General features: G+C 39.1%; 3 protein-coding genes across 4 annotated transcripts in view; all 3 read left to right on the forward strand.

Annotated features, from left to right (window-relative positions):
• Positions 1-18483: 18483 nt before the first annotated feature.
• Positions 18484-23818, forward strand: insig1 (insulin induced gene 1). The gene is made up of 7 exons (XM_020935653.2): positions 18484-18578; positions 18743-19062; positions 19184-19502; positions 20407-20531; positions 20713-20879; positions 21342-21441; positions 22569-23818. Exons 3-7 carry the CDS (start codon positions 19190-19192, stop codon positions 22596-22598), a joined length of 735 nt encoding a protein of 244 aa, XP_020791312.1. The 5' UTR covers positions 18484-18578; positions 18743-19062; positions 19184-19189; the 3' UTR covers positions 22599-23818.
• An 8493-nt stretch (positions 23819-32311) lies between these two features.
• On the forward strand, positions 32312-34686 carry en2a (engrailed homeobox 2a). Its single transcript, XM_020935745.2, is given in 3 exon segments — positions 32312-32440; positions 32442-32766; positions 34370-34686. Coding segments are annotated over 3 exon segments (771 nt in total).
• Positions 34687-57707: 23021 nt separating this feature from the next.
• The window catches only part of rbm33a (RNA binding motif protein 33a), an 18770-nt gene continuing 4388 nt past the window's right edge, over positions 57708-72089 (forward strand). The window contains exons 1-16 of one of the 2 annotated variants that reach the window (XM_020935650.2): positions 57708-57901; positions 60479-60557; positions 61091-61142; positions 61484-61554; positions 61952-62177; positions 64017-64142; positions 64283-64451; positions 64533-64738; positions 64880-65171; positions 65319-65380; positions 67348-67468; positions 67759-68108; positions 68382-68588; positions 68737-69036; positions 69224-69805; positions 71212-71358. In XM_020935650.2, the coding sequence (XP_020791309.1) occupies positions 57883-57901; positions 60479-60557; positions 61091-61142; positions 61484-61554; positions 61952-62177; positions 64017-64142; positions 64283-64451; positions 64533-64738; positions 64880-65171; positions 65319-65380; positions 67348-67468; positions 67759-68108; positions 68382-68588; positions 68737-69036; positions 69224-69805; positions 71212-71358 (3009 nt within the window). In that variant the 5' untranslated portion in view covers positions 57708-57882. The remainder of the gene's footprint in view (positions 57902-60478; positions 60558-61090; positions 61143-61483; positions 61555-61951; positions 62178-64016; positions 64143-64282; positions 64452-64532; positions 64739-64879; positions 65172-65318; positions 65381-67347; positions 67469-67758; positions 68109-68381; positions 68589-68736; positions 69037-69223; positions 69806-71211; positions 71359-72089) is intronic. The other variant, XM_055150894.1, reaches the window with a different exon arrangement.

Raw genomic sequence — 72089 nt, forward strand, 5'->3', positions numbered from 1 at the left:
AATTACAGGTTGTTTTATAGTTAAAAATACTTAGAAAAACATGTATTCTGATTGTGAGCGTAGTGGCTCTCCACAGATCTGGCCTGTAACTTGCTCTGGTTTGATCTCCATAAAGATAGAAAGGTTTAATGCCATACTGTGAGACATTTCAGACAAAGCAATAACATCTACCTGGAGAAAAGCACCTGGCAAATCCTCTACCAGAAAAGTTACACAATGCACTTTTAAAACTAAGGATGGTCCAAAATGGAATTTTCTGGTTGATATTTGTTGAGGAAAACAACCTTTTCCTTTCGTGTTTGTTAGTTTCTGCTTAGATTACACTTGAAGAAGAGATAAAGTCCAGATAATTTACTTCCAATATAATATTATTCCAATATTAGAAAGTCATACTTGTACAAGGAGCCTGTGCTTCCCATGCAGACACAGGTTTTACTCCTATACAATGACTTTTATACACAAGCTGTAGTGGGAGGCTACCGTGGTTGAGACTTAGTGCCTCTTCGTGGGCACACGAGTCAGCCAGGCCTCTTGGCACGTTGCACAGTCCAATCAGACTCCATCCGGGGTGTTATCTGGCTAACAAGTCACATCATCTCTATCAGTAGTTCTTGTCCTATTTAGTTAGTTTGCGATTAGATAGATTGGAATATCCTGCATTTGTCTTGACATATATCTATGAGTCTCACAGCTGTGATCAGAGCCAAATGACCTCGGTACAATAATGAACAATGAAAGTGATTATACAAAATAGCTAAGCCTAGTTATTTATCCTAACATACTGTTATCTGATATTTGTCTTGTTGCTGTGGCTGATTTTTTGACAATACCAGAAGCACAATTTTAAATCTAAATATTAAGGGACACACAAATTGATGTTGACATTAAGTAAATTCACAAATTAAGTTTAATTTTGGGAAAAATAATAACAAAATGTTTATCTGGAGCATAAAATCATTGGTTGCATTATTGTCACAGTCACATTTTAGCTTAATTAGTCTTTTTCCATTTCAACTATAAGATGGCGCAGTAATGTTATTTGAAAAAGTAGTTCCAGCTAATTCAGTTCTTTCTGGTCAGATTGTGTTAAAATAAAGCTCAAATTAAAGCCGCAGACAGAGCAGTGCCTGAGAAAGAATGTTGACCTACTCATATTAGCACATAAATATCAAGACAAAAACTGCGTGACCTTTTATGAGAGGCACACTGAGCACATATGTCCTCTGATGCACATGTTAATAGGAGTTGTGTATGTTAGTGATCTACTCTTTCAGTGATCCAGACAGGAGTAACCAGGCCCAGAGTTTGGACAGATGGCGGCAGGTCAAAGCTGGTTGTGTTGGCAGGATGAGGACAAAGCTATGGCCCCCTATAGGCTCCAGAGCAGACAGTGCAGTTGTAGTCTGGGGATCTGGTCAAACCACCATCTGTGCACTAGCTCTATGGGCATTCAACAACATTTTCAGATAAAAAGGTAAATAAACAGTAAATTGTCTCATAATATTGTTTTGTATGTGTGCTCAATTATTTTAGTATGGATTTAATTTAGAGGTGCACCATGTAATTTTTCTGCTTGTTTATTGTTTTGCCTGGAATGTTCAATAGTACGAAAAAAGCAGGGGTGATGTCAACAAATGAAGTTACTGGTCAGATCTGTGGAGAGGTGACCACACTCAGATTGAAAATGCATGGTTGGCATTACTGAATAAATGCGAGATTGATGAGTTTTGTACCACACTGTGAAATATCTCCAAAACAAGTAGCCCCTTTATACCAGAAAAATTACACAGTGCGCCTTTAATGTAAAATAGGGATGTAACAATAACCTAAATATCGTGAAATATCGTATCGTCAAAGTTCCCACAATAATATCGTGGACCATCACAATATACCAAATTAAGTCTCTTTGCTTAAATTAAAAGTTATGGTGCAGCAATAGTTAAGAAAAGACAGAGAGAACTACATAGACCATGACCCTTTGCTCCATTTCAATGCAGACTACTTGAAGAAATAACAGTTCTAAGCACTTTTAAGTCTTAGTTCTTTGGCATTTTAAGAGGAAAAAGTAGTATATTAACAGTTTTGATTAGCCTCCACAAAATATCTCAATAAATATCATACCGTCAGATGTATCGTGAAAATATTGTACCGAGAGATTTAGATATTGTTACATCCCTAATCGTGAGCCTCCCCACTACATCGTGAGCTTTCCCACGATATCGCAATATATATCGTACCGTGAGGTTCATACCATGATGATATCGTATCGAGACTTTGATCGTTACACCCCTAATGTAAAAGTGTTAATACTATGCATGAAATTTTGCTATTTATATCATTTTATATACTTATTTGTACTTTGACCGATGTTTGAGTTGTGTATAGAAAAATACTGACTAAAAAAACATGCATCCTGATTGTGAGTGGACTTGCTTCCCCACAGATCTGGCTTGTAACTTGGTCTGGTTTGGTCTCCATGAAGATAGAAAGGTTTAATGCCATACTGTGAAACATTCAAGACAAAACACTAATATCTACTTTGAAATAAACATTTGTCAGACCTTCTACCAGAAAAGTTACACAATACGCTTTCAAAAGTAAGGATGGTCCGATATGGATTTTCCTGGTCTGTTCTGGTATTGTTATCTGTTATTTGTTGTTGCTGTGGCTGATTTTTTGACAATACCAGTAGCACAATTTTACATCTAAATTTTAAGGGACAAACAAATCGATGTTGACGTTAAGTAAATTCACAAATTAACTTTAATTTTGTAGTAACCAGGCCCAGAGTTTGGACAGATGGCGGCAGGTCAAAGCTGGTTGTGTTGGCAGGATGGGGACAAACTATGGCCCCCTATAGGCTCCAGAGCAGACAGTCCAGTTGTAGTCTGGGGATCTGGTCAAACCACCGTCTGTCCACTAGCTCTATGGGCATTCAACAACATTTTCAGATAAAATGTAAACAAATGGCATATTGTTATAACTGTTATAATATTGTTTTGTATGGGCTCTCTATCAGGTAACTTTTCTGCTTGTCTCCATGGATATGCTATGCCTGGAATATTCAACAGTATGAAATGAAACCTCTATCTATCTAAAAGCAGTGGCGATGTCAACAGATGAAATTACTGGTCAGACCTGTGGAGAGGTGACTGCGCTTAGAGTAAGAGAAAAATATTGACTTAGCTGCATGAGGGGGTGAGGGCAGGACACTGTACTGATATTCTACCACTCTATAACTCTGAACTTCTTCTGGCTAACTGTAGGACAGGAAAATTCTGAGAACATGAACATATGAATGAGGCAATCCTTTCAAAGTAAGAGCTTCGGAACTACAGGCTATAATAAATCATTGCGTTTGAAATGAAACACAGTAACATGCCCTGAGGAGAACTACGGGCCAAGTCAGGAAAAATTTATGGAATTGGAAGTGTCAATGGAAGTGGGAGAAAAAAAGTTGTTTATATATTTTTACTTTCTGATTTGAGCAACTGGTGTCTCACTTGTCTAAAGAAATGCTGTCTTTCTTTTAAAAGCTGGTTTTATTTGAACTAATTTCTAAGTATCAAAACAGCAATTGAGAGCAATACCTATGTGACAGGTGGCATCATTTAGATCAATAAATATCGGATATGAATGGATTGGATAGTAATTGAAAGTCTAATTACTTTTAATTTATAATCTTGTATTAATTAATTATAAAAGAAATATATGATAGGCCAAAAATACTGATCAAGCATGATTTGATTCTTATAGCACTGTAAAAAGCATTGTAAGACTTTCTTTGCACTATTTAGTACATTATTGTTGATGTAGTGTGAGGTCTGCCCTTATAGAATGCTCCTATAGTTACTTACTGTTCATGCATATTTACAACTGTGTCCAGTCTATCAGAGCGCATCAATAAGTTCTATGTTATTGACTCTAATAAGTCAATAAGTCCTATGTTCACTGACGTGAGCTGTGCTGAGTAATTACTGAGGGCTGGGCAATAATGAACATGCTGTTTAATACAGTTGAAATTAAAACATTCATCTGGGAATTAAAACTTAAATCAATCAGACTTAATAAACTTCAATGAATCATATTTCACTTACATTGCCTAGAGTGAATGTGGTGTGTTCATGATGCTGGGTGGCAGCCTTGCTTCCACTAGTCTGCCCCAGGGCAGCTGTGGCGACATGAATTTACCCCCACCAAGTGTGAAGTGAATGAATAATGTAAAGATCTTTGGGTGTCTTAAAAAGTACAACGAGTCTTTTAAGACCAAGGCTATAAAAAGGATTAATATAGACAACAATATTCACAAATTCACATTTTATTACCAGTTATCTGCAGTTGGGTTGTTAAAGATCATTTTTATTTACATGTTGAATAATATGCTGTCACCCATTTGTGAGCACTTGCATTTGAAAATAAAACAATAGTGGACCACATCAATGGTTTTAAATCCAACCGCAAACAGCCAGCCTGCACCACAACTACAAAATAAATAAAGCTGTAAAGCATTCTGGGCACTCCCTTCACCCCAGTGGACCAAACTTTTTACATAATAAAAACATGAGTGACAGAAGAAAAACAAGCATGGACAATTACGTGGCTTCTTATGTAAACCTTATTTACACCTGAACAACAAACCACAGCGTTGCCATCACTCTGCAGCACGCCAGCCTAATCAGCTGTATTGATGAGAGTGTGCGATGCATTCAGGTGCTCTAGGTTTTTACAATAGCGCACATGCTGGCTCCCTGTCAGCTCTGTCGACAGAAAAAGAACACGGCATCATTAGCGCTATTAGCTACACCTGCTATTAAGTACACCTAAGTACACCTGCATTTCTCCGAGGCCCCAGTGCCCGAGCAACAGACCCCCACCACAGAACCCTAATGAGCAGACCAAGCCATGATGAGATGAACATACATGTCGGATAATCAATACTGAGTGATATTGTCTTGTAACAGGGGTTTCTTGTGCTCTGAGGAGTAATTGGACAGATAGAAAAGTGCAAGAGAACAGGGCTCAACAAAAGGTAATAATCAAAATGCCACTGCAGTGATGGATGAAATGTTAAAAATATAATGTAAGCTGTCCACACTTAACGAGATAATACTTCCTCTAATTATTTCACAATCTAACATGATTGTGTAAAGCAACTAAAAAGCAGAATGAGGCTCTCATTTGGGTTGCCAGTTTCAAAGCTGAAATCAAGTTGGGAAGGACTCTTTGTGGTCTGAATCCTCACTACCTTACTCATAGCCCCTGCAGCCAATTATGAATCAGTGCAGTGCAGCCTCTGCAGCTCAGTGAGTGAATTGTGGAGGTTCTGAACTTTAACCATGGCCTGTCCATATATTGAGAATGAGAAAAATGTGCCTTTGTTGCCTGAAGGTTAAGGCAGTAACAGCCAAGGCTCTGTTGTTTGTAATATCATTTTTTTAAACTTAGCTGTGAGAGTGCAGACTACTTTCAGTTCCTTTAAGTTTGTACCATGCCAGTGCTGCTTATTGATTATGTTCTCATTTTGTACAATTTATAGCCACATTGCCCTATGTAATCTGCAATTAGGTAAAGTGGAAGACCAGATTTATAATGTAACAATACAATCTTTAATACAGCCAATATGACCAAGGAAGTTGAACACAGAACATTTTGCTGAATGTCTCTCTCTGCTCTTCACCCACATTTTTGTTTTCTGGCCAGTCAAACAAAACAACAAATAAACTGATTACACATAAATCACATATATTTAGATGTATTTTAGTTCAGAAGTAATACCATGAACCACACGCAGTGGTAGTGAATAAGAATTCACTACGAATATGCAACTGCTCCAATGCATCATTTATTTTGCATAGACACTAGCCTACAGTGGCCAATATTTCTTGAATACATCATTTAAGAAACAATGTAAAGATTAGTCAGTGTGTCACAGCAGAGCTAATGTTATGAATTTTGAATGTAAAAGATGAAAAGCCACGGTGCTCGGCTCTAGTCCAGCTCCTAGTGGGATCACAGTGGGCCTCCACAGCCTGGGCACTGAACAATGCACTTTATGTGTGTGTGTGTGTGTATTAAGGCAGCACAGGGTTTACAGACAAACAGAAAATGCCTGCTGCATTGTTTTAAAAGATAGTCATGTTTTTATCTTAGTATTAAAGTGCATTTAGAGACTGGTTTAAAAATATTCTAGTAGGAGAAAAAAAATATTACTGCAATATTAATGCACTATATAACCATAGAATGTACAGTATAAAGAAATGGACTAAGGGAGGGTGACAGCACCCATAGCATTTTGCTTCAGTCAAATGAAGCTCACCAAGGCTGGCAGTTGTAGGGGCACATTTGGAGCCAGTTCCATTTTAGGAACAGGAATTGATTTCCAGACAAATCAGCAAAATAAAAACACCAGGATCATGTAGAGCAGCTATATGAATATTTTAAGACCAAAATGATGAAGCTCATAGCTGCAGTTACAGACAGAGGGGCAACGTTTTCTTCAATACAAAGTGAATTGGAGCTGGGGTCTTTGGAGCACGAAGAGCACCTATGCTCACTTCCTATGTGGAACGCAACGGCTATCCGGTTAGCAACGTCCATATACAGTCTATGTGTCTAACCTTTCTGATGAAGAGAGACCACCTAATTGTCTAAGTGGAGATTATTTTACCTGGAAAGTTCCACACTTTGCCATTAAACATATCTATCTCCATGGAAACAAGCAGGTGATGCCACAAGGCTGCATGATCAGACTTGTGGAGTGACAACCCTGTCCACTGTAAGAATGCATGTTTTTTGGGTGTTTTCAATAATAAAAACACCTAGATAGATAGTTTTAGTGCCATATTGTGCAACCTTCCAGACAGAGCAGTTATGAAACATTTCCATAGTAATAAGCATCAGAAATGTTACCTCATGCACCTTTAAAAAATGTTTTATAAATATAATCCCCTATTACAATATTTTCAAACTAGTCTCTAAATGAATTCATATTATAGTGCACCACAAATTGCAAATAAGAAAATCTTGGTTAATATATATTCTCTTACTAGAGCAAGAGTTGTGCTTCTTTGTTCTTAAAAACATATTCTTTTAACTTTCCAAGTAATTAGCAGTATACAGTCCCAATGGAGTTTTCCATCTCAACACTGAATCTCTCTGATCTGTTAACAGCCCTAAGAACATCATCAGCTTCATGTTTTTATGAGCGTTCTTTCTTGAGGACCTAAGATATCCTTGAAAATGCTGGCAATACCTAGTTTGTGCACCCACTTACGTAACAATCTTCCTCGGGTATGTCTAGACCCTACATATCTCTATATTCCCTCTGTCCAGGCTGTTCGATTTCAAGTATAATGGTGTCTATTTTGTGTTGCCAGATTTGGTTTGGTCTCACCTTTGGAGCTTTCATAGGCAAAGAGATTCTGTGTCTGCTCAGCACGCTCCGACTCTGATGAAAAGTCGTGACCCTAAAAAGCTCACTGGGGCTTATCAAAGAAACATAAGGGAAAGTCAGTCTGGCTGTGTGAATGTTAAAACTCCAAGTACAAAATGTTACATATATCAAGATCTTGTCCAAAGCTATTAGGGGGGGAGGTACTGAAATCTTTTTGAGGTAGTAGACGTATGTATATTTTTAAATGTAGAGACATCATAAAAACAACAGTTAATATAGTGCTTGGCAGATCTTTGCAGTGACATCATGTTGGAGTGCTCTACATGGATATCTATTGGTGGACTGTTCGTGAGTTACCATGGTGACACAATGCAAACATTAGCAAACACAGAAGCACAAAAAAATTAAGTCAAGAAAAAATACAAAATGGATTTAAACAGGCATTTTCAAGGTCCAATTGAAGTGTATGATTTTCAACAAAAAGGTGAAAGTGACTCAAAAACTGTTGGCTTGTGACTGTAATTTTATGTTTGAGAGACTTGCTTAAGTGCACATATGTCTAGTCAGACTGTGTTAAAATAAGGCTCAGATTAAGTCTAACTTGAGTAACACAGCTTCTAACAGAGCAGTGCGTTCGGTTAGCTTCACATCCCCGGGGAATGTTGATGAGGTTGATGATATCATTTGCAAAGTATCAGTTGGCCAATGATATGGAGTTTTAATCAAGAGGTCTACAGCCAATCCTCTGTCAATAAAAGCATGTGGTTTGAAGCAGAGTTCAGACTTGGGCCATTTCAAGAGTAAAAGAGGGTTAGGGTTAGACATATTGTGCTTGATAGACTCTTCAGAGCTTTTAACCATGTCATAATTGTCTCCCCTTTTCGTTTACCCTCTCAAAGTTGTATCTAGAATGATTCATGCATGTTTGAGTCATCTTCATTGCACCGATCTATCCGTTTCCATCGCTGTTGGTACACGCCCACTGCTATGTACTTACTTCGTTCTTCAATTTGATTTTTTTAATCGGTGATACGCGTAGGATTCAGCAGTGTCACATAGCCATTTTGGCACAAATAAAAAAAAAGTGAGTGACAGCTATCCGTAGGAGGTACAGCGTGGTCAGGCAGAACAGCACTTTGTTGTGATGATGTCTGCAGCAACAGTTGGTTTCTATTGCACTCTTCAACTTTCTAACCTGGAAGTCAGTGGCCTTGTTTCTTTTATTAAGTAGCCGTTTTCTATCCACTTCAAATACTTTTGCTATTGCTATATTAAAAATGGTACAGGTGACATTACCATCAAACTATTAATCTTTATATTCTAAATAAATACCTCATACTTTTACCAGTAAATAAAAGTAGTGAGAGCAGTATAGTAGCAGAAGTTGTTATTGTTTTAGTAGTAGTAGTCTTTACATGATAAAAGGGATAGTCCAACTATTATCCCTTGACGTCAAGCTGGCTACTTGACACTCCAGGCCAGGTTTTTCATATGTGTATGGCCCTGAATTTTAAAATATATTTTAGTCTTAGTATTTCACCAGCAATTAACAGACAAAAGAACTTTGTTTATAATTGCCTCTAATGACTAAATTAGCATTTGCTTGTTGGATCATTTGAATGTGCTCGTCTAAGGGCCTTCTCCAGTATGAGAGACAATTATCTTTGAAGGCACAATTGTGAAGCAATGAGTGACAAGAAATTTGGTTTATATTTAAAGAATCTGGGTGATTTCTTGAAAGCAGAAACCACAGGTCATCATAACTGGCCCTATGTTGAAATGTAATATTGCTACACAAAATATAGTGATAAACATTTAAACATAATATTAAAAGTACTTTATACCAATGACAAGACAACACTAATGCAGGAATGTTATAAAACCATTTTCTTCACAATATTATAAATAAAATATAAGCTGTAATAAATAAGTAAACAGCTCAGTGACTTGGTAGTTGTTACTTGTTATTCAATAACCCTTAAAAGCTCAAATGAAAATACTGTTAGACTGTTCATTTACGGATACACCTATACTTATCATGGCATGCCTAGTAATTACATTCTACCTGATAAGTGGTAAGTGTTTATCTCTCACTTTATTTATTTATCTCTTACAATCACTCAATTTATACAAATACTTATTACTCTTACTTTGTACTTGGACCACTTCTATTATTTTATACATACTGACCTCTGTGTATAGGAACACCTTAAATCCATATTATCATCACAGTGGAAGAGAATATCCACAGACGTCAGCAGAGGGCCTTTGTTTTGACCTGTGAGCCCCATACTCAGCTGTTATTGACAGATACAGTGCGAGGACGTGCACTCTGAGCTGCATGCTTAAAGGAAACCCTAGGAGACCTCACCTCCAAGATTGAAGAGGTGTGCTGCCACTCACACACCAGGAGAGGAGAATTATCATACCATTTAGGCCACAGTGACACTGCCCCACCGCCTGCATCTGTAATTGACTATTTGGGATGCTGGATTAGGTATGGTAATGACATACATGGGTCAAGTGGGGTCAGACAGATATTGTGTGGTTTAGTGCAATCTAAAATTCAGTATGGTGGGACCTGAGTAAAATGATATGTACAAACTAAGTATACACAACTATAATGCATTTGTTTGAACTACAAAAATATAAACGGGTAAGGTGTTTAAGTGTTTGCTGTTGGCTTTAAATAATTATGAGATCGGTGACAGGTAAAACTAGTAAGAAAAAGAAGAAGTAAGAGAAAGAAAACCATGTTGATACAGTCACATAATGCAAAATTTGTTGTCATGTTTCCTCCTCACAAACATATAAGAGTTGTGTTTTATTTCATTCACATAAGTTTAACACACAAACCCTCCATATTTAGAGTTCTTCTGTCAAACAGAAAACAGTCTGTTCCACTTTGTGATGTCATGTGGTGATACAGGAAGTGCTCCACTGTTTATAAACTCCATAACACTTTTGCTAGAATGTATTCAGTATTTTGGCCATGTTTCACTACACAAAAGCCATTGTTCATCAATATCGTCCTGGGAGCATTTGGTTTACATGGTTGCATAATCTGTAAATGCTGCGTAATTTACGTAATTTACGCATATAACTGTTGTAAACCATTGAATGTCAAACGCTGGAATTATGAAATGTGATTGACTGCTTCTTTACTTGTTACTCGTCCGCCATCTGCTGGTTTGTCCATTGCAAGCACAACCTCGCGACTGTCCACAAACATGCACTAGAGGGCGCCACATCACATTTAATTAGGTTAAGGCGGTTTTGTAAGAATGCAATAACGCACATCCACTGCAAATGTTATATCCTGCTACAGATAGAGCTGGTGTTTTGTCTTTTATCTACAGACACCCGAGATAAACATTCACACAATCTCAGTATATCTTCATTCACTAATCTGCCCAGAGATGTACCAAGGAACAGTGTGTATGTGTGTGTGTGTGTGCGTGTGTGTGTGTGTGTGTGCATGCGTGTGTGTGGCTGTGTATCACTGATAAAGAAAATGCAACAACATGTGCATATGGATAAGCGAGTCCTGCCCACTGTACAGCAGATATAGCCTAACAAATAAGCTTAGGCTGCAGAGAAAGCTACCAGAATTCTGAATTTATTCTTAAAAGATGTTAATGAACAAGGCTTATTATATACATTTTACAATAGCCTATAGCCTATACTATGATCCCCACAATATACAGTTCCAGCTTTCATATACTGAATGATACATTTATATAGCAATTATCACAACATAAAATATTCTTATGTTATTTTACCAGAATATTTACTCAATGAACCCTATTCCTTTATCTTTTAGACAGCATGTTTGTGTCCCAATGTGTTATCAAATATTTGCGAGATCTAGTTTTCTGATTCGCATAGCCTTGTCCACACTCATTAAACACTGTAACATTCTATTACACTAAAGATCGAACAAAAAGTGGACCTGTACAAGTCATCCATTTAAATGTGAATTCCCATTAACTAATATGTCATTACCAGATCACAGTCAATAATCCTATTCCAAAGTATAGTCAGTCACTTGAAAAACAACGTGGGCTTTATATGCAAACTAACGCTGTGATGCAACGCAGAGGAAATGCTAAAACAAAAGCCAGTCACATGCTTTCAGAGGGCTCCTGTGTGACAAGTGCACTGTGGGACAACAAGGACAGTGGCAGATCAGTCCAAACAGCCAGCCAATCACGCCGCATTTCATGACTCTGCCTTGATCACATGACTCTTTGGTGGGTTCCATGTAGCAGGTTGGTAAAAGTAAACCAAGGACTTGAAGTTTGAATGCGATTGGTCAAGAGAGAACATACCACTTGTGTGAAGAACTTTAACAAGGTGGGAGTTGCCAGTGGGGTTTACTGTTGTTATGAACTTCATCGGAACAATTTGTCATGTTCCCATAATGATTACAGTACTATCTGTTTGTTTTAGCCTGACATCATTCCAAATGTTTACTGTGAGTAAATATATGACTTGGCTGGCTCAAATATAACAGCCTACGTGCAATACAAAAGCACTCCACTGGTCTGAAAAAACAATTCTAATCCTCCTTTCTCTTTCTCTCTCTCCTCGTACAGATGAATGTAGCCACCGTATCAGAGGCTGTGATTGGCTGAGAGGGACACCTGAGCAGGCAGATGGAGGCTCCTAATTGGCCGCTGACTGCTGCTGTGCTGTTCTGTCTACTCAGACTTGAATGAGGCTATTGTGCAAACACAGATCAACCGAATGTACCTGAGCTGGAGAGTTGCGTCAACAGCAGTACCTTTTGTAGAGATATTGCCACATAATAAAGACACTGTAGAGATTAGTTCCTATATGTCAGTAAAATTTAGCTTTATTCAATCTCAGATGCGAGCAAAAACCTGAGTACCTGATAAAAAACCTGAGTAGTGATATTTCCGACAGCTAATCTACTATAAACTAATGACTAATAGCTTGCATGAACTGGATATGTAACTTATCACCTGTGCAATTTCCAAGAAAGATAAAGTCAAGTGTTTTTGTCCGAACAAAGCTTTTAAACGGTCAATGGCAAAACTCAGCTTCAGATAAGAGCTAAGGTTATCTTAAGAGAGGAAAATCACCTCAATGAACAGCAAGTTCTTGGCAGGATTAAGTCTGTTTATCCATGACTGTTTTGAAAAATAGAAGATGTTTTGGTTGAGAAAACAATGGATGTACTATGAATAAAGAACAAAAAGAAAGGGGGGATTGTATCTAGAAGTCAGATGGCAGGCATTGTTGGGGTGTGCTTGAAGCTTCTACTCACCATCTCTTTTATCTTTTATTGCATGGGGAGAGTGGGAAGCTGTTACCAAGAGCACTGGGCAGGGCAGGCAGGCTGCAGAGGGGGGTATTGATCAGGTGGAAATGCTTCAATTGGCCGATCGATGCTAGAATGATCAACAAGAAAAGAAATAAGGACGGTACAGATCATTTTGAAGGCATTAGACCCATCGGATAGACTTTTTAATCAACATAACATGCATTGACTATTTCTGTACAGAGATGTCAAGGCTCTTTTGCCATCATCAAAATCCATATGATTCAAGGAGGGTCTTTATGATGTCATATTACACTTTTTCTGATTTATGTATAATGTTTATTTGTTTATTTTTTAATTTGTTTATTTATGTATTTTATTTTACATAATGAAAACAAAAACAGGCAAAAAAAAGAAAGAAAAGTCTCCCCCACCCCACCCCTTTCTCCACACTCATCACATACACAAAACTACACAAAAAACACGGAGAAAACAAACATTAACTGTCAGTTAAGTCAAGTCCAGTCAAGATGTCCAAAAAAGGTGTTCATCCAGTTCAGTCATTTCCCCTTTACAGAAATTTTCTCCGGAGTGCAGTAGGATAATAGTTCATTGATCCAATTAGACTGACTAAAAGGACAAAGGCCTTCCAATTTTTTAATATGCAGCTGGAGTTGTGTTTGTTTCATTCACACATGTTTAAAACACGAACACGGCCAATTTAGGCAGTGTTCTTCTCTGAAACAAACACTCCATTTTGTGATGTCATGGTAATACTGGAAGTGCTTCACTGTGCTTTTAAACTCCATCCACTTTCAGTAGAATTATTTGATGATTTCAGGCCCGGAATTGCCAATCTTTACTCAATAAAAGGTAAAAGGTAGCTGTTAATGCTACACATCGCAAGGTGGAACAAAGCCTTTTGAGATTTGGAGATGCAGACAAACTAACAATGCAGGATTAGTCAAACATGTGTGCATGAAACAAAATACATCTCTGGGTATGTTTTTGAGGAGGTAACAACGATGACAAAAAGCTTGCGTAATATAGGACCTTTAAATATCATCTGTTCCATGGCCATTGTGTACCTCTGGAGAATTCTAAAATAAAACTCAATTAGATTTTTTTCCAATTAATAAAATTAATTAATTAATAAAAACAATAGGTAGACTAATTTGACTCATTTTTATTATACTAATCAAATAATCTGTTGTTGTTGTTGGTGGTGGTGGTGTTTTTTCAATAAAATACTTAAACAGTGGATAGCAAATTACAGTTACCAAATTGTAAAGGCAGTAATTATTTAGATGATAGAAATGTTTTTTTTTTTCTACAAACATCTTCTGAAATTCATGGGATTCTCATATTAATTTCAATCTTTTCTTATTTACAATATGCACTTCCAATATTGTGCAATCATATACAGAAGAAGTCAGAAGAACAACAAATTTAAAGACAACGTTAAGGTTTTTGGTATAGAGAAAAGTGGTGGTGTCAGATTGGATGCCATTTTGAAGTTGTAGTACTAGTAGTTAGTAGTAAGCTGCTGGGTTACTATTCTGATTCCAAAAGAATTACAGCAAATGGGCATGGCAATATTTGAAGTTATCTTAGCTTAGTTTAACAAAACAAACCCACCAACCAGGCAAACCTCCTTTTAGCGATGCAAAAAATATTTCAGCACGATCCCAGGCACAGAATGAAGATGCATGTGTCTTAATCAGGCCTCCATGGGGGCGGGCAAGCATCTTCCCTTCCTAATTTCACACAGGATTGAGGATAGTAAATTGTCAGACTGGAGTTTGATAGATCAATTTGGGGGCTGTTCCGGCAGGCTTTTCCTTCCCCAGTAATTCAATCCTTGCGCGTCTCACAGTGTAATCTATGACACACTTGATCTGCTGTTTATTTGAAGTGTCGGCGTGGCCCTCTTTATCTGCGGATGTGAGAGCTGCTAAACACCAGCACTGTCACCAGGAGTCACACATGCTGCCTGCCTGCTCTACGCTACACTCATTTCTATGGTTATTATAGCTCTATATTAGCTTATAGGGGACATGGGGTTTTAAGACATATTCATTTGTACTGCGAGGCAGGTTTTCACTGTGGTATCAAATTCAAATGGTAACTACCTAAGTTCCTCAATGTTAAAGTTAATAAAATATAAAATGGCATTAAATGTGGCTGCTAAAGAGATGGTTGGAAACATGGTTAAAGCACTTAGCCTATTACTAATAATTAGGCCTGTCACTAAAATACTATATCGATTTATTGTTCAATATATGGAAGCTGGAACAATATTTTTGTGGGTCAAGTTACAGATCAGTGGAACGAAGACCTGCTTATCTTGTTTTTCAAGGCGTTTGTGAAAGGGCCTACAGTATATTACACAAAATTGACTCTTGTGAGCTTTAAGCAGAAGTGGGACTAAGTCGTTGTTTTGCAAGTCTCAAGTAAGTCTCAAGTCTTTGACTTCAAGTCCGAGTCAAGTCACAAGTCAAATACAGGCAAGTCCAAGTCCAGTCTCGAGTCACTGGCCCATGACTCCAAGTCAAGTTCATGTCATCTACTTTGAGCTTCTAGTCATTTCAAGTCTTTAAACCAAAGTACCAAATATAATATAGCTTAGATTTTTGCAATTTATATGACTTAAACTAAGTTGTACATAAAATGTCATAGTATATCTATATGTGAGTATTTATAAAGTGTTTAAGAGCTGTAGAAATTAATTTAGTTAATTTTTCCTTTTTAAATGTCTTGACAAAGGATGAATCATTACAGCCAGAATAGAAAGCACTTTTAAATTCAGATTTAAAAGTGCTTCTCAAGTTTTCTCAAGTCACAGGCCTCAAGTCCGAGTCAACTCCCAAATCACTGACCTTCAAGTCCAAGTCGACTCCCAAGTCTTAGTCCATTTTATCAAGTCAAGTCTCAAGTCGTAAAAACACTGACTCAAGTCATGATTTACAAGTCCCCACCTCTGGTTTTAAGTCATGTTATGATGCTCAAAAACACACCTGGAGTTGTGTTTTGTTTCATTCACACGTGTTTGATTAATCATTTATTATTCATCTGTCTACATCTCCAAAGCTCAATAAGCTCTGTTCCACCTTGTGATGTCATGAAGCAGTAGTTAGCAAGTAGTTAACAGCAATCTTTAACATTTTACCACATGATATCGCAAGGTGGAACAAAGTGTTTTCTGTTTGAGAGAAGAACTCAGCCTAAATACGCAGGATTTGTGTGTTAAACGTGTGTGGAAGAAACAAAACACAACTCCAGGTATGTTTGTGATGAGGAAAGAACATTATAACATAGATCAGTAATATGGACCCTTTAAGCAACACCTTTAAGTAAACAAACTCAAGTAACCCCCCACTAGAAAAGATACATGGTGCACCTTTTAAGTTTTTTTTTTAAACATAATAAATGCATATAAAGAACTTTGAATGGTTACATAACACGATGGGCTGTAGGGACACTGCTCTATAAGGCATTTTGTTTGATGGGTAAACATAGAAATTGCACAGGGGTTCGACTGTGCATTTTGAAAAACAGACTTAAAGAAATGCAGACAGACCTCTTGAACAAGGAAACTGATGGCTCAAATGCTATTATGACACGCAAGTAATCATCGAGTTGAGTCGAGTAGAGCATACTTGAGCTAGGCAGTGACAGCTGACTCATCATATCATTATTTTATTCTGTGGAAACCAAAACCACTGACTTACCTAAATAACATTAGAGCCATCATGCATGAACAAGGTTTTCATCGCTTTCACTGTAGTAAATCTGATCAATATATTTATCAATAGGTCAAGAAATGTTATTGACATGAGATAATGTGATTCCAAGTGCTTCCCAATTGAGTGACATTGATAAGCTGATAAAAGGAAAGCAGCAAGTGTATGGAGAAATACTCAACATTTGTACTAAAGTAGAAGTACAGTTACTTTAAAAACTGCATTGTGTGTGTTTGTCATTACTAGCATTTGCACTTCTATGAATTGTTTATTACTTATCACTGAACTGAAGTTACTTTCTGCAGCATACTGCAATTACAAATGCTACTATTGCAACTTCAACCACTTCTTGTACATCAGTACAACTAATACCACTACTATTCGCAGATGTAAATAAATACATAGCCCACTCAATTACATTTTATTTCTTTATTCTACTTTTATTATTCTATTGCAAATGTACTACAGATATAAAAACCTAAACTACACCAGATGAAGACAGTAAGAGCTGACAATGGCTGCCTGAATGCATGTGCTTGAATGACACTTGCTATGTGCTCTGTAATGTGGATCATCTACATAGAATAATGAATAGGTCGTGTCAGGCAGCCTACAAACCTGTCTGATTTGTGCGCACACGCTCAGAAGAAAAGACTTATTGGCCCTGATGCCTCGCAGACATTCTCTGCTGTAGGCTTTTTATCCCCGGGCGAGCAAATGGAATGCCTGGAATTATACAGAAAGAGAAACATATTCAATTGGGATACACATGCGCATGAAATCCTTTAAGTTTATAAAGAATTCTACTATTACTACAACTACCTACTTTGCTTCATATTTATCTCTGTTAGCCACATGGTCAGCTAAAGGCAAACTGATGACATTATCTATTGAAAAAGTAGAGTGAATGCTTATAAAGTGGTTAGGATCTGGTGTGGTCTATGACATGAAAAACAACCTATTCAGCTGCATAAAATACACAATTTCCCCTTTGATAAAAGCAATATCCTGCAAGACATGGCACATTTTGTTCAAGCTTCCTGTAAGTATTCAAAAATGAGGGACAAAAACAAGTTTTAAACACTTTCATACTTGACTATAAGCTATAAACAGAGAAATAGCTGGAAACACTTCATTTTGCATGGGCCAAAGGATTGAAAATGCAATACAAATTTGGTTTAAACCCACTTAAAGATCACTTACTTTTTTATGTCACAACTTACATGTTTATGTAGTAATATGCAGTATAGCATGCCAGCGTTATGTTTTCAACAAACTTTTTTGTACACATATTTTTGAGAGATTTATGCATTGCTTTTTGAATTAACAACATAGTTTTCAAAGCTTGAGAAAATATATGCATGTTTATAAAAAATGAGGAACTGGGTCACACACCAAACATGTTCTCAATTGGACTCTGACTTAGTAAAAGTTTAACCAAGATCGAAACATTTTGTTTATAAACCACTTCATGACACTTTGTTTACCATGGCGCCAATAGTGTGGCCACTTCCCCAGTGTTCAAGCAAACACAAAAAATGGTAGCACCAAGACCCTCCTCCTGTACTCCCACTCAAGTGTGACATAGAATAAACAACTCTGAGGTCATGTGACAATAGTATCCTCCATCTGTACTCTTATGAATATATATGTTAATTATGCTGTCACTTTTTGTATGTATGCTCCAGAACAGGGTTGTTTTCAACGCTAGGTTGTTTGCTTTAAGGTGTGTCTTGCCTTATGCAACCTTTATGCAGACAAAAGCAAAACAAGAGCTATGTACACTCCTGTATGCACTTCACAGTGTACATTGAACATGCGTTATCGCTCTCTCATACATAAGCTTTTTTCTGTTGTTACCCTCTCTTGCAGCCTATGAGCAGTGCACTGAACCTTTGTATTATCTGTACTGTGACGTGCAGGGGCCCACACCTCTACCCAGCATGCCCCTCATTCCTCTGGACACACCGCCTACTGCAGTGACCCAAAGTTCACTGTCTTTTCCGCCAAAACAAAATGTTGTGACACTGACCTCCTTTTGTGAAGTCCTCCCTATATAAGGCCCCTGAGCAGTGCACAGGAGCTAGACTGTGAGCTACTCTACTAAAGTTTGTTTGAGGAGCAACTGTAGCCTACAGGCTTACTTCACACGCTGGTAAGTAGGGCACATACATGTCACTTTAAAAGGTTGGCCTAGTTTATCTCCCATTGGGTCAACTTCCAACTCGTTTGAACTGGACAGATTATGTGTTTTTCAAAGTGATATATGTATCTATATCTGCCACTTCTTACCATTCATCACATTCACTTTCACTTCAGTCTCCACTGGTGTGCGTCTGGCGTCTGTTCTGAACCAAAGAGGCGGTCCCCGGCGTCACGTCATATCATCCGCCGCGCTCTGATTGGCCAGCGCTACTCACCCGACACAGCTGTGATTGTTTTCTGCAGAGGAAGCGCTCCGCACCGCCTCGGGTTCCCCAGCCTTCGCTTGTGACTGTATGAACTAACGATGATGTGAGGGAAATCGCGGTGATATTTGGGACCTTGTTGCGAACAACGAGTTTCAGAACAGGAGTTGTTTTTTGTTTTTTGTTTTTTTAATTTGTGGACAACGCGAGTGAAGACACCTGAAGAATAAGGTAAAAAACCCACTGACTCTTTGATGAGTAACTTACTGAGTCAGACAAAGTGTTATAGTAAAAGCATGTTCTCTTAGGTGGGTTATTGACTTTTAACTAGTGTGACTGTCTGGTTCTACAGTGCCAAATGCCGAGACTTGAGGACCACTGCTCTTGTACTTCTAAACACTTATCTGGAGCCAAGTGGTTCGTATACAAAGCCGAAGAAATGATGTCCCTCATCACCTCCATGCTGAGCCAAGCCTATGGCTCTCTGCACGACGTCCGCACAGCCAACCTCATCCGTCGGGGTCTGGTCCTGTTCACGGTGGGAGCCATCCTCGCCCTGGTGCTCAACCTGCTGCAGATCCAGAGAAACGTCACCTTGTTCCCTGAGGAGGTCATGACAACTTTGTTCTCTTCTGCCTGGTGGATCCCGCCATGCTGCGGCACAGGGGCAGGTAAGTGGGCTCCAGCCATGGAGCTACAGAACACGGCTTGAGAGGTCAAATATTAAAAGGGTAACTGAGCTGTAATATCAGTGACTTAGAATAGGGCTTCTTACAGTGACACTGGAAGCAGTTTTTCTCACTACTATTCCCTTGTAATAGTTTGAATTAGGCCAGTATACTGGGGAATACGGGCTGTGCGTAATAATTGGTTGGGTACAAGTCGCACATGATCAGCCAACTCTGTTATGATTAGTTATTATATAATCTACCTTTGTTTGAGGACATGCAAGGCTTTGTAGTTTAGTCTAGCAGCCACATATGGGGAAATTGGGGCTTGCTGCAGATGACGAAAGTCGCTCTCTGATAGGTCAAGCTATCCAAGCACGAGGTGCGGTGCGCTCTCATTGGGTGGCGTAATAACGGGTGAGCGCAAGGGGCGGTGTCTCTGAGGCTGAGACTCAGGAAGTGTCAGGAAAGCAGTTCAGAGCTCCTCCCCCCTTTTTGCCGCGAAGAGGAAAAAAAAACATCAGAAGGAAAACAGTAGTAGCCTCCCTCAGTGTAATCTGAGAACTGTTAATGGCTGTGCTTTGGAGGGGTGGAGGGATTTATATATAAAAGACAACTTTGTACTGCCGCATGTCGGTTCTTCCCCATTTTATAGACTGAATAGGGAACGTTTGTTAGGCCAGTCTTTAAGTAACTATTTAAAATGGATGGGGCACTATATAAACTGAACTAAGTAGCGTATACAACAAAAATACATAAAGCCTTTTTTCCTCTAATCCTGAGTCTAGGCCTACCAGCCTACATAGAAGTGCATGCTCAGCAGAACCTACTTCCCCACAGTATTTTCCAGAGCAGCCTTTCTCAGGACCTGTACTTATCTTTATCTTGTGTGTGTGACTGTGTGCAGCTGTGGTGGGCCTGCTGTACCCATGTCTGGACAGTCACCTGGGAGAGCCGCACAAGTTCAAGAGGGAGTGGGCCAGCGTCATGAGGTGCATCGCTGTGTTTGTCGGTATCAACCACGCTAGTGTTGTATCCTTTTCATCTCTCAACTATAAAACTCTAGCAACACATTTCAAACAGTATAAAGTTACGCTGTATTGCTTTAAACATATCCAGATGGATTGTTTTGGTAATACCATACACAATGTTGTTACTGACCCTTAAATTAAGTCAAACATTTGTCATTGCCCTTAACTGCCTCACATTACAGAAGCTGGACATTGATAACACGGTCCAACTGTCCCTCACCCTGGCAGCCCTGTCTTTGGGCCTTTGGTGGACATTTGACCGCTCCAGGAGTGGATTTGGTCTGGGCATCACCACAGCTTTCCTCGCCACGGTTATCTCACAGGTTCTAGTCTACAACGGAGTCTACCAGTAAGTTATGGCATCATAAACGGTTTCACTCATGTCTTGAATTCAGCAAACATAGTGAAAAACTGTTTGATTTAGTGTATGAAGAAGTTGGTATTTATTTTTGGGATCCCCTCTGTTTGCGGGAGCCCAATTAACTTGCCTCCCTACCTGCTTCACTGGCAAATCTTCAAAATCAGCGAACTGGGAAAGGGAGGTATAAAATGTTGGATTCAAAAGACTAGCTCAGACAGACATTAAAAGATCCCACACAGAGAAGCACATTGTTAATATTGTATTTTATTTTTAGTAAACTTCAAAGTATTCTTTTCAACATTCTTATTTTGTTTAAATATTGTCATGACTATGAAGCAACACTAATTATGCAATGCAACTACACAAATATAACAGATTTCCATAAATGGGTCAAAGGTCATCAGTTTAATATAGTCAGTATAACAAACAGTTTTCCTTTGTTTGTTCCAGGTACACTTCTCCAGACTTCCTGTATGTTCGCTCGTGGCTCCCATGTATTTTCTTCTCCGGCGGAGTCACTGTGGGAAATATTGGACGTCAGCTTGCTATGGTAATTAAATATGTCACGACTAGACTATTTGTCCACAATGAAATATAAGAGTTATCAATGCAACATATCACTCATAGCTTCTCATATTAAATGTGCTATTTACTGTGCACCCAATGTACTATAAAGCAAATTTTTGATAGTTCTGATGATGTTTGATTGTATTTTTGAGTAGTGTTTCCGTACCATATTAATTACTAGATTGTGATTAGATATTATAGGTTTAATACAACCGGCATTTAGAAAAGAAAAAACAATAATTAAAGCCTGATGTGATTACAGAAAATTACAATTATAAATAAAGAAATAAAAGCTTTTTCAATCTGATAGAACTCTATAAAGGAGGCTGACAGGTTGGAATTCATGACCTTACACATCGTAGTGGGCCCATACCATGGACGAAACATTCCACTGTAATGGAATGGTAATTACACCAAAATATTCACAACTAAACATGGCAGGTTACAATAAACAGCCTTTTACTTTGGACAACTTTGAGATATTTGACCGGTTTCTAAGAGTTCACAGGACACCAGCTCTCCTACATAAAGATCTCATCAGTTGAGTGGTCTTTGATGGCTTCATTAGGCCTGTGCCCACAAGGCTCACCTCATTCTGTCTGTAAACTGGAGTGTGTCAGCGGTGCCTCCGTTTGACTCAGACTGAGAGCGTGAAAGCAGATTAAGAGCTGTTGTTTCTCACAGTGGGGCCAGTCAAGACGGGCTGACCACTCCAACCATTCGCTGTTTGTGTTTACCATCAGCCCTCCAATTCTGGCTCCAGCCTGGACTTGGATCTTTGTTCCCATTTCCCCGTTTGGCTGTGTGGGAGATCATTTAGTTCTCTCTTGGTCTGGATTAAAGCCAGTTACAGTAAAACAATTTAGTGCACTGTAGCTAAATGTGAAAGTCTGTTATTTTGTAAGATTTTTTATTAATTGTTTAGAAAATGCATCCAGCCGAAATCCCTAGATGGCTTACATGAGAACAGAATGCAAAAAAAGCATTCTATCAAAGTTTTCATTTTGACCACTCAATTGAGGTAATTTTTTTCTGAAAGAAAGACTGCTGTTATCTCTAGAGCATTTGACTGACAGGCTGTTAATGAGATGCTTTTGTTTCTTCCTCCAGGGCGGTGTTGAAAAACTTCACAATGACTGAAAACTGACCTGCAGAAGAGCAAAACAGCCAAAAATAAGGGGACAAGAATGCAGCAGGAAATGGACAAAGTTTTGAGATGGAACTCTCCCATCATCATTTGCTCTCATAACAAGGTGCTGGTCAAACCAGGCCTTCACACAGTGCCATGTCCTCTGCTCCGCCCGGTGGCCATATTGCCCATCTGCAGCTTTCCTCCATGAAGACCAGCTTCACCTGACTTGTGTTCAGGAAATGATCCTGCTCTTTCACAAACTCATGAGTGCATCATGTGTGCTGTGGTTGCATTTTTACAAAAAGGGAAAAGGGAGGAGTCCAGTGTCTCCAAAAGTATAGCCTTTTATTTTAAGATCAGATTGAGTATTTCTTTTTGATTGACCCAAAACAGGATTGTAAGATGCCAATTAGTTTTTGACAAATAGTTTTATGTTGAAAACAAGATTGCCAAACTACCGACAGTTTCTTCTGAAAAGGTTTTGAGATGGTTAATCCCTGATAGAAGTGGGATAACCTGGCATTTCAGTATGAGGAATGTTTTTTCTTGACTTTTCCAAGCGTTCTATTAGACACATGACTGTCTGATATGTACCAGGTGGTGACTTCTCTCTTACATCTGAAGTCTGGTGATAAGAGTTTGGGAATCGTGATGGCCTCAAAAGGGCAGGACATTTGTTACTTGAGACAAAAAGAATTGCAATCTGTGATTGCCTCTGTATTATAGAAAGTAGTGCTTTTGTCACTATAACAGTTTTGTTTTATTGTACAACATAAAGATAGCACATTATGAATAATGGCTTATAATCAAACCGGTATTGTCAGACTAGACCAACAGTATGGGAGTAGACAGGGTCTAGGGGACAAAGTGCAATCAGTATATGTGAGCCAGTTTGTACCTTATTTATTTTTCTGACAGTGACTAAAATTGTATGCAGTGTGGATATATTGGGTTTGGAGACTTTCAGGATTTGATGCCTTTGGAGTTAAAAGCAGTGGCCCTCACTCTGAGGAAAACCCGTACAGTAAACAGATCAGATATTGTAGCATTACTGAAGGAAAGCTGATTTATTTTTGAATGCTCTGTGGTAGATCAAACATTCAGGTGTGCTAAATAAGAGAGGAAGCTTTATTTTTAAGGTGGTGAAGCACCTTTTTGTTCTTTTATTGAGTTTTGTGTGTCTGTGTATCATTTTTGCTACTTAAAATAAATACAAATAATACCAAAACGATCTCATTCATGAATAAGAGGTATTTATATATTTTTACTGTGTCTATTACTGTACTAAGCAGTCCTTGTGCTGCACAGTGGGGCCAGTATTTCGGGTTGGCGATGATGGCGTGTGTTCCGTCTGCTCTCAAGGCCGTATTGAATAGATGAGCTCCCTCTTTTGTCTGGCCTCTGTCAGTCTGTGCAGTCATTACAATAACCCTGGCTGCATCTTTTCCTCCATGCTGCTGTCTATTAGGCCCCGCCCCTTAAAGCCCTCAAATTTACCCCCCTGCATGTGCGTATATGTGACTGGGATCATGAGATACCACCACCTCCCGCTACTGTTTGCCCCCTCCTCAAAACATGCTTTTCTGGAGGGCAGACTTCTATTTATACATAGTGGGGGACTGACAGTTAACCTTTTGCATTGGGGGGGATTTCTGGGAGCGAGGCCAATGTCTGTGGGCTCTTTTAAATGGCCTCTCATAATATCCCCAGTTAGTGTATGCATTAGTGGTTTAGCAATATGTCCAGGACTGCTATATTAAGAATCTATATTTTTAGTTGTCAAAGCAGTATCTGTTAGCACCATTCCAGTCTGTGTTGGGGTATCTGTCCGGAGCCACACGCCAATCCTACATCGCCCTCCTCTTTCCAGCTCCTCCTCTTTGAACCAGCATAATTGGCCGGGCTTCAATATCCTTTCATTTTCATTCACAGCAAACCAAAAGACTCCATTACAGCACCTTCTATTTGCCAAAAACGACCCCCTCCCCTCCCTCCATCCTCTCTCTCTACTCTTCCACCCATCCTCCCCTCTGTCTGTCTTCCATGTCCTTCCTCTGAGGCAAGAAGTGATGGGCCTATCTGATCTATTGATTTGTGCCATCTATGCTAGACTGGTTTATTTTCAGCACCTTAAGCCACTGACTTTGAACGTGACTTTAAATGTTGGCTAGTTGACCTCAAATTTAATATGTCTCCACTGCCAGTAGAAATATCTCAGAAGAATGGTCTGTTTTTAAAATAACAATCGATAAATAAACTGTATTGCCGAACATACTCTTAGGTCTTAATAATGTAACATTATTTTGACAGTCGATTCTTATTTATAAACACAGTCCCTGTTCCCTGAAGTGTGGCAGGACAATGCTGTCAACTCACTGCCATTCTAAAGCTATAACTTAAGCATCTTATTGTCCTACTTTTTCCTACTTTATAATGTTCAGTTAGACTGTGGTATCATGACATCAAAATGGCCCAAAAAATAAATAAATGCACATTTAAAAATCTTATATTCATCAATAATATACTTAATTTGTAAATGTAAGTAAGTAAGCCTCTTTCAACCATCATTTGGTTGAAATGTAAAGTCTCAATGTGCAATCTAAATAAACATTTAACTAGTTGACTAATCAAAAGAATAGTCTTTAACTATGCAAGTAGTAAATGAATCAATAGTTGCAGCATCATTGTAGAACCAAGCCAAGTTATACCTACTGCCAGATTCACTTTAGAACTCCATAGGTAAAACTGAGTAAGCAGTGACACACACACTTACAATGGGGTAAAGCGCTGAGAGATGACAGAGCTGTCTGCTGAGTCGTGATGGCTTTTGTTGCCAGCAGATGACAGTATTTATCCTCTCTGCCTGTCCGTCTGCCTGGGCAAAATTTCCGAGACACCTACGGCCCCCTAGCGCTAGGACAAGGAACAACACATTGTAGGATTTACTAAAAATCCTTTATTCATCCCTAATGTAGATGACACAAACCTCCCTAGAAGTGCAAACTATGCTATTGAATATGCTTGGTAAATTGTGAATATGTATCTCTAAGCAAAGCTATTAACAATCAATTAAAATAATAGGTAAAGTGATATTTTCAGATGGAAAAACTGAAAATAAAAAAGCAGATTATTTATTAAACGCTGGCGGTAATTTTATTCTTGGAATATTTATCGCTGAGTGCAGTGTGCAGCAGAGTCCCATGCATGATAGAAAAGGTCAATGAAATGGATTTGGACTGGAGAAAATCATTGCACACTCCGATTTCTGTGCCAAAAGGTCTTGAGTGGCATTAATGTCCTGCTCCCTGTGATATATAATAAAGGCTGTGTGTGCATGTGTGTGTGCATGTGTGTGCCAGTGTGCACGTGTGTGTTAGGTCCACTGAGTGTTCATTACACCAAAGCTGGCTTCTGCTGTCCTCTGCCCTCGCCTCTCCCAGAGCTGCCCAGGAATAATGAATTACACTGGATGCCATGGGGGGGCTCAGTGCGTGAGTGCCTCAGAAAAGGACTCCATTTTAGCTCAAATTACCTCTCAGATCCCATTCAAATGGCAGTCTCAGGCTGCACTACAAGCTTTCCTTGTTCCTGCCCACACACTCCATCATAACTTATCACCTACAGTGGTCAGTCCTTCAGAGTTCTATGTCAATACATCATCAGTGTAAATGTATGTGTGACAAAGTTGGTGATGGTATTGTATTTCCTATAGTGTAAACAGCAACTCATGCCTCAGTGGTATTTATCAGTTCAGTCAGCACTGTGCATGCTCAGCCTTGTGTGCCATCCCTCTTCCAACACAGGACAATAAAAAAATGACACAAGAAACCTCAGGTGATAGCAAATTATGCATGCCCTCCAAACAAATTCATCCCAGTGTAAATTAAACACAGCCAGTTCAGCTCAGATTAGCCTCTGCCATCGACCAGGGTAATAACAAGTGAATAAAATCTAATGGAATAAATCAAGGTGAGTTTTTCCCTCACAAAAATCTGCACTGTGTGACACACTGACAAAGCCTTATTCAGCCAAACATGCAAACATCTGTTTGTATAGTTTAAGGATTTTAAGGACATCCATTTATGGAGAGTACACCTAAAAACAAACAAACAAAAAGTCTCATATATATAAATGTGGGCATATAATCCAAAGAGCTACTCTGACTTCCATGGACATTTGAAGATTAAAAAGAAAAAAATATATGTATACTTTTCTAGTTTGGTGTTGTTGTGTAATTAGCCTTGATTAGCAGGTAGAAAACCCAGGCAGCAGGAACGCAGTCTATTTCTTCCACTGCTGAGAGATGCACAAATGTGACTGGCTCAAACCATTTGGGAAAGTTATGGCGCCTAAAACGGCCTTTGACAGACCGCCCTGATAAGTGACAAATTCGCCTCTTATTCGACAGTGGGGGTAAAAACAACTTGGGTGCATCGGGGTGAAAGAAACGTCATTAGGTTCGGTAAAGTCCGACTCTATTTTAGCGAAATGAACGGCACAGATCGCAGTGCCACACAGGGAGAGGGTCGAGGCTACGCGTACTGTTGACCCCACCACCCTATAATTAAACTGCAAGCTGCGGAGGAGACATAACACAGATTGTTTCTCACATTTAGAATAAAGTGCCACCTGCAAAGTTCTCATAAGGAAAAATCACCCTAACAAAAAAGGGGAAAAGACAATGATACACTATATGAAAACGACCACAATGTTACTGACTGTCCATGTTGCCGTTTCTCTCCGTAAGAGGCAGTGCATTAGTCTTTGTGCGAACACAGTTTAGGACAGTACAAAACAACTCATCAGCCTCCTGAGTGGCCTGTGCGTCTCATCTCATTATAAAATGCAGAACTTGAATCGTGAAAGAACAACAAAAAGTTTATTTTGCGACAAGTGCTTTCCACCTGTTTGGGTGGCACTTGTTCCGTCTTGCTCATAAACCCACGAGGGGCTAGGACAGGTGCACAAGCCGAGGGACCCTAAACTCCAGGGGCCACAGATTCAGACTGAAGCGCAAAAGTCTGCAGATAAACACGATGAGGTATGTCGCTTAGTAACATTATGTGTTGTCTATGAAGAAGAATGTAAACCCATTAACCTGACAGAAATAGCAGTCAGTAAAACTCTGAGCAGCTGGAGAATGGATCCACACAGTTGTGAAAAACACAGTGGGCCTGACACCAGTTGAGCTCGAACCGAGAACAAGAATCAAGAAAAATAAAGATTTAGGGAAAACAGCGGCTCGTGAAAGTCAGAGCGCGCACTAATCACACTTTTACGAACAAGAATTATTGTTCAAAAAAGCAAGCTGCCATTTGCAAAAAAGCAAATCGAGAAAAAAATATAATACCCTATCTATTACAACTTAAGTACTTTTAAACGACAGTGATAGGAATGTTTATTAAAAAAAAAACTATGCAGAAAAAAAGAAATTGTGTGTGTGTGCGTGTGCGCGTAATCTAAACCACAGGAGTGTTATTAACGTACAAAAGCCTGCACCACATGTGAAACTGCACAGCTCTGAAGTTCGTAGGTGATAGGAGTTATAAAATTCAAAACTGAGGACCCATACTGTAATTAAACCTTAATGTCTTTTACAAGTCCATTTACAAACAGCCTGTAAAACAGAGACATGGCAGCCGTTTTTCTCATATTAGTGATCCAGTCGAGGGGTTGCTGATGGGAACTGAGCTGCATTCAATTAGGCTTCATCTCATTTGGCTGAGGCCTTAATTGCGCTCAGGGTGGTGCAGTTGTTTGTGCTAAGCTCTGGTTGAGAGAAAGAAATGTGAGGCGCTCTCTAAGAACAATCCCAATTCAAATGAGACTTATCTACGCCACACCGATCAGACGGATTAGAAGTTATTAAAACCTATAAAGGGCTCGGCATCGGACCACAGCAGTCACACAGTAGCCCTGAACTAAAGCGGAATATTATGAACGTCCAATCATCCAGGAAATAACAATTAGAAAAGACTTTTGTGTGATTTTAGTAACCCTTTTAGTGACCCAATGTTCTTAAAATATTGTACAGTGGGTATTTTTTAATGTCCATCTCTAATTGCGAGTGTAAAAGTCCAGTAGAAATGTAGAAATAAATATATGTATATATATATATATATATATATATATATATATATATATATATATATATATATATATATATATATATATATATATATATATATATATATATATATATATATATATATATATATATATATAGAAAGACAGAAAGATTAAATTGCATTTGTAAATTGATGGAATATTTCGGGTTCGCCCTGCTCTCTGTGACCCTGGCTGAATACAAGAGGGCAGCGAGCTTCCAGGCCCAAACAAAAGCGCAACAACAGAAAAATCATATGGGATCATCAAATAGGAGAGACGCGCTTTCAGGTCCTGAAAGGCACAGGAAGCGCGAGGATTTGTTGATGACCCCTGCATGGCGACAGAGGCTGCCCCCTCCCCTTTCCCTCCATTTATGTGAAGGGGAGGGGGCAGAGGAGACGAATAAGGGGGGTGGGAGGGGGGCATGGTGCATCTGCAGAGGTCCCACCGCCCTCTGATCTGTGAGCTGGCACACATCACGGCGTCCATTCACAAATCCTCCTAGTGCGCGTCACCTTTTGTAGTATTCCATAGTACTGAGCCCTGCTGACGTGTAAGACAATCCTACCAAGCAAAATACAGAGGCTGAGCAAAAATGGGTTATAGCAACTCAACGGCAGGACACATGCGCACAATGCACAAGAGTTACCATAGCGGGAGTAGTAGTAAGGGAGGGCACTGAATGTATGGATGCGTGCGTAAAGAGGAGGGCCATAGCGCTACAAGTGAATGTACTCGATTTACTTAACCCTTTGCTGTGCTGTTTTTCCCAACACTATATATAAGCTACTGATATGAATATGAATGATATTACTGACAAAAAACAAAACAAAGACACTCTTAGAGCAAAGGATCCTAACTAATTGTTTTCCAAAGTTTTCTTTAAAAAAAAAAAAAAAAAAATAATATATATATATATATATATATATATATATATATATATATATATATATATATATATATATATATATATAATTAAAATCTTACTTTCACATCTTGAATTAATGCGCAAATTTATATTTTATATTACATTTATTTACTGTATACTAATTCCTTTGAATATTTCACAAAAATACATAATCTTTGTTCATAAAATAAAATGGTTGTGAACATTTTAAGAGACATCAGATGATTCTGATTCAACACCATCTTAACTGTGATCAAATTGAATCAAAATTGAATTAAAGTTGCTTAAACTATTGCGCATAAGCCGAAACCCAAATATTCAGCTCACGCTGAAAAACATAAATCTAAAAATAAATCTGATATGCGCACAGGTTACAAACATAAAAACCAAAAACATCAAAATTTGAAATACATTTACGGTGTATTTAAAATTAATTAAGTAGTATCAAGTATTTCAACATGATAATATATAGGCTAATAATTATAGTCACAAATAAAAACCCCATTCATGACGGAATTAGGTGTATATTTAATTCATACATTTTTCCAAAAGCTCAAGGTAGAATAATGTTCTGTTAGCAAACCAATAAATGCAATAACATTTTTCCTTCTCTTCCCAGCATCACTTCAATTAGTTGCACACATGGTTGTTTGAATGTAATTGCACTCATATATAGCCTACATATGGCTAAATATCTGATTCATTTTTTGAAGCGGTTGCATGGTATGTTTAAATAGGCGTGTGGAGAGAAGGATTCGTATTCTGCCACATAATGTAAGGCTGAGATGGTGTCATTTCCTCCAGACTGCCCTTGCTTTGCTGCGAGGTTAGAGGCCAAGCCCAGGCGGTAGCGGCCTGTCTGTGTTCCCATTGTCTGCTGCTTATTTAGCGCTCAACATTAATCTGCACTTCCCATACAAGTGAGAAACAATCGCAGCATGAAAGTGGCCTGTCTAATTACATCTATCACTCCAAACTTTCACTCCATCAGCCGCCGGACAGTGGCTGGAGTAAAGCAGAACACATAAAAAAGTAAGTTTAAAAAACAGTGATTTGCAAAGGAAATAGTAGGTATGTGTCCGTGTGAATTTGAAGACACAAGAATAAACACAGGCCTTCCCAATTATTAGAGAAGTGTGTTGCAAAGTGTACATGTTTTAGGTCAGATCCACACTGACCACAAGAAGCGGCCTTAATAAATACATTTTTAAAACACAAAAGACACATGGCACAAATCCATACACATTACAGCGTTGTCAGCACCCATGTAAAAGAAGTAGTATAGGAAAAACAAATCCAACACAATTCAAAAAAATAAATATAAGTCTGTGCGTAAAGTGTGCGTAAAAACGTAGAACCTTACTCGTTTCGCGGCTGTCTCCTTTGAGGTGCTCTGCGATGCAGAACTGTCTCACCCGTCCACATAGCCCCGAGGCACCCGAGGCACTGGAGGCAAACTTCACATCGGCCACCTAACTTCTTCAGAGTTTTGTCTTTGGCGCGACTCGCCATCCACAGCACCGTGCACAACACCGTTTGTTTGCATCAGTGATTTCACTTAAAGGGCTAGGGACCCAATTGTGGGTCGACTGCTGCGTCATGACAAACACGAGAGATCACTTTTAAACTCCGAAGAAGCTGGGGGCAACATATCACATTGGACATGTCAAGCTGAAACCATTTCTACCCAGCAACAATATTCCCGCGGATTGGATTTCAAATAAGAATAAGAATAATCTTTTTAGGCATATGAATGAATCATGCTTGGAACGACTTGTAACACTGAAAATGCCCATAGAAAAATCCTTATGTCTGTAACTTCACAATTACATCCGACTGACGGGCAAATCATCAGCTATGATTTGAGTCTTTACACAACAATCAGTTTGTTTCATTGATTTGTTGAAAGGGCAGTTTTGATGATAGAAAAACACTTATGACGGTCTTTTGCGTGGACATTTTAGTTGGGAATCCCTCAGTGTGTTGCAACAAGAAACCCCGGGGTGCCCACACCCGCTTTGACAAGGGAACCTGTTTCATTAGGCTGGCACATAGACACAGAGAATAGTGTTATTCACAAAAGTCGTAATCACTCCAAATGGAGTTGCACTTTAATAAACACCGATGAATTATGTGAAGTATGTGGAGCATGCAGCGGATTTAAATGAGGCTGCTCCTTGTCTCTCGATCCAGGACTCTTTCCCTTTTACTCTGGCGAGGATGGGCGTTTGTGGACTGCTTTGGAGTCGGTGTCACATGGCATGGTTCCACACATTTGATTGGTCCAAGGCACGTGTCTGGGAGGACTGTAGGAAAACGTCACTCGTGGGGCTCGTATTGAAAATAAGCACAAAACTCCAGAGTGCGAGTATTAGAGCATCAGTTTAGCAGCATCTTTATTTACCTCTAGTTTAGTTTAGGACTAGGCAACCATCCACTTTGACCAATTGGACGGTGCGCAAATGGCACAGGTTTTATCTTATAGGGATCTATTCTAAGCCGAAACAGGGGATATAGGACCAAAAGTATGCTTTTCTCGGAGGACACTAGCGCAGAGCTTTGCAAAGTGTCCAAAGCACTCGCTCTTTTCTGAGTTACATTTTTTATTTATTTAAACTTCGCGTAGTTTTCTTAAAATTTATAAAAGACGCATTTCTCGTGTCGGACAGAGCGACAAAGGGGTTAACGAGATTAAAGTGAATCAGTATGGAAGAAAATGAGCACGGCAACAGGGATGCGGCGGACGAGTCCAACAGAGCCATACTGCCGCTGCTGCACGCACCGGGCAACCAGCAGGTCCCGCACAGGATCACCAACTTCTTCATCGACAACATTCCTACGACCGGATTTCGGCCGTAAAAAAGAAGCAGCTCCAAACCATGAAGAAAGTGCGTCACGAGAGAGCAACAACAGCCCTGCTGCCCCTCAGACCGAGCCCGTGGGCAGCACGGTACCGGCAGAGGGGACGTCCACTCCACACGCTGCAAAGAAACCTGCCACACCCGCCGAGGAGCCACTGAAGTCCCGCGGGGAGAGCGGCGATCAGTGCCTAAGCTCAGACTCTGACAGTTCGCAGGCCAGCTCCAACCCGGCAGCAGCTAAGCCCATGCTGTGGCCCGCCTGGGTGTACTGCACCCGCTACTCGGACAGGCCTTCTTCAGGTGAGTCAACTTTTTCTGTTCCCGTAACCTGAAATACCCCGTAACACTGACCCCGGATGCCTTGACCGACTTCTCCGCGCACAGTCGGTCACTAGTGTGCTATCTGAAGCAGAACGGGACTTTACGCAGCGCATAGACTTGTCAAAGCTAATTGTATTATTTTCAAATGCATTTCTTACCGCACGTAAGTTTTATTGAAACACTGAAACAAAAGCCTATAACAACATTTAAAAACCTGGCATATATGTGACTTTAATTCACCGTTTTATTATTATTATTATTTTTCTTTTTTCCCCAAAACAAACATGTCACTATCATATTTAGAAAAAAAAAAATCTAAATAAAATGTGAAACAAAATTGTCAGTTTCGAATGCTTACATGGATATGGAAATCCTTAACAATTTAATCGTTTAGACTTAGAATTAAAAAATACATGTAAATGTAAATTAAATGACCTACAAGTTGTGCTACATTTCTGAATACCATAGCTATTAAAATCGACAATGTTGCATATAATCACAAACAATGCGCCAGTATGATTTTACTTACTTTTTTTTTAAGGCACATTATTAGATGGAATATGAGAGCTTCGTTTGTCACGAATTAAATATTTATTTGTTTCCGTACTGAATGCGCCCATCGCTCGTATAGCCGATGTGTTGTTTTAAACTGCTTTGGTTCTTTATGTTCACCATAACGTCAGAGATGACTAAAGGCAGTGATGTTTGGTACAATATTATTAAAAGTGTACAACTTGTTCTCATACATTATGTAACGCTTATGTGTGGCGTAGTCCACTACTACGAGTTGTAGCGCGTAGCTTTATAGGCTACGGGCTTCTTGTTCCCACGCGGTTTCCTCGTGTGTAGTACGTAGTGTTATCGGCCGCGCACTTGATTTGTTCATAAATTCCACCTGAAGATGACTTGAATGAATAACAGAACTAACATAAACCAAGCTATGCCAAACATAGCAGGAATGAGGGATGTGTAGAATGTAGGCCACTCAAAGTCAGAGCACGTTGGCTCATTGAGCAGCGTTTGAAGTGACCCACAAAAAAGAATGCAAAGTAGAAACTTGTAGACTTATCCTGAAATCAGCCTAAATCAGTGAGTGCACGTTCTCCGTGTTGTCCTGCGGCTTTATATTTCCTGAATTGTAGAGACGTGCACTTTGCGTTATACGTGTAAACAAGAGGGAGGGAGATTTGAGCTCGTCGCTTTATTTTTCAGGAAATGTGGCATTTACACTTTCACTCGGGCCTTTGGTTATGATATGGATTGATCCATACGTTTGCGTAGTAATCACAACATACATTTATTTGACACTAAAAATGTTTTGGCTACTGAAGTCCCTCTTGGAGCTCAACTTCCTCTGGCGCTACGCGCTCTTTACGCATTGGTCCATGTATTTAATGGTATTTACCGGCTATGAAATGTGATTTACATTTGTTACATGATCATGAAGCCTGCATAATGAAAGTTTGCAAAAGTTATCTGTTGCTTGTTTTAATGGTATAGTTAGTTGGCTAACTAGTTTAACTTACTCTTTTGGACAAATAGTCGATTTGTGACTACCCTAACTACAGATATTGCATTACAGGGCCAAGATCTCGCAAACCAAAGAAGAAATCAACCAGCAAAGAAGACAAGCGACCACGAACGGCCTTCACAGCAGAGCAGCTGCAAAGACTCAAAACGGAGTTTCAGACAAATCGCTATCTGACTGAGCAGAGGCGGCAGAACCTGGCACAAGAGCTGGGCCTCAACGAGTCCCAGATCAAGATCTGGTTCCAAAACAAGAGGGCCAAAATCAAGAAGGCCAGCGGCACTAAAAACTCACTGGCCTTACACCTGATGGCACAGGGACTGTACAATCATGCCACTGTCACGAAGGACGAAAAATCAGACAGCGATTGAATTCCACAATGTAATTGCAGCCTCCAGACGAAAACATGCTATAGTAATCCTATGACAGATTTATATAGAGCTTTCACAACAGATCTTTACTCACATGCTATTTAATAACGCCACAGCAGAAATATCTATGATAGGCTACTATCCATACTCTCAGATTCACTATAGAAATAGTAGTATAGAACAATAGACTGGACCAGGCAGCATTGTCCTCTAAGGAATATTATAGTGCTTTTTCGTACAACATGAGGCGCAATCAAGCCTACAATGCAATAATTTCACTAAATAAAGGGCCAGTGTATAAAGTATACCAGCATAAAATGTTTAAAATAGAGAGATATTTCTGCAATATCACGTCTATAAAAGATGTTGTATAAAGCTATGTTTTCATTGTCCGTCTATCTTGTCCCCAGGAGGTTTCACTCGCTCACCTATGTTTTTCTAAAGCTTCTATAGCCTAACCATGATTGTCACTATACGCGAACTGGCGCTTAGTTTGTTTTGACCAGCCAGTGACGTGAACGCACCCAAGTCCAAAGAGTATTTTTCTGCTGCATCCAGGCTACTGTGAATTTAAAAACGCGCAGTTTTTTTAATTTCCATTCTTGTTGAGTATTCTTGATTGTCTGGTGTAATGAAGAACATTATTTTCATTGTAAAAGCTAATTGGGCAAACAATGAATTTTGTACGTTTTATAAATGAAGTAATCACAAAAAATATGTACAGGCTTATGTGACTGAGAGGTTGCGCTTTTTCTTAAACGCCACTTAACCTAAATGCTAAGCTAGGCCTTGCTTCAGTGTCTGCTTGTCTCATATAGCCTTTTAAACACTCAACGTGCGTTATTCATTTGTTATAGCTACAAGTGCATCCACTATATTTTTAAATATAGCAATATGAATCATGCTGTAGCTAACTGAAGGGTAATGCTGCCTTTAAAGTCATACAAACAACTCTGTAGCATAAAGACAATGAAGACAACCATTTGCAGCACTATGGAGAGGAGTCTATAAATGCAGGTTATTTTAGGCTGAGGATAAATTTTACTATCTACATTTTATTACATATCCATATCATAAAATAAAACAAAACCACCAGTGACTGTATAACAAATGTTGGAAATCTCTTAATGTTGTTGAAAGGACTTCATATGTGTATTTATATAGATTATATTGAGAAAAAAATTTATCCAATGACCAGTGTTGCTTTAGAGTAGTTATCTGAGGTGTTTACACTGCTTGTTTATCTTGCAATAACTTTTTTTGTTTTCTTTTTGTGAATGAAAATAGTTTACGGGGCCTTTGCATGAAAGCTGCAATTTGTTGTACATGGGCAAATAACTGTGTTTTTACCCTGAAGTCTTTCTTAGTGAGAGTATGATGGAGAGGAGACTGTATCCATACCAAAATGGGGACTTTTTGCCTTTCAAAGTGTTTTGTTGTGTATCTGAAAAAAGTGTGTGTGAATTAAATCCACCAAACTGAAACACACTTTGCCTTAAAGTTCAAGAGTGAACTTTCTTTTAAACAGAACTGTGCCGAATCAGAGAAGCAGTATTACTTCAAATGCAGATTATTCAAGTTGAATGCCTTTATGAAAACTGCATTATGAATTTACTCATCAGCGTATATCTATCTATATATGAACATAAAATGACAACACAGAGTTGTAGAAATACAATGCTATTTTTATTTTATGTTTGAAGTATTCTTTGGTATAAATGTACATAATTTGTATCATGTATTAATTGTGTAATTAACTGCCTCCTGAGAACTGCAAAAGATGATTAAATAAACTTTGAAGATTATACACAGAAACTTTCCACATCTTTATTAAAAACACTGCAATGTAAAAGTGCTTTTTTTCCCCTCAAACTGAAGTTCGGCAGAGAAAATGACTTCTGTCTTATACTAACCTTAAAGGTTACGGATCAGATTCATGTGGGATTAGGTCATGAGTTTTGAGATTAAGCATTAGCAAAAGCATCTGCACATTATGCAGGAGAGATCCTTGAACAATTCCCAGGCATGTTTTCTCCACAATACATTATCTGCATTTCCATACTTGCACCACTAGTCTTTGAACACCATGTCTAACGGCCAGTGACTAGCATTGGAACGGATAGGGCTGCTCCCAGCACTGTCTTGTTGATGGTCAGTCTCTCTCAAAAGAGCTGCACTTCTATCACAGGCAGGAATGGGAGTGAAGGGAGTGAAGTGAGAGAGGGAGGGAGGGGTGAGAGAGGGAGCAGTGAAGGTCAAAGCCTGTCATGGCTGCAGGTGGCTGCTTCCCCCTCCCGCCCTCCTGAGCCATTCTCCACACAGCTCCTTACTTACCACTCTTTTCCTCTGCTCCACAAACACATCTGCACCTCTTACTATCAGCAGCTCACATTATTCTTGCTTAGCACGCTCGCTCATACTTCATTCACTTCTTGGTTATGCACATTCTAGCAACACGCCCTTGTTGTTCTGGTCCTTTGCTCTATGCATCAGGAGCTTTCCTCAAAATATTCCCACTCCCCACTTTAATGCATCCCACTTCTCAAAGTTCAGATCGGGACACCAGTTATTGAGTGACATGTAAATAGTAACACTGGCACCTGTTTGTACTGGCACTCTTTTATATGACATTAAAGAGAAAGTTTCAGGTAGTTTTATAGTTAATTGCATTCATGTTTTGAAAAAAATCTTTTTAATTAAAAAAAGTTAAATGACAAGGATGTAAAGCATTGTTGGAGAGGACAAAAGTACAAAGCATTTGAGTGGCTACAGTTCATAAAAGCATACAGTGTTGTGATGAAAATGGAAGTGGGTTGAGGGTGCATGAGGAAAAGTATCAATGTCTAGCCCCAAACACAAAAGGGCCCCATCCTGCTATGACCTCTCTAACCATCTCCCCTCCCCTACTGTGTCATTTACTCACAGTTTCTAAATGCTTCCTATGGACGCAGAGGAATCTGCTCAGAGGTGCCTGGGCTTTGTGGCGGAAACATAATTAAAGTGGTGAAAGATGTAAAAGGTGAAGAATGGGGATGACATCAGGCCAATTTCACACTTGGCACTCGAATGGCTAGGTCCAAGCCAGGACTCTTGCCTCGCAACACAGATCAAAGCCCACTGTCACTGCACCAGTGCAGGAAAAAGAGGCAAAAGGACACCTAACTATGCTAATCCCCAGGACGAATATATTTTAATCTTGTTAGAATACAAGTTAATGCCATGGCTCAGCGACTAAACGCTCAGGCCAGAATGAGAGGTGGACACAACCACTTTTACCTTTTCTCCGAGGTGCCCCTGTCCAGCACCGGATAAACATCCATAGTGTGAACAAACTTTCCTTTGGCCCAGCACAGCACATTATCAGACGCCATACTGTACAGCTGGCTGATAGCAGTCACAAGCCAATGAAAAGGCAAGCAACTGTTTTCATTAAAAAGCATGGTGGAGAAGGCTGCCCCACTACTGTGTCAGTGACCCTGTCTGAAACCCCACTAGGGTAGCTAACATGCAAAGGAAATGAGCATTTTGTGAGCTGGTTTGTCCCCTCTCACATTGAGCTCTGCTCCTCAAAAGCACCTTGGTAACCCTTGATCTCTCATGTATGGAAGTCAGGGCACTGGGGCTTGCACAAGTTGACTGGGAGGACAATAGCCAGCGGATGCTTTCTGGAAAAGTCACACCCAGGCAACTCTCATTTCACACATGGTGTTTGAGGGACCCCTGAAAAAAGATGCAAAAGTCTTTAGTGAGGATCCTCTTTGTTCACTTTTGGAGATTTGGTACAAAACACACCTGTTTCAAATGAAGAATACTTCAATACTTCACAAGCTGCTAATTCATAATACATAGACGTTAGAGTAAAGAGTAAATGAACTAACCCAAGAATGTAACGTAATGATGAAAATACAAATATAGACAGACCAGGCATCTCCAACTAGCAGCTCTAGAGCCAACTGCAGCACTCCGCGAGTTAGACATCAGGTTACGTAAAAAGATACAACAATGTTATGGGTTCAATTTATTGGTGTTTAGGTCATTACTGAAATGTCCATCAAATGAAAGTTTGAGAGGAGCTCTCTTCAAAAACATTCTAATATATTACCAAACAAGTTATTGTTATTGTGCCTGCATATTATCATGTCAACTCAAAGAACATGCCTCTGTTTTTCAGCACACGCTTTTGATAGGACAACTCTCACATGTGTGCGACTGGAAACTGTAGTCTACAGATATATAAATATCAGTTATTGACTTTTGTCAATTCAACTTGATGGTGAATATTTAGATATATCATTATAAAATACCGGCTGCAGATCCCTGACAAAGACAATAAATTATATTTTATTACAAAATGTATGTTCCAATGTAATCAAGACACAAATCAACTGTAATGTTCATTTATTTTCTGGGATACACAACAAAAGCAACTACTGACAAAGGAACAACGACTAGTCAGTGCAAACGTATGTCACATGTGGCAGTCAGAGTCATTTTGATACTTTACAATCACGGGGAAAAAAAATCTAAACTCTAAAAGCTCAAAATCACAGAATTATCATGCAACACTATTACAATTATTGCCAGATACTCAAAAGGTTTCACATGCACAGGATATGTTGCAGTTTCAAAAAGACTTTATGGGTCATTCTAATGGACCTGTAAGCTAATCACATTTGCTAAACATAGATTTGCTTTTTATGCATAACACATTTCAGTCTTTTTCATTTTAACTTTTCAAATGTTCCCAGACTTAGTACAATAAAACCTGTTCTTATATTAATCCCAATGGGCAAAGCTAACAGAAAATAAAAATACTAGTTGCAAGAATTGAGCAATTAATACCTTTTTGGCCAGAAAATACCTTTTTGGTTGGAATTTGTCATTTGCTTACTTTATTAATTTGGCCCCACATGGTGGCTGGTATTTTTGCCACTTGACGGGCAAAGATGGATGCTCACTGGGGTAAAATCTAAATTCTACTGTGCTGCCACTCTCATAAAAGAGAAGGAGGCAATGTTGCGTCTTATTATTTGATTTCTAAGTACTCATACACTAAACAGAAGATTGTGAAAATACAGAAGAAAGTGTTTATTTGGTAGGACAACCATGCACCAAAGGTAAAATTTGCAAATCTTGGTATCCTTTGTTTTGATACTGCTGAATTGTCAGCATTATCTGTGCAGTACTTCCCTCATTAACATTTTTGATTTCACATTTCTTTCTTTAGTCCAAATGAAGATGTCTGTTGTAGAGCCATGCTGTTTGGTGGCCTTTTACTGAGTTTGTAGTGCTTGTTGACACACAGCTAGACAGGGTCAAGGATACATGTGACTCACCTCAGGCCCCCTGTTGTCCCCTGGGAGCGGCCTGTCACTCAGGCCTGGTTACGCATCAGAGCTGACACAGGCACAAAGTGAGAGCTCCATGCAGCATCCACAGAAGCACCATCATCACCAAACCCACTCTGAGCATGACATCTTCCTCCAAGTCCGCCACCAACTCTACGCACAGGAGAGAAGGAAAAGAAGGAAAGAGAAGGAAAGAGAAGGAAAGAGGGAAGCACTCTCACACAGGATCCAATAATAACATGTCATTCACAATGAGCAGGGAGAGCCAAAAATAGAGACTTTGGACATTTACCTCCAACACTGTGCACACTGTGAGGAAGCAGCTCCCGATAGAGTCCTCATGAGGTCCACCTGCACACATACATGGAACAGTTCATCTTAGGGGATTACAAATCTTCAGCCTCCTTTAAAATGACTTTGTTGTTTGCCGGCTCAGCACTGCTGTGGTGGGGCGCAACACAGTTCATAAAATGTGACACAATTAGCAAACCGAGCAGTTCGGCGGCAATGTAACAAAACTGAATATCTCTGTTATAGTTGGGATTTGTCTGATAATGACAAATGTGTTACTATTTTACAATTGTTTTATTCCACACAAAGTTCAACATAACATTTTACACTGACATATGCTTGAATAAAACGAGATTATAATTCCAATAACTGCAACAAATTAACAGAGAACATAAAACTGGAAAGAACACTCAAGGCAGCTGACTGTTTTTTGGAGCAACCCTCACCTGACAGAACTCCTAGGCTTCACTTTGAGCGCAGATGGACAAACACAAAATAATCAGATCACTTGGAGTCTGGCTGCAAGGCCAAAGCTGGCCCAGCCGACCATGTCAGGGCGCGCAGTAGTGGGCGTGTCCTTCTCCCCTCTCTCAGCCATTTTAGCAGCTCCTGAGTGGCAGGGCATGGGCGGGGCCGATTGTGGCGGCCATGATAGTAGATTCACGGAGCCCTCTCCAGAGGAACACTCCCAACATCAAAGCTAATTCAAATATGCTGCTCTGTGGTTCAGACCCAGTAGGTACTGTGTCCAAGAAATAAAAGGGATGTCATTATAGTGATAGTGTCCATTATAAATAAGTCTGTATTTTATGTCACCAACAATTGGCATAGGCATCGTAAAAGGTTTTTGTGTATGACTTCAGTCTGCTAACTGAAAAATAAATGAAGACCACAAACGACTATGTATACCACACTAAAATAAAATCCAGAGATAGTAGAGCTGCTTGATTATGGAAAAAAAAAATATTACTCACAATTATAAGGGATTATTCAGGGACTGTAGATAGAAACCAGCTATTTGGCTATAATCTTGTGCGGAACATCTTTCTTTTTTATGAACTTGTCCCTGTATATTATCCCTTCAAATAAAGACTAAACTAAACTAGAATCATAACTGAAGTGCATTATAACTGATTATTTTCACAAAAAGCGTAGTGCATCCGCGCACTTAAAATGCCACATAAGAGACCAAACTAGCACAAAATAGATTTGTTTTGGACATAATATTTATAAGTCAAAAGCTTGTGGGTAACACAGGGGCATGATGGCATGAACTCCCAAGTTACTGTGATATATTTTTTTAAAATTTTCCCAATTATACATTTCTTGAAATTGTTTGGTGTAATAACCGTGATGAAATTATTGATTACACATTCGTAAAAACAAACTTCCATTAGGCTGTTCATGCTGTAATAATGCACTTTTAATATTTTCACTCTATCACGTGCCTCAGATTTTTTGCTGTGTACAGTGTTTGGTAACACTAGCAAATCTACCTTGTGGAATAAAATGTGAGGTACAGCCACACCCATAATTCTCAAACTCCAAACAAAACAAAAGAATTAACACAACAACAGTTTTGATTTCCAACAAAATTCAAACAAATCAGAGTTTGTCATATCTCCTTAACAGCTGCAGGGCTACACGTAGAGTAGTCTAGACCGTCTCTGGTATGCCCCGTGCACAGACCATCTCACACCCCCGGTTCCTTCCGGAAGAAGGTGTCATGGCAGCCAAGTGCAGGGTAAACAGGGCTGGCCTTTGGCCCCAGAGCTGGGACCACTGCCTCTCCCCTTCACTGATCAAAGATGAGGATGCTCCATGCCAGGGCTTTCGTCAAAGGGGGGAGGGGGGGCAGGGGTAGGAGATCAACTCTCCAATTCTGTAATCTAGAGGTGTCCAGACCCAATTGTCTTCTTTCACACCCCAAACGGACCCTTCCGGTGCTGCTGATTACACAGGGGAGGACAGCCTCTTTTCACAGGGACACCCAGACAAAAGAGGTGCTTCCGTGCCCCTCACCATCTGGTCCCAAATAACAGAATAGGTCCCAGGGAAAAAGCATGGGCAGCGCAGAGCTACAGAGAGATGGACAGTGTTTGAATAGATGGGATGGCTGGACAGATATGCAAACATACAGTAAAGCCTCATACATTTACGCAGATTGGAACGCAATCAACATCAGCAAATAAGGCAGCGTGCATAGGCTGTGATGAGTAGAGCTGCTAATCACTGTGAACCTAGACTATGCCGCTCGCCCAGCTCATTCAGTGTCCATGTTCTACAAATGCAGGTCAGTGTGCATACATATACATTTACATGGGGTTTTGGAGTGCTGCTTTGCTAATGCTAATTTTATGCTCTGCTATGCATGGCCTGTTTTCCCTCTCAGTCAAGTCCACAAGGAAATTTAGCAAATAAACAACCTCATTAGTTGCAAAGGTGGTGCCCTTGATCTTGAATGGTTTTGTCAAGAGGAAGGTGAAGCACGGTGTACAAAAGTTAAATTGAGTATTGTACTCAAGTGGCAAATACTACCATGAAAACTAATTTTAGTGAAACAAAATGGCTACTGAAATATCCGTCATCTTTTTCTAATTCTATTCTTTTAGTAGAAGTGTTTGAAGTGTGACATGTGATTGCTTTATCTGAGAGAGAGAAGTGTGTGGTACAATGTGACAGCTCGCTCTTATTCCTGCTGTGAAACACCAACAACACACTCTCCTCCTCTGTGTCATCAGAGAGATCACTACTGCACACTCATTTCACACATATACAGTAAGCACGCCAGTGGTCACAAAATTGCTGATGGCTGATACATTTTTTAAATTTCATTTTTGGCCTTCAATAGCACACCGAAGTGGTTTTGTTCATAAGTATTTCTTGCTCTTATAATTACTGATACTAATTATTGATAATTCTTGTGTTTGTGGGAATGGTTTGATGAGATATCAGCGAATAAAGCACATGTATTAAAGGACCAGATCAGGACAGTGTGTCACCACATCTCATTCAATGCTGTTTACATAAAATACAGGTATAAGTATCATTGACATAAATCTGACAATAATTAAATTTCTTTTTAAGAATTCTAATCAGTGGATACAAGCACAGCCTCTATCTGTTATACAATCGCACAGAGAGACTTGTAAAGTTTTTAGGTTTTTTTTCCAAAGGAGTGCCTCAATGTCCTTTCTATAAAATATGACAACCCTTTCTGGACCACCTACCTCAGGACTTGGCTGATATATTTTGCAAAGGAGGCTCACATTTTATCTTTAATTTTAACCAGTAACAATACAATGTGTATTCCCTTGACATGTTAGTTCTGACTCAGACCAGGTGACAATCTTTGTCCTGTTAGTTTTATACAGACCATGCTGTACTGGGTTTTACTGTTCTGTTTTGTTAAAAGACAATAATTTTATGTAAAAAAAATTGTTGTACTAATATTTCTGAACTGGTATCAGTGGGTATCAACACCTACTCAACATACAAATATTGGTATCAGCACTAAAAGTGGTCATCAAAATTGGTCACCAAAACATATACAATAGAAAATAGATTATTTTTTTAAAACAAAATGCAATGAGCATCAGTATCCAGAGAGTCAATAATTTTTGCATTAAAAAGGTCTGCAGCCAGTTAAATACCAGGGATTCCATAGCCAAGTAATAACACTTACTTTCCCCCTTTCTCAAAGTTCATGTCATTCACTTTAGTAGACATATCGTGTTTGGTCATCTGTTTATTTTACGGTTGCATGATACATCTCAAAAGTATCAACACCAAGGTTCTTAATGTTCATTACGTCTGATATTTGTTTTTAATAAAAATGAGTTAAAAAAAAAAAATGCAGATATTTATTATGTCCCTTGCTAAATCCTAAATTAGCCTTAATTTAATCTGTTTTTTTAACCTTTGTTTTTATTTTTTTATTTATATAAAAAAAGGTACACACATAAACTGAAATTACTGTGTAAATAGTATATAAAAATATTGCAATAATAATACAGTACTAATACTGTGCTAGTAATTTATGTTTGCCCCTCCTACTTTCTGTTCAAATGCAGGAGGGTCTGGAACCAGACCAGCTAATCAGACAGTCGACCTTACATGGGAAGTGCCAATCACAGCAGTTGATTAGGAGCCTGTATGTCTCAAATGGGGAAGACATCTACAACAGAATATTCTTTAGTTTAGTCTTCGTTCAGTGATTCTGCAAAAAAATATGCAGTGTTTCTTAGCCCTTTGTGTTGGTTTTTCCTTTCTGACTCATAACCACCAAGTTTCTTTTCTCTGATTGGTTAATCTGTCTGTCAATCACACCCATTAGAAATCAGAATGTATGTTTCCATATAATACAGAGACAGTGTACACTAAAAGTGACCACACATCTTTATAAAGTATTGTAGTATTGTGTAAAGTTTTTAGCGTTGGAGTGTCCTGGGACTAAACAGCACTGGGTGGAACAATATGTTATGTTCTAATTAAAAATAATAGTTTAAAAAGGAAAGAAAAATCTAACAATCAAACTGGAGTGTCTCACGTCCAGCATATTTACACTGAAATGTCTGGTGTCTCACTTTTTTCTGTAAAAAGTAACTTTAAGATATTATTTTAATCAAATTACAAACTTGCGTCACAAAGTGGACATTTTTGCACCAAACCTGAGCCAATATAGGTGTATGTATAAGATGTATAAGACAAACATTAGCATGACTACTGACTATGGAGCTCAACAGTCCCGTCCACCTCCACTCCGGTACATTTTAGATACATTTTTCCAAGATTTTATTTTTTTTTTTTATTCAAATATTAAGAGTTCAAAGGTATTGTGGAGGAAAACTAGCTTCATGGCAATTAATATATATATATTAAAATAGATTTACGTCCAAAACACACATTTACAATTCAAGATTTGCTGTTGTTGCTGTTTTTAAAGTTTCAGAAACAGAATAAAATGATATGTCTTGTGATAATTAGTTACCGAATATCTATAATCTATAAGAAAAAGGAATGGGAAATGTTCTTCCAGAACGAGGGGCGGGTGCTCACTGTTGAGCTCCACTGTCCCGCACTATAACAGTTTGCAATAGTCCTTGTCAATTTTGACAACACAGCCTCTGACCCTGTGCAGGTCAGAACATTTCTGAGCATTCCCACCCTTTTAATATCAAGAGTTGGGCGCAGAAATTCCATATCTCTTGGGCTGATAGATCCACATTCCTCATTTTTGGCAGTCCTTTATAAATGCAATAAACATGACTACAAAGTATTGTTTATCAATAAAGTGATCATTACATCATCAACAATGATCAAAATATCTGTCCGGAACAAGTCAAAACACATTGGCGTTTTTGTAATAAATCTTTGGAGCTAAAATGAGATGTGCCGTGGATATCTGTCTTTTCAACATTCAAAATATTTATGACATATATATTGTATAGAAATATTAATTTAGATGTGGTCATTTTCTGCACCTTGATTGTACTAATAAACAGTAAAAAGAAGGCAGTGGAGAATCTTGTCTCCATATTGAATACATGATTGGTATAGAGGCCATCCCAGCAGCGATGATGGCTGGGTCTTGTGGGGTTTCTTCTAACTGCTCGGTTTCACAACAGTGGGATAAGTGAAGGAAGTGTGACATATAGAGGGCAGGTGGTGCCAGTCAAGTGAAGTACACAAGCAGAATGCCAATCTGTAGTGTCTTGGCTTCATAATTAGTTCTTTTAGATAGAAATCTCCAGATTATGTCATCAGGCCTTACCACACACTCATTATTCAATGCAACAAACAAGCTGGAAACAACATTCAATCCTATAGAGACCAGCAAACTGCATTCCATGGAGGGACTGAAGTCACTGTGTGAAACCAACAAGAACCAACACGACACCTGGCATTTTCAACTAAAGTGGGCTGCTGCACACTGCTGAGCACCAGAAAAACACACACTTTTAATTACACTCATGTGAGGAGCGTCCTAACGCCTCTGTCTGCAGCCATTTGGGGAACCACTCAGGTAAAATGGCTGATTCCCTGTAAATTATGCAGCTCTATGGTTACAACAGCATTCTGAAATACATGCACTGCCATTGTGGTGTTAGAGATGTCAAGTTTATTTGGTTAATAGATAATTGTGATTATTTGCAATATGGTTGTATGAACTAAAAAACAAGCGGGACAGTTTTAAAAGCAAAATTAGTCTTAAATGTAATGTTTTTCTGTTTAATGCACATTTACTTTATTCAGAATTCTACTAATATTGTATCATTCTGAAAGTTTGAATACAAATGACGGGAAGAAAATTAAAGCTAGGCAGCTAGATTTGCAAACTATGAAAGGTAATAGTAGATTTAACAAGTTAAATCTAACAAGTTCCTACCTCTCAAAACCCCTTTTGACCTCACAATCCTTTGTCTTCATGAATTTGGAATAGCTTTTTCAGATGGAAAAGTGAAACATGTGAGACCACCAATGTATGACCAATCAGCTCTCTTTACAAATGCCATATATCCACAAGCACAGCTCTTTCTTACAAGGTTGTGACTGATTGAATTTTACAATAAAACGCAGACAGTGCACAACGGTATCATTTTGTTTGAAGGATTTTACAGTAAGTGTTGTTGTGTCATGGTGTCAGTTACTGTCAGTAATCAGGAATTCATTTCTTTTCAGAATAATGGTAATATATAGTGCCATATTGTGACATCCCTAGTTGTGGTGGCAGTGTGTGAAAGGCAGCGTGTCTCTGAGTCGGTCCAACCACTTCCAAGAGGGTAATTAGTCAACACTTAAAGGCAGCGATGACTTTGCAGTGAAGATAAAAGGGCTGTGAGCAAAACAAACTGGAAGTGGGCAGCTCCCATTCACACCACAATCAGATCAGAAAGGTCATGAGCTAAGTCCTGCTAAGACCGTGAGGGCAAACACTGAACACTGAGCACTTTGTGGGATTGTTCAGAAACAGCCACATCTGAGCCACACAAACAAGAAATATATCTATTTCACGTTGGGTTTAACGCTTTCACACTTTGAGGCAATGACACCCAAAGAGAACGGCTGTGGAAGACAAAACACAGCTCCTGGATAAGGATCATGTTAATGCCTATCAATTAGGATCAAAAAGGGATTAAGTGGTATGGTTGCAGTGGTGGGATGGGGGCCCATGCAAAGTCACTGAATACGAAGGGTCAGTCCCCTGACTTCATTAGACCTGACCTTTCCACACCATTGTGTGACAGGAGAGAGCCTGCAGAGGCTTTTCCTTCATCCATTTCACTGGGCTCATGCGCAGCCACATTTGAGACAGGCACAAAAGCTGTTAGTCATCAGCCAAATATGAAATATTCACTCTCCAAGTCCAGGGAGACGTATTAGCTTACTGCAGCTGTAGGTGCGTATTTACTAATCAACTCTCTGGGTCTATAAGGGACAAAGCTTTACCTCAAACTGAACATTTTCTAATTAGTCAGGGAGCCTCCCATTGCTGTGATGTTCATAGGCTGACCAGCTTAAACTTGGCCTTCCCTTCTTCCTTCAAAAAAGGTCAAATGGCAAAGTGAGCGCAGGTACTCAGGTGTGTTAAAATAAGCTCCAATTAGATAAAAATGCAAGCACCGCCTCCAGTCTCACACATCTGACTTTGAAGAACTTAGGAAAATCCCACTAAATGGGCACATTTGAATCTCACCAGTGTTTCACATTCACCAAACAAAGAAATGAGGACTATGGAGAGAACAAAACTTGCATTAAATAAGTACTTAGACACAATACTGACACCTTAAATGTTTGGTAGTGTTTATAAAAGCAGTTGTTTTCCCTCTGCACATTCAGTCTGCCTAAGAAACTTCACATATTTGTAAAACGTGGAAGAACATAAAGTACAGGGTGGGTCAGGTTACACAAATGAGATAACCCTCAATTAAACTTTCATTTGGTCCCAAGAAATGGCACCCATTATGGCTCTACATTTCAACACCTGGAGGACTTATGCCTGCAACTACCATTACCACTACTACTACAACTACGACTCTTAATGGCATGGTTACGTAGCAGATATTAGACTTTAGACTAGTAGACGACCAACAGTATTTACCAGATAGACCTATCAAGATAACACATTTTGAAGTGATATATTTTGCTACATAAAAATAATACAATAAATTATATTACTGAAACTATTACCACTGATACTACAACCATAAATCCAGGGAATCCGCAAAAATATCCTTTTCAAATTGTAAAATATATTTATAAAAGAGCTGCAATAAATAAATGGATGAAAAAAGAAGAAATGGAAGAAGTGAAATACTTTCATACTTAGTATCTATCTATCAGTCGTAGAAGTTAGTTCGACCTCAGATCATAGAAACACAAAAAGTCAATGAAGACATATGCAATAAATATCTAGCTACAAAAAAATGTGGCTATCATAGATATGTCCAAAGAGTAATTATTGTGACCGGCTTATTACCAGAAAGCAGAATGATAGAAAACTCAGTGAAACTATATGCAACATGCAAAAGCAATGTTGTCGCCTGAACTTAAAATTATGCTTGGATTTTATTTCTCTTTAACAGAAAATCAATAACATCCTGAAATATGCTGTTTCTATAACGTGAAAACAAAAATACAAATAAAAAATAGCTCCATTTTGAACTGGAAAAATAGTCAAATACATTTTTCCAGTGCAAAATAAACTGTAATTAAATCACAGCATTTTAATATTGTCATAGGTTAGACATAAAAATAATTCTTTGGCAAAATCATAATCACCCAGTGTGTAAAACAACTGTCCAACTAAAAGTAAATCGTCTTTTAGCCAAGTTCGTCCTTGAGACTTGCAAAGAACTTTTTACCACTAGTGGTCCTTCTGTCCCCTACCCCAGAGTATCAGTTACTAGTGTACCATAACCGCATAATAAAACCAAAGCATAATATCACTGTCATACAAAAGCAGTGTTTAAAGACTAGCTCAGCCTATGTGCTGTTTTAAATCTATGACCCACAAGGAAACATTGCACCAGTCACAATCGAAAACATAATTTTCTTCTAAAATATAGATGTTTGAAGTAATCAGAATTTCTTTCTCAAGGAAGTAAATTTCACGATGATCCCACACAAATGCCAAATAAAACGCTACTCGAAAGGGTTATTGAAGGGGAATTCTATACAGAATAATTTAGCATTAGAAGGAATGAATGAAGCTTCAGTTGAAAACATGTTTACACAGCTGGATTCTGAGAACCTGATTTTAACACACAAAACAAGTTATTTAAATTCATTTACAGTGCTGAATAACCCTGTAAATGCTTCAGTCAAATTTAAAGCCTTTATATTTGTAGGGGACTAAAATAAAATAAAAAAAAATAATAATAAAAAAAAAACATTATTCCTCCCTCGTTATCATCATCAAAATATATAAACAAGCACAAAAATAGTTTGATGACTGCGATATTACAAAAAAACCCTAATACTCAAATAAAATAACACACTGATTGAAACAGTTGGAAATAATAAATAATTGTATTATGTGAACCCTAAATAAGTAGGCATAAGATATAACCTTTTTGGCTGAACAAAAATATTTTGATAACAATACACATAAAATCAATCAAATTGGATTTTTATGCTTTTAGGTAACAAACAAATGGTGATAAAATAAGCATTTGTATATTTTCTGCTTTTTATTCAGGTTTTTTATTCAGCGACAAATTCAACTTTTAAAAAATGCAAAAAAAATAAAAATAAATCTAACTTGCAGATATCTTTTACTTTGAATATATACTGCTATTCAAAATTTGTAAAATCAAGCGCATTACTTTTGCACTAAAAATGCAACAATTCGTGCAAAAAGCTAATGTCAGAAATAAATCAATTGTACTAACATGTTTACCAGTGTTAGTGTATCCTTGTTTGTGCCAGGATTTAAAAATATAACTCGTAAAACGCTATATTAAATCAGTTTTGCCAGCGTCTACGATTAAAATGGATGCTGTGTTAAGTTTTTGAGGGCTAAGGCCAGCTGAGAGCCACAGCTGTGCAGTTATGATAGTATGAAAAGACAAATGTCCTCTGTCCTCCAAATACTGTGAAGGCCTCCATTTCAGATTTAGAGCACCTCAATATCAGAATGTGTGTCAATCCACTATAGAGAACTATAGAGAATTAGCCATAACCCAGAAGCAGCGCCTGGGTACTGAATACTCTGAAAGATGTACTATCATCTTTGTTTGCAAAAAGAGCACAAATATGTATGCTTAAATGTAAACAGCAGAGCTGCAGACAGACGCCTGTTTTCTCTAGACACTATGATGATGCTAGACCATGTGACTGTGGGTGGAGACAGTCAGCCAATCAAAAAACAGGACAACCATTGGAGCCATTCTTGCATCAGCATTTTCTAGAACAGCTAAGTGAAAGTTATGAGGTCCAAGCCCGTGATTTCTTATGAAGAGGTCAAAAATCTATGTTAATAAAAATTATTTCTGTTGATGAGAAAATGACGGCACAGATTTTGCTACATTTAGTAAAGCTCTCCTCATGGAGTAAAAGCAGGGCTCAGTGCTCTCTGTAAACCAATACGGCTTCCCCCAGGCACTCATACTCAGCCACCGCACTACACATTCTCAAGTTTAGAAGGGCTTTACTGTGCTGTAGGTGAGGTCAATGAAAACATACCATCTGAGAAGATGCTCTTGAAGAAAAGATATGGCTGCTGGAAATGGAGATTTCTGTAAGAAAACACAAACATTATTGAAGCTGGTCACCACGGGGTCTAAAATCAGTTGCAGACAAATCCTAAAAATATCGCAATATTATTTACAGTCTATTGTCTATATTATATGATACTACAAAAAATACTGTTTTTAAAACATTATACTGTACATTTGTGTAACATATTTATGAACTAAAAATATATATTTTATACATAATACCATGTTGTGTATTAAGTATAAAACGTTATTCAGCAACCTTAAAAATTTTCAGTATTTGCAGTAGACAATAGCTTGCATATTAGAGTGGTACTTCAAATATTAATCATAGCGTCAATATAGCATAATTTCTTACCTTAGAAAGTTCCAAGGTAAAAAACAGGAATTAGCACAGGCCTGTAAACATAAACCAATGTAGCTTAAAAGATTCAACAAGGGCTCACAAGACACTAGATAGAAATGTTGAAAAACTAGAGCAAAGAAGGAGCTAATGAAGAGGTCTGTTCAGGCTGGTCACAGGTATGGCCAACAGATAAACATGACAGACTTGTAACGTCAAAGTGAGCTCGGAGCAAAGCTAATATTGCCTCAGAGCTGACAGGCATAGTGCTGTCTATCCTCAGTGCTGTTCAAATGGTTTAACACAGGCTCAAATAACCAGAGTTATTTGGTCATAGTTATTAGAAAAATAGATTAAAAAAAAATATGTAAGAAAATTAAGTAATTAAGTCATCTCACAATCGACAAAGTCAGCTATTTTTATACAATCAATCAAAGTGTATTTGTATAATAACAGCCAAAATAAATAAAGGTTTAATAAGTTTGTTGATTCTATCACCCTCACCAGCCGCTGGAAGAACACACATTGTGAAAGATACATGTTCATACAAAAATCCTCAGAATATAAGACAGTTTTCATCAACTTTTTTCCGCTTCTTATAAATCTTCCTACTAAGGTAAAGCCAAGGATTTTTTACAAAATATCAAATAGTGTAAAATACGGCTGCCTGCCACTCACACTAGACCTACTTTGTTTCTTAATCTAGTATTATTGTATTATAATAATAATAATAATAATAATAATAATAATGTTGCTTTTAATAGTAGTAATATATTAGTATTAGTAGTTATAGATGTGCAAGACATTTTTACTAAATTTAACAGAGATGAAAGTGGTGCTGCAGAACACATCAGACTTAAGACACACAGTTGGATTTCATCAGAAATGTTATTTCTGTGCCATTTCGCTGTGGGTACTGCTCTGTCTGTACTGCTCTGTCTGTACAATCTCTTCTCTCAGCAGACGGATGTTTTGTCTGTTGAGTTTGTGTACACTGTACAGTCTAGATAACTATAATTGAATAACTGATAAGTAGAAATTAATTCAGTGAGTTACTCCTACTCAAATAACAATGCATATTCATTTTTTGTTAAGTTATGAACAATCTTAGAGCAGCCATCTTTGCCAAAAGAGCTGACCTGATGGGAGGGAGGAAGGCTTTGCCAGTCATAAGGCTGTCTGCAGAACATTGCAGTGATGGAGTCAAAGTCTAGACCAGTCTGAGGCCACAGCAGTGCTTTTATTTTCTGTGCAATATTTTCTTGTTGTATTTTAGCTACTATTCATTTTGAAACTTTTTCTCAATACTTTTCTAAGCCTCTTTTTTTGGCATCAATATAGTAATATTATTTCAACTATATATATATATATATATATATATATATATATATATATATATATATATATATACATATACACACACACATATATACATATATATGTGTGTGTGTGTGTGTGTATATGTATGTGTATGTATATATATATATATATATATATATATATATATATATATATATATATATATATATATATATATATATATATATTTTTTTTTTTTTTTTTTTTTTTTTTTTTTTTTTTTTTCAAATTTAAACATATGGCTTTACTGAAAAACCAACCTTCAAAATCAAAGTAGCTTCTTCATGAAGTCTGGAAGTGCAGCTCATCTAAAAATGAAGAGTGACAAAAATGGTGATCAGAAATGAACACTTCTGTGACTAGACCCGTTCATCATATAGGCCCAAAGTAGCTAAATACAGCCAAGATGAACCTTCCGATAGGCTATCATCATTATGCGCCCCACTGACACGTGGTAATTTGTTATAGGCGTTAATGTTTTTAGAATTGTATCTTATTCTAGAAGAAACAGCATCACATTTGTTGGATAGGCCAAGTAGCCTATCAGAAAGCCTAGCACAAGTACGCATGGGTTCATCAACAAGCTCACGTGAGCACAGGACAGGTGCGTCACCTGCGCATCCTCTTCAAGTGCTCTGATGGAGCTCTCCAAAACAAATGCGGCTAATGTGTGCAATGAGAGCATAGAGCACACGACTCACGGCATGTCACACGTTCTTTGGCACTATTTGAAGTTTGTGGTAATGGCTTAAGTAACAGACAATTAGCCTAAAGATTCAGCTATGCTCTATGCTCCAAACTACAGCGATCACGGCTAGCTGGCACACGGCTACGTTACACAACTTGCTCCAGCGCTCTCACCTACCTGTGCATAAAGAGCTGTCTGCTGACAGGCTGCAGAGGAAAAAACTTTCACATCATTTAGGCAGCCTCGGGAATATTTTGTCTTGAGCCAGTAGCTCCAGCGCGGTGGCACTGCAGAGGAAAAGCTCAAATCTCTGTTTTATCCGGACGCTTTGTTTGAAAAGAACAACGACATGTTTAACTCCAGCCCCAATTTTGTATCAATTTCAGACAGACTCCAGACAGTCTCCTTACGGTTACGTGCTTGCTTGGCTTGCGCGTGCACGGCCGATGGCGCGAGAAGCAGCGAGAGTTTGTGACTGACAAAGCGCTGAGCCAATGGAGACGAAGACGGAGGCTGATCTCCATGGAGAATGGTGCAGAGGGTAACCCCCGCCCACCCTTCCTCCGCAGACGTCTATTGACGGTGCCCTGAATAAAAGCGTCTGACTTAAGCAGTTGCACTGAGATGTGGGTCACTGACTCCAAGTTATTCTCAAAAGGCAGAGACTTTGCTAGTCCAATATTTTAGTAGGTAGGTAGCCATTTTATTCTTCTTTTATTCTTCATCGTCAAGTCCAGACAAGATCTACAGCTTCTATAGAATAATGCAGGCCTGTATTATAATTTGATATAAAGATGTCTCTCAATTTGCAGATTATTTAAGTGTGGCATGATTTTTATGCAACCCTATATTTCAGTATTATTTCATATCCGTATGTCCTATCCTAGTAACTTTACTCCCTTGTGTTTATGATGAAGCCTGAAAATGACACCAAAACAAATTGTCCCTTTCAAAAGCACTCTCAAGTTACTTTATACAAGTCTAGACAATGTGTACAGAAGTGTCTGGTGTAAAGAAACCTCCATCCTCCGGCTGGAAAATAAGTCTTGTCTCTTTCAGCTTTGCACCCTTTAAATTGCATTGTTATGGAAAACCGCTGGATTTGGATAGGGCACACAATCATTGAGGTCACCATAATAGAGTGTGACAGCTTCTCCTTTCACATCTATTTGAAGGTAAAATTTAAATTCCTGGGAAAGTGATTTTTTTGTCTGCATTATATTTTAGAAACAGCTGTCATTGTCATTGCACAGACTGCAAGTAGGCCAATGGCAGAATTATATATATATATATATATATATATATATATATATATATATATATATATATATATATATATATATATATATATATATATATATATATATATAGTTTGATTATGTAGCTAATCAAATTTTCAGGTTGATAATGTATATAAATATAGGGTCTACTGTATGTTTACTATAAACAAAATTTCAGTTAGCTAATGCCTGGTAGACTTCTTCAGTCCACTTGAGTATTCAGATATTGACCTTATGGTCTGACAAAATAGCTTCTTCCTCACTGCGGGATCCTGTAATGAGCCAGTACAATGAGGCTTCAGTTGGCTGCTCACACTCTTTGGGGTCCCTTGGGGCCTTTGTTGACATTTGTCAGCCCAAAAGGAATTTGGAAACACCCAAAGTAATAAAAAAAAAAAAAAACTGAAACACCAAATACCAATGAAACAGGGATGAAAAATGAAAGAAGTAGACCGACTGACCTGAGTTTTAATTATTTCATTCATATTCCATTCATATTTATGTTATGACCAATAATCCCTATCTAAGTGTGCAGCTCTGCATAGCCTACATTTGAAATGAAAATCACAGGTCAAAAGGCTTTTGGTTAGCTTTTCTGAGCATGCAGACTGACAAGAGTAAGTCTATTGCACAATTACACCATAAAGACTAGTCTCCGTCTTTTAAAAATTAGCATCGTTGATAATGCCATAGAAATGTCCAATTCAAAACAAAATCTAAATATCTTTTAATGTCAGATGTCCTCAAAATGTTACAAATGTTTGTTTTTACCGTTAAGTTGTTTTTTTTCTCTCATTGTGGCTTCATTAGTGAATGGCTATTAGCTACTAACAGGGAGGATAAATTGTTAACCAACAATTAATTTCCACTTACACAGTTAGAAACAGCTTTTAGTAATGTGTTTAACAGTGCAATGGAGGCCACTAACCAACTATTATAGAGTAAATATGATATGCTGCTATATTCTGTCAAATAATCAAATAACAAACTGCACTAGTCATCTTATTGACATAGGCATAGTTTATTTCTGCATTTTCCAAGAAACCTTGAAAATTTATTTGGGCAAATAAGAAGCTAACTATTTGTAATGCATGTGTTTATTAGCCAGCTCTTACACTGGGAAGTGCAAATATCAAAACCAGAGTTCATGATAGTTGATATGTTTGCACAGTTCTGGATGGAGACGATGATAAAAATGACAATAATGACAGATATAGATAGGTGATAGGATGATGGCCTGGTAAGTCCACAATTATATCTCTCTGTATTAAAAACAGATGGTGACTGAATTGCCAATGTCACCAAAAAGATGTATGTGCAGTGGTCAAGAAGAAATCCAAGTAAAAATAATAGTAATAAGTCATTTATTACAGAATAGGCATCCAATGCATTTCAGCACTAACTTGTCTTTGGCCACATCCTAGTAGAGCACCTGTAAATTACTATCTTGACCCACTGATGCACAGTTTTTGCACCAATAGCTCTATGTATTTGTTACACAGAGGGATAAGTATTGGAGTGTGTAAGGAAATGAGATGAAGAATCTGCAGTACTTCCTACAGTGATAAGGTTAGTGAGAGCTGCTGTCCATGATTTGTTTTGTTTTTTTGTTTTTTTTAGTAGGCCATAAAATTTAGGTCAGTTCAGGAATGGAGGGATGCATTTGGACCCCAGGCCATAGTTTGGAAGATTTTGCTACAAAACAAATATGACAGAAATTGTAATATATAGCCATAACAATGCAATTAACCTACTACAGGCTGCAAATGAGATTATTTGTTTGAAAGTATAAAATACTCATAGAGATGAATTAGCCAAAACAATATTAAAAATCGTGGAACTGTGAAACAACTTCAGATGCAGAACCACATGCTCAAACACACTGACTGTCACAATAATTACTATAGCCTACTTATTCTTTAATAAAAACATAATTTAATTTTTGGCTATTTATTTGTTGCAGCAATAAGGTTAATTCAGAATTTACCTTTAGAGGTGTAGTATTAATGTCATTAAGTAGCTTCACTATAGGCCTAATTGTTTATTTGAACTTTTTTTTTTGTAGCAACATATTGTGTATAAAAATGTGTTAATGCGACAGGCCCACTCACTGAAGAGCTACAATACTGAATAAATGGCAGGGCCGTTTTAATGCAAAGATTTGCCTGAACTGCAGCTGAGGGTCCTATGGAGTGAAAAAGCCAAGTGATAGCTGCATCCATTCTCTCTCACAGTTTATGCTGCTGTGCGTTGTCATCATCCCTCCTGTTGATAGAAAACATCTTGATTCCAACTTCCAAAAGTCACACTTCCTCAGATTTCTTTTTGTTTGTTTCTTTGTTTTTTGTTTTTAAATAAAATCTAGTCCGTCCTTGGTAATAATCACAAATTTAGGGTGATTTAGTTTCTTAGGCTATTATCTAATCCCTAATAACATTCAATATGATTTTTTTTTTTAAATCTACAAACCAAATTACTAGCAATAAGAAAAACAAAAACAAAATGTTAATATGTAAACCCATAGTAACTTGTTTTCATTTTCATCTGAATGCCCCTTTCACAATGTTTGTTTTTGTTGTTTATCCTTAACTTTATAGACTAACTCTCAAAATGTAGCCTAGGATAGGTTATGTAGGGCAGGCTTTTGTACCAGTTCTGTTGGTAGTCTATCATATGTTAATTGTCACCTGCCCTACCTCAAATTATAGAAAGTTCATATCACGGTGTAGCCAACGAGCCAAACTACAAAAAGCACATTTAGCAGATCTCAGCATTTTGCCAACCCCCATCCGAAGATCATAATTGTGTTGAAACCTAGTGCCTGTCTACCTCGCCTTTAGTTTAGTGGTTTACTGTTACATTAATTCATCCAAAATCTTGAGCCGTGGTTTGAGAGCCAGCCACCCCAACACTCCAACCTCCTCCACGGCACAGGGTGCCTCCATGGGTGCGCTCATGGGTGCAGCAGAGCAGAGGGGGAGCTGCTTTTCCCACCCATAATGCATCAGCACAGCTCTGCCATGTTTGCGCCTCTGCTCCGTGGATGGACGTTGTTGTTATAGCGCAGAGGCAGCTATTTCGTTTGGTTGGATGCATCATGTCAGTATATTAAACGCTGAATGAACTTTCCAAATTTGTAGTCTGCTCCCAGTGAGACTTGCATCGCACCATGTCAGTCAACGACACAGGTAAGAGACTGCGCTAAGCTTTAACGCGACGGTAGTTGCGGCCAGGTTGGACTAGCGTTGATGCTAGTTCCGAGCCGCGGCTCTTCAAGGCAGTGTTAAGCAGTTGTTTTCAGAAGATAGCACATTTCTATTTCTATGTGTGCCCATTAAAGCAAGCGAGATTGCAATATGTGCATAATATGAACGCAACAGTGCGAATGTACGGTTGCGCTGCAAAGGCCTATCCGCTAATGCTAACTATGATGCTAACTAGCCAGCTGTGGTTGTGCGGATTGTGCATATTGTTCCCACCACTGAAGCCTACTTTATACTTAATACACCGTTAGTAGCTTCATAATCATCAAAACGGTGTGTTCTGAGACTGTATTGTTTGATAATATGAACATTTACCAACTTGTATTTCATTTGAAAGTCCATACTTAGTGATGGCGATGGGCTTTGTTTAATTACCTCGTGAAAGGCTAAAGATACAAGACTTCCACTTGTCACATCTGTACGCCATTGTATGTGTATACATGCTATGGTTGTGTTGACACTTGTGTTTGACACTTGTCTCCTGTTCAATAGTCTGCAGTACTTCTGTTATTGTCTCTTCTGTAGTGTCTAATGAGTTATGACATTTTTAAGATCGTTTCTATGCACTTAAAATATTTATTAAAGACGCACTGTGTAATACCTTTCTGGTGAAGGGTCCAACACTTGCTTGTCTCCAAGCAGATGTGATTGGTTTGCCGGATTTGTTCCACAGTAAATAGAGCATTAATTTTGTCTGTCTCCAGACAAGCAGGTGCTACCACAAGGCCAAGTTACAGGTCAGATCTGTGGAGAGGCACGTTAAAGTTCTGTTTTGATTTCTTTGCGTTGGAGTGGATTAATATTGTCTTAAGTGAATCCAAGCAGCCAGTTTAAATGGTTTGAAGTGGACCCTGGGGATACTAGCTTCCATTGGTTCACTTTGGAGCAGATTGGTACGGCCCACAAGTGTCTCCACTAGGGCTGAGCAATGAATCGGAAGATTGAGAGATTGTGAATCATACATATCTGATTCACAATCCAATCTGATCTGATTGTCCATGATATGGTTGGGTTTTGAACTGAGAAGCCTGTCACTAAAATCATGTGTTTTGGAGTTTGGAGGAAGACATTTCAATGTTTCATGTGTGTGTTACGTGGCATAGATTAAAACCCTATATTGTACATGTTCATGAAGTCAATACTAAGTAGATTTATATTTTTGAAAAGACGGAATAAAATGAAATTGAAAATCAAGATCAGTCAATATTTTTCCAAAAGAAAAAACAGATCTATACTGCATTTCTTTGGCTCTTCCACAATAATATGGTGTCATAAAATGGTCCCATTAAAATTTTTGAGCTTCCAAGAACTGCAGTGCAGATATGTTTTTCTTTTGTACATTTTTTGCCTTTGGATTTAGCATGCAGTTGCAACTTTTATTGGATGTACATGTCTCTATCTACTAGTTCTTTTTTTTACCCCATATTGCAGAAGCAGACCCAGGGGTGTACTAGCCCTGGGACCCAAAGTGGGCCAGCACAGTGAGGGGTTGAACAACCATCCGAGAGAGAGAATCCAGAGAATCCAAAACAAAAAATATACATTTTTTTCACCTAATGCAGACTTGATCTTGTGATAAACTGCCATATTTTGAGTGATGGCCTCTAATTTTATAGGAAAATATTTTGTTTTTACTGCATAAGGCATCTAGTGTCATCCAAAAATAATGCATTGTCTAAAGAGAACAAAATATGTTGCATAGAGATGCAGAGAAGCGAAATAAATACAGAAACGAACGACAAACAGGAAGTATTTTTTTGTTGTTTAGTAGAGCTGCAACTAATGATTCTTTTTAGTAGTCCGTAAAAGTCTAACTTTTATTATAACTATTGCATATTGAGACTTTTAAAATACATTATCAACCAAATTAAGGTTGAAATATGTGGAATGAAGGTTTCTAGATAGAATATAGCTGTGCTTCCACAGCTAATGGAGATCAAATAAATACGAAATATACCAAAAAAGTGTATTGTAATATTTATTATTTCTGACATTCAGATTCAATAATACCAATTGAAACATATCTTAAGATTGCCTGTGTCTGAGCAAACGCCTGTGGAACATTACAGTTAAAGCCATAATCACGGCGATTATGTACAATAATTGGTGTGTAATGCATTAATAGGAAGCTATTGTTTTTGTACTATAATTACTTGTGTTGTGTTGCAGTGTGGGGTGGGACTAAAGCTTATAAGGTCCCATTCCTTTTGTGGAGAGCCAAGACTAATTAGAGATTAATTAGTACTTTGCTGTTATTGAGAGATCAACATTTAAATTATTTCTCCTTTTATGTTAAGTTACATTATAAGCCAAAGGCACATGTCCAAAGTAAACTTAACTAGCTCCATGGATACAACTGAGTGATGAACCCTCACCACAAAAGTTACATAATGCACCTAACGGTGGTTAAATGTCCATTGAAAAAAAGTTTAGTTAAATTTGAAATGTCAGTCCACTTTTGTGAGGTGAAAAGCACATGTTTTTGTTTGTTTGTTTTGACAGAGTTTGACTTTGATGAGTATGACAAACCAGGTGCTGAGCGCTCACGCAGAAGAAGGGGTGAAGATGATGATATTGAAAGGTATGGCTTCAGTTACAGTACAACAAAATTATGTGGGCATGAGTCTAAAATAGAAATCATGATCTAGCACAAAGAAAATTATATACGTTGTTGGCATACTTTGCTGTGCTGAGATTTGTGGAAACACAGAATTATTATCTAGGCAAAAATAACAAGTGATTAGGACCAAACTAGGATGGGCATACATGGACAGAAAGGGATGTGACACTATCTTCTTGGTTATTTACATTATTTGTGACATGATAGGTGTTTATTATCCGCAAACTGAAAGTTTGAGAAGCACTGCTTTTCCCACAGAAATAGTCAAAGAAATTACCTATATGGTGTCAGAAGGACCATCTTGTTATGAAATTGATGCTGTGGCTTTTGAATACTGCATATCACTTAAAACTGTTTATTGTTCCATGCCTAATTAGAATATTAGTCTCTGTTATTCCCTGTCATTGTGTTGGGTGTTAAAATGTGTATTGCATAATGAACAATGGTTAGTTTACTAAAAATATGACTCTCATAATGAAGTTACTCTGTTTTAGTGATTTGGAGGAGGAATTGCTCGGGGATGATGGATGGACATCAAGTAAAAAGGTACATGTAGTGTATGTGATTTCTCCTAAACTCCAATTTTGATTGCACTGCTATTGTGGAAAGTGTGTGGAGAATGTGATGAAAGTGTGCACACACAGATTTGTGGCAGGTGGCTCCTCCACAGGGGCAAATGTTGATGTGGACCAGGAGGAAGTACGCTGGACAAAAAAAGAGCGTTGCTGACCTGCCCAGATTGTCTTCACCACATGGGAATTAGACTTCCATTGGGGTGTAGGTGCTCCCCAGCCCCCACACCATGCACTGACTGAACACAAGTTTACGAAAGGAAGAATATGAGCGTGTACTATGCAAAACTACAATATTCTTTGTAATTTTTTCAGCCATCAGAAATGTCTGATGAGGAGCTTAATGATGACCTTCTACAAAGTGATGATGAAGACCAAAATATCAGGTACAGTGTCATGATTTAAACTTGGCTTCATTTTAAGGTGATGTTTGTTTGATTTACTCTTTCATGAAGATTAACCATATAGTTATGTTCAAATCAGTGATTGAATTTGCTGCCTTTTCGAGCACCTGCAGCCAATCCTGAATTAGCGCTAGTGCAGGTTTCCATGAGTCGGGCTAGAGCCACTGAAATGTGAATGTTCATAGAGATAAGAGAATAGAAACCTAGAACTTGTGTATGTGTCCTCAAAATGCAGCTTAAGGCAACCCTAGCTAAGTTATGAGTGTGGTACCATTTTAAAAAGTAAGATCTTAGGCTACATCAAAAGGCTATAAGTAAATAATAAGTAAAGGTACAGTCATTTGAATGGTCAGAGTTTGACTGTAAATGCCCCCTGCAGCATGGGCACGTCCTATGGCCAGCAGGAGGAAGAGAACTACGCAGATGACACGGTGACCCTGGGCGCACCGGGCTATGAGGGAGAAGGAGAGTACACTGAGGACTACAGCCACGACCACAATGCAGACCAAATGGACTACACCGGAGAGCCAGTCGAGGGGGATGATGGCTACCAGGATGAAGTGTTAGACCTTGAAATCAATGAGCCTCTAGATGGGGAATTTCAAGTGAGTGCTCATCTTGGCTTTCTTGTGTTAGATGTCTGCTCCTGCACACATAAACACACACATCGTCCCCTTCCCCTTTCTGTCCATCTCCTTTGTCTCCAAAAGATAATGTCACCTCTCTTGTCTCACTGAGAGGACAGCAAGCATTGAAAATCTATTCAGTAGAAGGAGATGTAGGTTGGCATTTTGGGCTAGGGGAGGATTAGATTCATTATCACTCCCTGCCAGTTAATTTCTCCATCTTGCTGACAAAGTTTATGTTGACAGCTTGTTTGGCATAAATTGTCGCCTCCACATCGCTGTGCCTTTTGTGACCTTGGGTCTGTATCATTGGGGGAGTGGGAGCTGCTTTATGTTGGCGATGTGCTGCCAATCGAAGGAGGTTAATGTGGGGAGCTTTTATCTGCGGCTTTAGACTGGATCTGATAAAGTCTTGTGCAGGTGAAAAGATTATTGACCTTCCTGAGGACACTCCATGCAGTTTTCTAATGATTGATGTGAGTTTCCCTTTATTTGTCTCTTTCCTCTCAACCTGACCAAGTGGATCAGAGATAAGAGCAGATCCATGTGCAAATGTCTGCTACAGGCCTTTTTAGTGGGACACTGTTTGGCATCTGACAGAGATATATCGGGCTGCCTCCTTTTTTCTAAATAAAGACAAGTGTTGAATAAGGGATTGACCTTTGTGCACATTACAACAACACATTGCACTGAAGCTACAGGACAGTCTGCAGTTAAAATGTGCAAGACTTATTCGCATAAATGATTATAAGGTCAGTAGGATGACCCAGCCTTGACATTTTCTCAGTCGGGTTTTCATTTAGTACAACAGAACAGTTTAAAGGATTAGGCTGCTGTGTTCCCTGGGGACGTCCTGTCCATCCAGAGGCTTTTCTCCTCTGCTTTCATAGACAGCACTTTGGCAGGTTAATGAAGCACAGCATCAAACACTGGGCTGCGACCCTCTCTCTGACCTCAACTACGCAGCAATGTACACTTTATTATTTGTGCATCTTTCTTCATTATGTAGTTGCATTGGCAGATTTTGTATAAATTAAGATTGAATTCACAAATTTCATATTCTGTAAAATTATTTGTGAATCCCCAATTGATGTGTCTGATGTTTTTGGCATGGTGGAGTGAATTTCCACTATGGCCACTAGTGAAAGGGTGATCTGCATCGAGTTAGTCAATGATATTTTCACCATCACTGAACCGGGAAGGAGTGTTTTTATCTGCTTGCATTTCTGTATATCATGTCAAACATTTACATCTCATTGAATTTCAAATGCTGTCAGGAATAGTAATGAAGCCTTTGCTCCCACTGTTATGGTAATTTGTGTATGAGGTCTACATGGTGCCTCCCCAAAATTCTCCTTGTAACATTATAATGTTTGGTTTTTGGGATTTATACATTTATAGAAATTAAATCTACAATATTATTTTTGCAGTGTTCAAAACTATGTTGGTTCTTTCTGAATGACTTAAGGGGAAATGTATTGCACATGTACTATAGATGTCAAGATTATTCGGCTTATCAATAATTGTGATTTATAAGGTCATAGTTGTAAAGACTAAAATCTAATAATTGTGACCATTTTAGAAACAAAATTATGTAATGTCAATTCAATCTGAAACACTCAAACAGTAGACCTAAATGTGAGGGGCTTTTTATCTGGATGTTTGATTTCTTGAAGCTGGAGGAATAGTAGTGTTATATTGTCACGGTGTCTATGATTCTCTTGAAGTAGTACCAGGTCAACTATTGCCATTTGTATTAACAAGGCCTATGTGTTTTCCAATAATAATCAGTGTTATTTTTTGTATTCACTTATTAAGGATGATGAGTACACAACGTCATATAACGAAAAACCACTGGATGAGCGCCATGACCAAGGCTCAGAAGTCCCAGAAGAAGAGGAGTTTGTAGAGGATGAGGTGTCTTCCACTGCAGAGAGCTCACAGGTAATGATACTTCAAAATAAAGCAAAGATGTGCATAAGATTACCGAGAATGTTTATCTCTTTTGACTCACTTCTGACTCACTGTCAAAAGCCATTCCTAATTGTCTCTTGTGCTGAAATTAATTGTCATGCTGTCCTTAGGTTGAAAGTGAAGCTGTTCTGGAAGAAGAATCTCGAGAGGAGTCAGAAGAGGAGGATGAGGAAGATGAAGAGTCTGGGCGTCTGAGGTTCAAGTCGGAGAGAAAAGAAGGTGTGGTGGTGCGCTTAGCTGATGCTGGAAGAAAACGCAGCAACATTCCTGAAACCCTCGGTATGCATATCTTTTAAATTTCATATAATATTTTACTTTGTCTCATATTTACTCTCATGTTTCCATTACGTTTTCTTTTAGAACTGTCGGAAAAGGCCAAAGCTGATCTGAGAGAGTTTGAGGAACAAGAAGAGAAAAAAAGGCAAAACCGCTATGGCAGAGGGAGAGGAGGAAGAGGAGGCCGAGGAAGAGGGGGCATGTTGGGGTACGGTCCACAGGACATGAGGGGAAACAGAAGAAGAATGAATGAGCCCAGATATCCTTTCATGGGCAACATGAACATGCAGGTAAACTTACATTTTAACATTTGAATTGAGTTTTTATGAACTTCACTGAATAAAACAATCCTGTATAAAATAGCCTTGACTTATTAATTTCTTTCAATATATGAGTGACATTTATCATTCTCCCCATTTTTTTACTATTAGCACCAGGGATCCAGAATGCCCCCTCATCAACAGCACCACTCCCGCCCGCGAGGACCTCCTCCCTTCTCAGAGCCGGGGCGCCCGCTGGTCCAGCAGCCCCTCCAGCCGCTCATGCCTCCACACATGGCTCACCGCTCTCCACCAATGCATTCCCAAATGGAGCCACCACCTCGAATGATGAGCCCGTCTCCTCCTGGCTTTCCCCAGCACTCCCACCCACAACCTCCCCCTCCCCAGCCCAAAAACATCCACATTAACCCGCATTTTAGAGGCCCCTCGACGCCTGTGCAAGGTAGGCTCGCTTGAAAATGTCATTGTGGCATTGCATTAAAAAAATCCATGTAAAAAGAAAATTTATATTTCCTATGAATGATTGGGACTGTATTTACCAGTGTGGAATGGTCTTTCTGGCTGTTCCCCTCCCCCTCTCTCATTGCAGTGCCCTTGATGCCTCCTGCTCAGAGCCAGCCTAGACCTGCTGTAGGTCCTCCGAGGTTCCCTGTGAGTAGCAGCTGCTCCTCTACCCCCTCACCTCACTCTCGCTCCTCCTTCACACATTTAGCATCCTTTTATACAAGGGCGATATCATTGGAGCAATTAGACGGCCCACCCAAGCCAAATTCTGAAAGTACATTTCTAAACATTGATACATGTCTGGCTGCACCGCTGTAAATGTGTGATAGGGGCTTTAGGCAATATACTTGGAGGTCAGAGAAGCAGTGGCACGGCTTGGTTAACAACTTTTCATGGATGGGCTGAGGCTCAGACTATCGAGCCTGGCACATAATAGAATTGTGAAAGCAGAATATACTGGCCATAAAATTCACTTTCCACAAGTTTGTGTCCCAGAGGCGTGTAGTCTAAATGGTGAATTTAAGAAACATGAGGGTCTGTAGAGGTGGTGTGAGCTGTATGCCTTGTGCTATATTTTTCTAAGCCAAAGTTTATGAAAGAAACTGGTTAGTGGTATTTTATTTTACTTACAAAGACGTTAATAGAAGAGCCATTGTACAATAACAATCTACTAATAACTAATATGGGTATTTAGCCTCCCTTTTCTTCAAAATGATTACAATAGCCTGTAGTGACAGACCATAGAAAACAGCGTGCTCCTTTTTTCATGAAATATGCAAATTAATTGACCGTCCGTCATTATTCGGTTAAATTGTACTCTAAGGTATGTTCTAGGTAAGGTATGTTGTCCATAGCAGCAAGCCATGGTGTCTGCTTGCTATGATGATGAACAGCATAATGTTGGATTCTCCAGCTGTCAATCGTGTTTAGTGTGTGGTTGCCAAGGACACCATTTGAAATGCAGGTGACTTTCCAACCGGCAACATCCCATTTACCACTGGGCACCTGATTACTAGTGATTATCATACATTATCATCCCATCACAGTTAATTGTTAAAGGGCTGGCCTAATGGGGGGTCATAGCCTGAAGTATACTGCATAAAATTTTTGCCCGTGAAGCCTGCTTTTGAAATATTAATCTCTGTATTTTAAATAACTGAAATTACACGGTGTGACTCACATGACTATATAGCTAAATATTGACAAATTAACATTTGGATAAGATTTATTTGATCGAGGCCTAATATTCAAACACAATCTTTTTAACTGTCTCTTTTGTACCTTATTAGCGCTTTATCATTTGAATAGTGAAAAGTGCCCTTGCCCCTGTTTGAGCCTGCAGCCTGTTTATGGAGGATTAGATGGCGGATGAGCAGTGCTATTTGATAGGTATTAGACACCAGAGTCCCTTTGTGCCAACCTGTTCGTTTGACCTTTTAAAACCGAATGACAGTGGCTTAATATCAATCCTGTGTCTCTCTAAGCTCTGTTGATTAACTTTCTATTAAGCGAGTTTTGATGTGCTTCTACCTTTTCTTAACACCTCTCCACTCTAAATACCACCACGCTGCAGTGGAATAAAGATGGATTAAGGCATGATAGCATCTTAAGTAATTTACAATAGGCTTGGAGGAGACAAGAAGCCCATTTGCGGAAGTGCCACATGTTGAATAGCAGGTTAATTTTTCATCAGAGATGTTTAAAATAAAAAGGTAATGCGTATGAAGGGGATTTGAGTTCAATGAAGGATTAAGAGTTATCTGGCTTTCCTTGAAAGATGCATGCAGGCACTAGCACCCAAAGAGTAAAATGCTGTGGAAGATATGAAGCCCCTAAATCAAATATGAGATCTCCTTCTGCCTTCTCATATACCCATGCCTTGTTCGAGGCATTACTTCCAGAGTCCGTTTTACATTCTCTTCATTTCTTTTATATTATTATGCTAATGTACAACTCTGCGTCTTTTTAATGACCATTGCTCTTCTGTTGCCCACTACAATGGTTCCTGCAGTTGGCATATTTCTCTTCTTATTTTATTAATTTCTTGGAGGTTCTTTTACTCCCTGTGTGACAAATAATTCATGAATGATCAGTTTGTTTGTCTGTTTTCCCAGGGACAAGGTGATTTCCAGCAGCACACTTTTGGTGCACCCCAGCGGCCTCCTCCTCACATGGAACCCTACAGGAGCCAGCCACCTCTGGGGCCACAGGACAGAGAGCCCCTCTTTATGGGAGGCAAGTCCTGCTACATGGCTTGACAAGACGAGCAAGCCTTTCTTAGAATATTTAACTCTATTTGACATTTCCTCTGGCATTATACCTACAGGGTATGCTGCTAGCCTTCTGGTGCTGCTCTATTAGCAATTCTCATGTTAAATGCATGTGTCTATATGAGAAACTGAATAAGCCCTAAAAGTTGCATTTCAAACACTGCTTCAGATTTGTTTTGTTTTTTTTAGCTTTGTCATGTCATTTTGAAGCCCTAAAATAGTTTTAAATGGAGACATGCGTTTTGTCTTTTGCAGAACATGCAGATTCTGCACCTTTTCCGGGGCAACCCATGTTTGAGCACCACGGCCCCAGCCCTCTGATGAATGCTAACATCCACCCGCCTCAGATGCCTGGTCCAGGGCACATGAGCTTTGGCCCACCAGGACCAGCCTTTAACCAGCCAGGCCACGGCCCACTTGGACTGTTCCAGAGGGAGCCCCCTAGACCCGGCCTCCCTGCTAACCATGGACAGGGAATGATGGGCCTGAATCAAGGAGGCCCACCCAACCAACCCCGGCAATTCATGGGCCCTCGACAACCATTTGGACAGCCACGCAACCATTTTAACCTCCAAATCCCGTATAGGATGCAGGTACGACTAAGAGTAAGTGACTTTTTTAAATACACGATTGTTGTTGAATTTCCACTGTTTGCATCTGTTTGTATCAAATTGTAGAAATGGCCACAGTAGCATATCTTTTGATTTAAAACACGAATATGGCTCACATGAAAAGAGACATAGACAACAGCTCCCTCTAGTGTTTGCAAGTCCACAACTATGTTGTAGTTGATGTGAAACAATGGTTGGTTTGTGCATTTCCCTAAACAATAATTTTATTGGAAATAAACTAATTTAATCTTGTGTATATTCCATCAGCCTCCTCATCCTCAGGACTTAGCCCATCCTCCGCACGCAGCACATGCACAGCAGCACCATCATCAGCAACCTCCAAATGAGCCTCGTCCCATGATGCACTCTGGCCAGAACTCCTTCCACCCGCAGCAGGCGCATGGTAGCCCCAGGCAGTCCACTCCCCGCTCCCAGAACCCCCAGCTGCGCAATATGGCAAACAGGCAGAGAATGGTGAGTCGTTCAATTAGAAACCAATGCGTTTCTACATAAATCCATATGTGTACTAAATGTGGAGCCGCCTGTTGCTCATTAAAAACACATTAATTTAATGGTACAGTATCTTGTAAAATAACTAACTTGACTTGTGTCCTTTGTTTAGACTACCCCAACTCCTAAACAAGTGCAGACTCTACCACAGCGCAACAGCAACCTTCGAGAGGTCCCGGTGGCTCCTGGCAACGCAAACATTAACAGTACACGCCCTGCTGCAGCTGCTAATGTTAACCCCACCACCCCAGCAGCAATGGGGCTGCGCTCGGGCCAGAATTCTCACCTATCCAACAGTGGCAGAGGCCGTGGACAAGCTTCTGCCCGGGGTAGAGGCGCATCACAGCCCGGAGGTCCAGGTCGGACCCAAAATTACCAGGAATCCAACACTGAACCTGACACAGGGACACAGGTGAGCGGTTTACATCTCCTATTGCTGTTCTACCTAACTTGCATGTTAAATCAATGGAGATTTTTTTGTCCTTTTCACTCAATGACTTGCATAGTTTGAATGACCTTTTTATTATTATTTTATTATTATAAAAAAAATGTGGTGTAATTTTAGACAAACTAACCTCTTGGTTTGTTTTCTGCCACAGAACGTTGAGGAAGATGAGGAAACACGGCAGTATCGTTTGAAGATCGAGGAGCAGAAGCGCTTGCGTGAAGAGATTTTAAGGAGGAAGGAGATGAGAAGACAAATGCAAGCTGGAGTCCGAAAGAAGGAGCTACTGGACCGACTTAATTCAAATCCTCAAAGTCAGAACCAAGGGACCGCTCCTCCTCAGAATCCCCCGTCACAACCACATCCGCCTGTACAACAGACTCCTCAGCAGAGACCCATGCCACCGAGGCAACAGCCAGCCAATCAGGGAGTGCCATTCTCTTCTAACGGCTCCTCCAAAACCCCTAAGGCCAGTCCTCCTGTCCGGACACGGGGGCCTATGGTAATGGGAACAAACCAGCACCCACATACTGGCATCAGCGCAGAGCAGCCACAGACTCCTCAGGTGGCGCTGCAGCAGAAAAGGAGTGCTGCCCCTCAGAACCCAGTGAGAGCAGTCCCCTCCTCAGTGCTGCCCCCAGCCCCACGGCCAGGAGCTAAACGCACAGTGATGCAGCGCGCCACTGACGCGGCTCCTGTTCCACAGAAAGTCCGACTCATCAAACTTTCAGCAACTGTAAGCCATATTCTCTTATTGAACAAGTGCTTTTGTTTTTTCAGCCTGACATTTATTTGATCTTTTACCACTCATTTTCTCTTCATAACAAATGGCACTTTTGAAATGAGATCATTCCAAATGCCAGTCAGCCACTACCATTCCCTATTTAGTATCTATCTAAAAGATGTGTAACCTATGGGAATGACACTCTGATGTCTATGTCTTTTGGTGAAATTGATTTGTTAAGAGGATCTTGCCTTAAGCTTTGAGGACTGGTATTTAAGCCACATGCCTTATACCCTTACCAGACTGAACGGCTGTAGGCATTTTAGAAGGCCATGTGACAGTTATCTGTGAAGCAGAGGACACCTCATCACTTCTCTTAAAGGTTGATATCCTCTTTTAAGGGCAGGAGATATTGTTATACACTGTCCAGAGCACCACCATCAGACATGACATCTAGAGGTAGTTTAGACACTATTTGAAAAAAAATATTATTACTATACTAATTTGAAATTGGTGAATGAGTTTGATGGTGTTCTGAATATTCCTCCTGTCTTTCATATTATAGCGGTAATGGTCTAACTCTAGATTGTGTCAGCAGGCTTTTTAGCATACCATTTAGTAAAATACTTAAGAGTAGTTCACACTGTCTGAAAGCTATGTTGACAGGGGATTTTGTTGCCACTTTTTTTCCTCTATTGTCTTGCTGTCAATGACAAAAGGCTGACACTTTAATCTTATTTTTCTTACTCTTACTATAGATATTTAGCTTCACTTCAAAGATCCTGAAATAAGTCCAGTCCAGATAGTTTGTAATGAATCTTTTTACCCTGGGAGGAGCAAGTGTAATACCTGTTCACCGGGGTTACCATGTTGAAGGATTTGGATAGCTTAGAAGCCCTGATAAGAGGCAAATGATATTTTCAGTGTGGATAATACAAAGCAGTTCGAGACACAAAAGCTGCTGGGGGAGGAGTTGGGGGATGGGGGACACATGGAGCTGCTGTCGCTCCGGTGTAATGCAGCTTAGCATGTGATGGGCACAATCACCCTGCTGATTTCTATAGGAGGGATTAATCCATTTGCTCTCAGATGGGACAGGCCACAGATATGGCCTCCTTTCTTCCCTCTATCGATCTGTCACATCTCTCCGCAGAGTTGGGCCACAGACGACCTTCAATTTCTTCCACATGTCACAGACCAGAGCTGTGACTCTATTTGATAATGAGACCATCACCTTGTTGGGCTGATCTTTATTCTCCACACTCTGACACGTGGGAATTCAGCTTCAGCGTGCTAGATTTCAGACTGATTTGTCCATGTGATTGTCCTTTTCACTGTTGTCTGTGTAGTGGGCACGTTTTTTGGTATCTATACACACAAGTTTCACTTTTGAATGACTGGTTTTAATAATTTTTCAGGGTGAAAAAAGTTCTGCTGTCACAGGCGTCCCCATGAAGGAAGAAGGCACCCAGTCAGCGTCTCCACACAACCTAGGTGCCCAGCGAAAGGTCACAGTGGCAACGCTGCAGCAGCAGGGATCAAATGTACCACAGCAGCAGAACCGGGTATGTCCACTGTCCATGTCCACAGTCGACCAACATGAGACCAAAAGTCACATAACCCAGACTAAGCAGACCCGTGATCAATACTTCTCAAACAAAGTGAGGTCAGAGCTGCACTTTGCCTGTTACATGCTGTGATTTGATTCTGTGAATGTATGCTTTTTGCCTACTAGAAGAGGATTAAAACATCTGCCTAAAGTATAACTCAAACATGATTTGAAGCTAAAAGTAGTTGTAGTACTTTGAGGCTCTTAAATATGTGGTGAATGGGCTATTAATTTCACCTACAATCTCTGCTGAACCACAACTACCAACTCTCAGACACATGGGCGATGTGCTGTGTGTGTTACAACTGAAAAAGTTTACTGTAAAGGCACTGATTGTTCTGTAGTATTATGTTCTTAATATACAAGTATAGATTTTGTGGTGGTGCTAAAAACCTCTGCATGTTGTGCTAGAACCATTGCTCCAGCAGAGAGCAGATGTCCTGAATGAGACTTGGAGGTAATAAGACGGGACAGTAAGCCAGCTGCAGGACTATTGACAAGCTCCAAACACTGTAACACAGAGGCCTACAGCAGGTCCCTGGCCCGTGTGCACTATGTGCACCTGTCACCACCAGGCTGCTCGCTGACACTGACAGGCGCAGGCAGCTTCCATGTCTGCTCCCCGCTCCACAGCACTCACACACTCCTCCTCCTCTCCGGTACCTTCTCATCTTCGTCTCCAGCTCA

This window comes from Boleophthalmus pectinirostris, unplaced genomic scaffold (genome assembly GCF_026225935.1).
Source record: "Boleophthalmus pectinirostris isolate CB_2022bp ecotype Guang Dong unplaced genomic scaffold, ASM2622593v1 HiC_scaffold_15, whole genome shotgun sequence".
In the NCBI taxonomy this organism is placed as follows: Eukaryota; Metazoa; Chordata; class Actinopteri; order Gobiiformes; family Gobiidae; genus Boleophthalmus; species Boleophthalmus pectinirostris.

What these genes read in the sequence shown, in the direction of transcription:
- insig1 (XM_020935653.2), top strand. Translation starts at nt 19,190, where the DNA reads ATGCCGAGACTTGAGGACCACTGCTCTTGTACTTCTAAACACTTATCT. An exon ending in ATGCTGCGGCACAGGGGCAG is followed by an intron (nt 19,503 to 20,406) that starts GTAAGTGGGCTC and finishes GACTGTGTGCAG; the next exon opens with CTGTGGTGGGCCTGCTGTAC. An exon ending in GTCTACAACGGAGTCTACCA is followed by an intron (nt 20,880 to 21,341) that starts GTAAGTTATGGC and finishes TGTTTGTTCCAG; the next exon opens with GTACACTTCTCCAGACTTCC.